This window comes from Melozone crissalis, unplaced genomic scaffold (assembly GCF_028551555.1).
Source record: "Melozone crissalis strain CALT ecotype California unplaced genomic scaffold, PUWL_Pcris_2 ptg000026l_1, whole genome shotgun sequence".
NCBI classification, from domain to species: Eukaryota; Metazoa; Chordata; class Aves; order Passeriformes; family Passerellidae; genus Melozone; species Melozone crissalis.
This window is the reverse complement of record NW_026535804.1, coordinates 4,616,029-4,676,976: the sequence shown is the minus strand read 5'-3', so window position 1 is coordinate 4,676,976 and position 60,948 is coordinate 4,616,029. Positions and strand designations below refer to the sequence as shown.

Here is a 60,948-nt window from a genome sequence, read left to right as displayed (position 1 = left end):
GTATAATTGCTGCAATTTTATATCAAAGAGGCTGAGTAATCCCCCCCCAGGCCAGTCCCGCGGCAGGGACCTGTAGCAGGGCTCCAGCTGGCCCCGGGCAGCCGGAACAAAGGATGCGAGGGTCCCTCAAAAGGCCCCTGCTGCAGGCAGAAAGCCAAACGACCCCTCCTTGAACCTCTTCCATGAGTCCTTCCCTGCTGTCGCTGAGGCACCGAACATTCCCCAGCACGTCCCCAAGTGTCACTGCAGGGCTGATTACCTGCATTCGATCAGCCCCAGCATGAGGCTGAGCAGGGAGGCAGCGCTGCACCCCGACAATGAGGATGGGTGGTGGCAGCAATGCCCTGTCCTTGTCCTGCCTCCTCAGCACCTCCCCGGGAGCCTCTCCAGGGCCCCTCGCTCAGTGCTGCTCCTGCCGGGATGTCACGGAGCAAAGGCTGCGGTGCTGAGCTAAACCTGTCCCAACCCCTGAGAGCGGCCGTGAGCTCGGATTCAAAACCCAGGAAGGATTTTTTTTTTTAATTTTTTTTTTTTTTTTTTTTTTTTTTTTTTTTTGCAAATGCTAGATATTTATTTTGCATTTTTTCACAAGAATAAACTCCGCTTCTACAGGAAGCTTTGGGTAGAAACATTCTTTAAAAAGTCGGTTTATTGTATTAGATCTATTGGTCCTGACCCTCCCTGGGGGTGGCACTGGCTCCGGGGCGGGGACACAGCAATGCCACCGTGTGCGTCCGAGCCGGGGAGGGGACGGGGCTGTGCCGGCGCAGCCGCCTGGGGGCCGGGACCTCGTACCGGGATAAAACACGCTGGCGTCTCGCCGGCACCGAGTACCTGATGGGGCTTGTGGCTCATTTTGGGAACAGCGCTGGTGGCCGTTCCAAGGGGGGTAAAGCTAAGCGTGGGGGCAAGCGAGGGGATGAGCCCCCACGCCCCCCCAAGACCTATTGCTGTGGAAGGAGGGGGTTCCTGAGTGGGAGGAAGGCTCTGCCACCCTCGCGCCGGGCCGTGCCGGCAGCTCAGCGCCGCAGGGAGGGCGAACGGGGAGCTCAGGAGCCGCTGAGGACGCGGCAGAGGCGGGGATGGACCTGGCCCTGCACGGGCTCGCAGGCCAGCGCCTCCCCATCCACCGTCATGACGCCCGCGGGCACCCGCGGCTCCAGGCGGAACGCCCGCACCGGGACGTAGGACAGGTGGGGACAGTTCAAGTCCAGGTGCGTCCCCCTGGACATGGCCAGGAAGAGCTTGAGCAGCGTCACGCGGCTGATGCCGGCCTTCATGTAGAAGAGGTGGATGCAGCCGTCGTGCAGCCGGGCCGCCGGCGCCATCAGCAGGTTGGTGCCCAGGTGGGACTGGTAGATGGCGTAGACCAGGACAAACTCCTCCTCGGGCACCACGGTCCAGTGCGCCGGCACGGGCTGGCCCAGCGGCGGCAGCAGCGAGTCGGGGGGCAGCGAGCCGGGCGCCGCCGTGCCCGCGGGCTGCGGGATGTGCCCGTTGCTGACGGGCGCGGGGCCGTCCCGGGGCCACGGGGAGCTGCCGCCCTGCTCCGCGGCCACGGGCAGGTAGGACAGGCGGCCCTGGTACACCCTGAGCTTGGCCAGGCACTGCAGCGTGCCCAGCGTGAAGCGGGCGCTGCCCAGCCAGCGGTACTTCTCGCTGTCGATGTCCACGTCCGAGATGAAGCCCCAGCCAAAGCCCAGGAAGGAGAAGAAGCGTTTGCCCGAGGCCGTGCTCAGCGACACCAGGTCCATCTGCGTGTACAGCCCCTTGCACAGGATGAAGGTGCAGTTTGTCAGCAGCTTTTTCTTGGCGACGTGGTCGTAGCTGTGAGGGATGGAGAGAGTGAGTTTGGAGTTCAGGAACTCTCCTGCTGCCCCAGCATCCACCTGCAGACCTCACCCCTGTGTCATGGCTGGGACATGTCCCTGCTGGGTCACAGTGTCCCTCAGGGACAGCTGCTGGGAGTCGTTTTGCTGGGGATGGGAGGGATAAACCAGTTAATGAAAGAGGGAACCGAGCCAGGGCAATCCTGGTCCCCCACACCTTGGGGTTGGCTGTGCCTGGGTGGGTCCTTTGGGTTAAAGCTTTACCAGTCCCTGAGCCCAGAGAAAGGGAATGGGGGGAGTTGGATACACAGGGGTTAATCCCTTGCTCACAGCTGGGGCAGTGCTGCACCAGCCTGTGGGGAGTGAGGGCCCTGCCAGGCACCCCCAGGGCATCCCAGCTCCCTTCCCCGGGCTGCAGCCCCACAGAGCCGCTCTGCCCATCCTCGCCTGGTTCCAGCGCAGCCCCGCAGCCCCACAGAGCCGCTCTCCTCCCGCAGGGGGCAGTGGGTGCCCCGGGGCTGGGACTCACCCTGCATAGTAATTGATAGAGGCAGCCAGGGCGTTCCCAGAGCCTCCTGGCAGGATGCACAGCGGCTTCTTCATGGCCTCCCTCCAGTCTGGACGCTCCATCAGCCCGTTCACCACCTGTGGGGATGAAGGACCCGTGGTAGCCAAGGAACCCAGCAGCCCCTGCCCAGCCTGGGGGGAGCAGAGCCCACAGGGCCCCTGCCCAGGGCAGGACAGGGGTGATGGCTGCTTTGCTCCAAGCCTGGAGCCATCTCTCCTTTGCCATTCCCAGCCTGACTTTGTGACTCAGAGTTTGGCTCCTGCCCCAGGCACCCCAGCTCTGCCCCTCACCTCGAAGAGCAGCCCGTCCCCAGACATGACCACCAAGGTGTCCCACTGTGACAGGTCCTCGTCTCGCACCTTCTCATGGGCATGGTGGGCTCTTTCTGTGGGGGAGAGGGGAGAGATTTGGAGCTTCACCCTCCATCCATCCCTCTGCCCTTCCCGCTGCCACCCCCCAGACAGTGAGCCCAGCCCCAGATGGGGACCCCGGCCCCAGACAGTGACCCCAGCCCCAGACAGTGAGCCCAGCCCCAGATGGGGACCCCGGCCCCAGACAGTGACCCCAGCCCCAGACAGTGAGCCCAGCCCCAGACAGTGACCCCAGCCCCAGACAGTGAGCCCAGCCCCAGATGGGGACCCCGGCCCCAGACAGTGACCCCAGCCCCAGACAGTGACCCCAGCCCCAGACAGTGAGCCCAGCCCCAGATGGGGACCCCGGCCCCAGATTGTGACCCCAGGCAGGGATGCAGGAGGCAAGGCAGTCCCTGCTCCTCTGCAGGACCCAGAGCAGAGCTGATGCAGAGTCAGAGGCCCTTGGAGGAAGCTGCTCCCACGTGGCAGGGCTCAAGCAGGATCCCAGGGAAAGGAGGAGGAGGAGGAGGAGGAGCTGCTCATGGACTCACCGGTGACAAAGACGGTGGTGGCAATGTCAGCCTCAGCCAGCATGGGCTGCACCACTGCCTGGAAGTCGTCAAGGGCACGGCCAGAGCCGCTCTGTGGGTTCAGCAGCACCAGCGCGTGGCAGGGCCGGGGCAGCACCCCATAGCTGTCACCTGGGGGGGACAGGGGGCTCAGGGCCATGGCCCTGCCCTGGGGGGGCTCTGCCAGCCAGGGCAGCATTTGCCAATACAAAAAAGGGAAAGGGGAACTGGCCCTCCCCCATCCTCACCAGCATCCCTACCCAGAGGACACGGGGGGGTGAGCAGGGATGGAGGGTCCCTGCTGGGAATGCTGGGGAGGTGGCAGAGACAGGACACAGACAGGACACAGGGGCCTGCAGGGACTCCTTGGAGCTCCCCAACCATCAGCAGAGATGTTCACAGGCAGGATGGAGCCCTGCAGCACTCCAGCCATAGCAGAGGGGGGGGATGAGAACTGCAGGCCTCAATTCCCTGCATCCCCGCAGATGGAGCGGGGCCAGGACAGACAGTTGTGCTGCCAGACGGACGCTCCTCTCCTGCTCCCCACGGGGCTCAGGTTTCGCCGGCGAGGGCCCAGGCTGGGCTGTAATTACAAGCCTGGCAGGGGTCCCAGCCCTCTGCCTCCCCAGTTGTTTCAAGTCTCTCCTTCCCCAAGCCCAGTGGTCCCCATGCAGGGGGACAGGGGGAGGCCACTGAGCTGCCCTGTGAGAGAGGCAGGGGAGGAGGAGGAGGCAGGAACAAGCCCTGGAGTGAGGAAGGGCAGCAGCCTCAGGCTCCCCCAGTGCCTCTGGAGATCCCTGGCTCTGCAGTGAGGAGCCAGATTTGGGGTTCTTGGGGCTGTCCCCACCAGCTCTGTGCCCCTGGGCCTGGGGGGGTGGGTGCCCACCCCAGCACACAGAGCCAGCTGAGGCTGCACCTGCTGACTCAGCAGGAAGAGCTGCTGAGTCAGGAGAGCAGAGGCCTCTCCCAGCACCATCCTGGGCTGGGAATCCCCTCTCAGCCCCCCTGGCACTGGGGGTGTCCCCCCCCCATCTGCACACGGGCAGTGATTTGAGCTGGTTGAACACACGAGCTGAGCTGGGGTTTTACAGCTAAACCCTCCCAGCACCCACAGTGGGGACAGTGGTGGGGAGAGGTGAGCAGGGGCCATGGAGGACACCACGTGTGTCACCTCCCCTGGGTGACATCCAGCATCACACCAGTCATGGCCATGAGCTCCACAAGCTGCCTGGAGGGAGGTGGCACTGGAGCATCCCATCTCCTGTGCCAGCCCTGGGAGCACACAGAGCTCTGCTGCCTTCACCACCACCAGGATTATTTCCTGGCCCCATGGATCACCCTCCAGGACACCTCCTGGTCCCCTTGCCAGCTGCTTGGGACCTGCCACCAAGGCCACAACAAAGATCTGCCTGTGAGGGCCCCAGGGCTGAGCCTGGCTCTGGGCATTGGCTCCAGGCTGGTGGTGGGTGCCAGCTCTGGCTGCCAGCTCTGGGTGCTGGCTCCAGGCACTGGCCCCAAGCTGGTTGTCCCCACTGCTGCCCAGGGCCAGTGGCTCCCCCCACCCCCCTCCCCAGCCCCTTATCAGTGGGTTCCAGACACAAAGGGACCAGCGGCCCTCGGGGAAAGCAGTGAAGCACCCAGAGCAGAGGCCACTCCAGGCTGGGTCAGGGATAACAAAAAGCAGCCCAGGGCTGGGCTGACCCTGCTCTGAGCCCTTTGGAGCTTCCCTGGTCCCCACAGGCACTAAAACCCCTGCAAGCAAATGCAGACAAGGCCCACACAGGCTTTGAACCCAAGCCCAGCTGCTTTCTCTCTGGGGGGCTTTCTCTCTATTTCCTCCCCTGAGCCCTGGATATTGAAAAGCAAAAGCCAAAGGCACTTCAAAAGCCTAAATGCAGTTTTCAACCCTGCAGTGTTAACCAAGCACATTGTTTCTCACACAAACATGGAGCTGCAGCCGAAAGCTGGAGCTTGCCTAAAAATCCTGCCCAGACCTGTGGGTGCTGCCCTGTGGCCTCCTCTGGACAGCAGAAAAGGGCTGGGACCCCGAGGATGGAGGGGGAAAACAAACCCCGCTCAGGGCACAGAGGGATGCCAAGAGTCCCTCCCAAGGGACAGATTGTTGGTGCCAGGCTGTGAGTAGTGATCCCAGTGTGGGACTGGTGACACCACAGCACCAGGCTCAGCCCTGTGCTGGAACTGGAGGGTGCTGGATCAGAGCTGGAGCCCAGCAATGGTGATGCACAGCAGACAGATTTCAGCAGCATCCTGACCCATCCAACCCTTCCTGTTGCACAACACCGGCCAGTCCCTGGCATCCCAGCAAGATTCCACTTCCCAGCACAGTGTGGTCATTTTCAGCCTCAGATGCTGAGTGGAGCAGAATCTGAGTCAGCAGGAGGAAGGGGCTCCAGCTGCTGCCACAAACTCTGCCCACATCCTCCTGTGTGATGTGCCCTGGCTGTGCTCAGGCCGGGACCACACTGCCACAGCTCTGCTGTCTGCAGCCCAAACCTCTCCACTGCATCCCTGCATCCTTCTGGAAACTCTAGGTACAAGGAGCAGGCATGCCAGGTGGAATAAGGCTGGGGCTGAGCTTCCTAATCTGGATTTCCCTGTTGGGACACAAGCCTGGGGGCAGTTTGTTCCCTCCTGGATAGCTGCAGTTTGGGACACGCTGCAGGCAGCCCCAGCTTTGGGGTTATCAGCTGCTGAGGAACTTTCTGTTTATCCCTTGGGGTGAAACGAGGAGGGGGAATCATCCATTCATCCTGCAGCATTCTATCCCAGAGGATGCTGGAGCTGCGACAGCACCAGGATGGGATCGCTGGTGGCTCCCCAGGTCCCCTCCCCATGGGGACAGGGTGACAGGACTCTCTGCACGGACTCACCCGCAGCTTCCAGCACGGCCTTATCAGTCCCGCACAGGCCTCTCTGCCGGCACGTGCGAGCGCTGGGTGTGGACCGGGGGCATTTTTAGCTCTGTCCCAAACTGAGGGAGGAGGATTGCAAATCCTGATGGCCTTCAGCGAGGAAAGTGACTGCAAAACTCTGCACTGCCTTCCCCCATCCTCCTTCCCCCCCTGCCCTCAGGGCCCTGCGTGCAATGAGCTGCTCCTGCCCCAGCACCCTCGCACCGCCTGCTCATAGGGCAAGGGTTGGAAAGCGCTCAGAGACTTCCAGCTGCAGAGTTCAGGCTGGAAATAGAGCTGGGGAACTGGTTCTGCCCTCACCCCATTCCACTGGATTTTTTTGTAATTCTTTAGGAAGAGAGACAGAAAGTTGTTTTGTAGCTGCAGGTCACATAAAAAAAAGGGCTGCATTTTAAAATCCAAGCAAGGAAAAGCTGGGCTAAATGTGATTTGACAGGATCCCTCTAACCGCATGCCTCTTAATTTCCAAGTCTGATCAGAGCGACTGGACAGCCAAATAAATGAAGTAGTGCATATAATTGAATCTCTGCTCAGATGTTCAACTATCTGCCAGCACGCCCTGCCCTGCCTGCGGGAGCTGGAGGATGCGGCCCCCGAGCAGGAGCCTCCCCTTGCAGACACTGACGGCTCCCGAGGGGAGCAGGATCAGAAACACAGCCCCGCCAGGCTGCCCTGAGAGCCCGCTGGACCGCGGGGGTCCTGGGGGGATCTGCCTGTCCCCAAATCCCAAGTGATGGATGGGACCTGCTGGGGACAGTGCCTGGCTCCCGTCCTGCCTGCGTCAGCAATGATTACTTTTTTTCCTTGGATCATGCTGCCCTTTGGAGCTTTGGAGTTATCGAACGGGAGCAACGGGGATAGGGGGTGCAAAGGGCCCCCGTAGTGTGGCCACGTCCCTGCTGCCCCTTCAAATTAAAGGTGAAAGGAAAGCGAAACAAGCAACCCCTGTCTGGGGCTGCGAGCGGGGATGTCCCTGTCCCCCCCGACTCGGCGAAAGCGGGGGGAGGGGGTGTCCGAGTGACCCCACGGTGGCGCGGGTCACACCCGCTCTGTGTCCCCCCCGCGTCCCCGGAACGCGACACCGCGCGGCGACCGCGGCTCGGCCACAGCCATCCCGCGTGGGGCCCGGCGGCGGAGCGACCCCGACCCCGACCCCGATCCCCGCCCGGCCCCGGCGGATCGAGCCCCGCGGGCAGCGGTGCCGGGGGCGCGGGGGGCGCTCGGCACTCACCGTCCTGCGCGGGCACGGCGGGCACGGCGAGCTCGCGGATGCGGCGGCTCCAGGCCTGGGCGATGCGCAGGTTGCCCTCGGCGTCGGGACCCCGGGAGACGCGGAAGGTCCGCTCCAGGCGCTGCCGGGAGGGCGGCCCCCAGCGCGGCCCCCGCAGCGGGTAACACACCAGCGAGAAGCAGGCGGCGGCCGCGGCCGCGGGGAAAGCGGCCGAGCCCACGCAGTCGGCCAGGCGGAGCGCGGCGTCGGGACCGGCCGAGCCGCCCGAGCAGCCGCCGGCACGGCGCACCTGCAGCTCCCGGGCCGTCAGGGACAGCGAGCAGGCGGCGGCACCGGGGGCCGGCCCCGCGCCGAAGATGCCTTGAAGCAGCACCGGGCCCCCGCCGGGCTCCGGGGGAGCGCGGCGGCCGGCGGCCATCGGCGGAGCGGGCGCGGAGCGGAGCGGGAGGCACCGGGGAGCGCCGCCCGCCGCCGCTCGCTGCTGACGCCCGGCGATGGCAGGCGGGGCGGCCCCATTCATAAAAATTTAACCCACCCACCCCCCCGGCCACCTCTTCCCCCGCCGAGGGGGGCCCGTCCCGGGGCCGGTCCGGCACCCCCCACACCCCCCGCCGGCTGCCTCAGTTTCCCCAAGCGCCGCCCCGCGCTCCGGGCAGTGCTCCGCGGGGGAACCGGCTCTGCAGACGGGCGGGGGCAAAGGGACGCCGTGGGTTTGCCGCGGGTGGTTCTGCGCTGCTGGGGTGGGTGCCTGGCGTGGGTGCTGCCACGGTGCTGGGGATGCAAAGAACAGAGGCACGGCGCTGCCGGCAGAGGGGAGGCAGAGCAGCCGGCAGCCACCCCCGCCCCAGCTCCTGCACATCATTCCCAGCAAGGCAGGACGGGCGCTGGCAGGTGTGCCCGGAGCGCCCATCTCGGACTGAACAGAATTTTAATACAATTTCTGCATCTCTCCAAGCACGAAAGGAGTGAGGCCTGGAGAAATCGAGGCACGGTGAGGGATGAGGACAGTGGGAGACGGCGGGGGAGGAGGACGGAGAGGGATCATGTCCCACCCATTACCGGTGGCTCGCCATCAGGTATCCGTGGGGGTTCGAGGTTGCCACGGGAGTGAAGCCCTGTGGAGGGAGGTGGGCTGTGCTGTGAACCCCACCTTGGGGCACAGAGCCCTGGGGACAGAGCCCAGGGGACCTGTCTGGGGGGTGCCAGCAAGGCTGGGAGTTGCTTTGTGTTCACGGCAGCTGGCAAAAATCATTGACAGCAGTTTTTGCTGGCAACGGGACTGACCTCACCCTCCTAAGGGACTGCTGGGCTCCAAGGGGTCTGGCCCAGCCCAACAAAGATTTTTTTTTTTTTTTTTTTTTGCCAACCAATTCCCCATGGATGTAACTCTGTCCTAACCTTGAGCTTGCACCTCAGGGAGGCATCACTTCTCACACTTAGGGCAGTTTAATTAGCAGCGAGCCCTTTGTCCCTACTGAAACCTTCTGGAACTGGCCAAGAAATTGCAGGGAGGGACGGGATGATCAGCTGGGCAGAAAACAAGGTTGAGTCTTGTTTTCCCAGAGCAGACCAATGAGGAGAGCCGAGATGCTGTGATTTGAAGCATTGTGCTTTCCAGAAAGACTTCCCTGGGCGCTGTGGGCACAAAGGGATGCTCAGAGGGGCAAAACCTGCTCCCAGTCCTGATGCTTTTGGCTTGGGAACTGCAGCACTCACAGCTGATTGTGGGTGAGATTCGGGCACAGCCGCTGCCATGACACAGTCCAGCGTTTGTAAACAGCTCCGAGGTTCCTCAGCAAGGTGTCATGGGAGGAAATGACTGCATGCCGGGGAGTGCAGCGTCCTGACCTGCCCCTCACCCTTCTCGGTGACTAACCCGCTCCCAATTTCCGTTCAGGAAGGCGTGAGTCGTGTTGGGAGGATGTGAGAGCAGCTGTCCCGCTGCTCCTGGCAGGTGCCATGGGACGATGAGGCTGCTTTGGGCTCTGTCCTCACCGTGCTACATCCGTCCAAGGCCGTGTGCCCTGGGGCTGCAGGGATCCCCCCTCGTCCTGCCAGCCTGTGCTTTAAATAGGAGTGGAATGCCCGTCCAGGCTCTGCTGGCCATCCTCCGTGCTTGTGGAGAAAGGTGCTGAGAGTGGCTTCATGGCGAGGTGTCAGGGCTGGAGGTGGGTGCAGGAAGGGCTGGGGAAGGGCTGTGCACGGTGGGCATGCCAAGGGCTGGGGGCTGCAGAGGGGGAATGGGACTGGCACAGCCTCAGCCTCTGTGACAGCAAGCTGACACAGACAGGGCTTTTCCACCTCAGTTCTGGTCTGTGGGGACTTCCCAAAGACTGAACGGTGCTGCACCACCCTTGGATGCCCCCTCCATGCCGTGAGCAGCGCCGTGGCCACCCCCAGCCCCAGGCAGTCCCTTTGCTCTCCACAGGCACAGGCTGATCCAGCCCGGTCCCACACAGACACCGCTGGTTTGCCTCCAGATGTGATGTCTAAGGAGGAAGTGGGATCACTTCCTTCCCCGCGCTGATAACCACTTGTGTGGGGCTATCTTAATTAGGAGAGCCTTACTGAGGCCCCCCGACCCCAAGGGCAGCCTGAAGGGTGCTCAGCAGCTCCCAGGCTGTGGGCAGGCCACTGCTGGTCGGGTTAGTCCTGATCGGCTCCATTCCCGCCCGCGTGGCGCTGCTCGGGCCCTGTGTGTGGGAGGGAAGTGCTGGGATGTGAGGTGGGGATGTGGCACAGAGCTGCTGTGATGGGGGACAGCCCCTGGAGAATCCCCCCCTTCCCTCCTCACTGCAAAGAGAACTCGCCCATGGAGCACAGTCCAGTCCAGCCATGACCACCAGTCTCCCTCCAGGAGCAAACATCCCTCCAGCTCCTGTCCCGGGAGGAGCCCCGGGATATCCCAGACTCTGCAGACTTCATTTGGTGGAGAAGGTTTGTACATTTGAAGCCTGGGTTCGCTGGGCAAGATGATGTGTGCCCTGAGTTTGGGGAAACTGAGGCAGAAACAGCAGACAAGGTTTCTCTTGAGTTGTGCAAGAAGCCAAGGGTTAAATCAACAACCTCCCTCAGCTCCCTCCGGCCCGGGCTGCTCCTGCTCCTGCCCCCAGCTGCTGGAGGAGCTGATCTGCACTGGGAGTTACCCTGGGGGAAGAGAAGCACAGAGCCTGGGGGCTTCCCACGCCGGCCCCACTGCCACATCACAGCCCCGGAGGAGGCGTGCAGAGGCCGTGCCTGTGCTGTGAGATGAACTGCAGCGTTTCCCTTGGAGGCACAGAGCTCCTCCACATCCCTGCCCGCTCTGCCGCGGCCGCCGGCAGCCACCCGGGGACGGGAGGGGGATGCACTCCTCCCGAATCCATCTCTTTTAGCATCGCTCCCACTGCTGAAGGTACACGTCTCAAGGTGGAGCCAGAAATAGCGCGGCTGGCGCTGCATCGGGGCTGGCAGGGCTGCAGGCTTGGCAGGGGGACAGGCAGCGACTGCAGCAGTGGGAACTTTCCAGGCAGCTCCTGCGGGAGCGGCCGGGGCGGAGATGGAGCCATTTCCATGCAGAGCCAGCTCCGGGACTGCGGATCAGCCCCGCTCAGCCGTGGGGTTGGGGCTGACATGGGGTCCAGCACAGGGCAGAGGGGACAGAGCTAACAGAGATATCTCCTGGAGGAGAGCGACTGGGATCACATCCCACCCGAGCTAGGATACAGGGCTGGGCTCTGCCACCGATTCGCTGCAGAACTCGGGAAAGTGGCTGCACCTTCCATCTGTCCCCATGACCCCAAAATCTATCTTCTCTCAGCCTTCAAAGAGCTCAGTTTTTCTGTGGCAGCTCCTAAGTCATAGCCAGGCTCTGCAACTTGTTGGGGGCTGCTCCCCTCCACTGACCCTCAGCTGAGCTCCCTGCAGCAGCCGGCACAGCCCGGGGCTGCAGGGCTCACCAGGAGGCCCTGAACAATGCCGACGAGCTGAGCTCATTCCTCCCAGCTGATAATTTGCTTAAAAATATTTCTGAGCTCAGGCCTCCTCAGGGAAAACACTCCCAAACGCCAGGCAAAAAGCTGCTGAGTCTGGAGGAACCACACACCCACCACTCGCTGGCCGAGACGTCCCCCCCGATGACAAGCCCTGGCGTCAGAGGGACTGAGGCCAAAGGCTGCCGTTTGATCTCCCCCTTCGCTGGGGGAAGCCGAATTTCAGGCCGTCCAGGGGTTTCACCACTTCCCGGTAGCGGTTTCCTGCGATGATGTGAGCGCAGGAATTTTTGGGAGGTGAGTCAGAGGCTGCAATGAGAACCACCTGGCTGGGGCTAGGCTGGGGGGCTCCATCCCGACCCAGGGGTGATCCCTGCTGCGATGCTCGATGCCGGCGGGCAGCACTCCCAGAGTGGAATTACTTATGGGGGACAAAACATCCCATCACAGACCCCGTTTCTGGCCTGGAAGAAGAAAGGGATTTGCTGCCTCGGTTCCCACGGCTCCTCCTCCCTTGCCGGGCTGGGATCGGTACGCTCCGGCCACCCCACCCGGGCTCCAGGGAGAAACTTGGGGAAGAATAAAGAGCAAAACCTCGTCCAGCTCTGCAGGAAGCTGCCTGGAATGGCCGCGCCGCCCCAGCACCGGCTTGTTCTGAGAACAGAAGTGCCCCAAAGCAGCACCAAGGCTTGGATTTCCCTAGGGAGCAATGCAGGAGTTGGCGGAGCTGAGAAACTGCCCTCCCTGGTCACTGAAATTCCACATATAAAATGAGTTCCTGCTAAAGGAACCTCCCAGGTTTTGCCTGCTGGGCCCTTAAAGCTCCATGACCCCGTGCCCACTCTCTCCCCAGCATCACTCAAACCCCTCCACGTAGAGAATAAGTGAGTGGAGTCCAGAGAGTGAGACTGAGCCGGGATAAGCCTTTGGAAAGGAGCTAAACCTGCTCAAAGCCGGCACTGTTCCCTGACCCACCCTCCTAATCCTGCCTGCCTGATAATGGAATAATAAAAGGCTGCACAGCCTCGCTCTCTGCTGCTCTGTGGGGGAGGTTCCTGCTGCCTCGGTACATGCCAGCAGCTGGGATATTAATGACTCCCTAAGTAAACAAAATTGCTCCTTTCTTCTCCTTTGCGTGGCTGTAAAACCGAGCGTGACCTTCAGCCCGCAGAGAAATCAGAGTCGCTCCCCTCTGCAGGAGAAAGGCTGCTTGTGGCAGTGATAACAGCGTGATCTCTGCCTGCCACCCTTGCCAGGGCTGATCCCAACCCTGCAGCTCCAACAACGATCCCGGTGGGACTGGCAGGGCCACCCCCACGAGCCTTTGGCCTCTCCCCGTGGGGATGAAGCCGGTGATTCACTGAGGGGGAATCTCAGGAGCACAGAACAGGGTGGGGGGTTTGGGACAGCCAGCCCCTCCAAGGTGTGCACACCTTGGCTGCCCTGCAGCAGAACCTACAAACTTGTTGCATCTCAGCCTCAGCAGGTGGGAAAAGGTGAGGGAAGTGCCAATGCTGATGAGATCCATCCCTTATGGCTGGGATGGCTCTGAGCACCTCATGGGACAACAGGAATGGTGACAGGAGGAGGGCAAAGCAGAGGCTGAGGGCACTCAGATGCCACAGCATCATCCCTGGGCTGCTGTGCTGAGGCTGCTGAGCCAGAGCCAGCTGGGAAGGGATAAACAGTCCTTCCTTCTCCACATGCCTGATTCCAGGCAGAGAAGGGCTTTATATAGAGCAGGGCTGAGTGCTCTGCAGTGCCATGGCTCCTGCAGTGGCACAATTCCCTCCCCACCCTTTGGGCATTCTCCCCCTGCAGCAAGACTTCCCTGGCTCCCCTGGGAACTGCCATTTCTCTGGTGGGTGCAGGAAGCAGCCAGCTTCCCACCTCACAAAAAGTCTGGCTCCCACCAAATTTTTTGAAGGACAAAGGCAGGAACCTGTGAGGAGTGACTGCCTGTACCATGGGTGCTGTGACTGCTCTCAGCCTGGGCTGGGGTGCCCAGGAGGGGTGTCAGGGCTCTCTGGCTGATGGATGTTGTGATGAATCCACAACAGGATGATGCCAGCCTGGAGGGCTGATCAGAATCCCACACCTGGCTGTGCTGCCTCCTCAGAGTGAACTCAGCAGCTGATGCTGTCAGCTCTTGCCTTGCCTTGGGGGAATGAGCTGGAATGTGGGAGTTGAGCTGGAATAGCCCCTACAGCTGAGCTGGAATAGCCCCTGCTCTGACAAACCATGAATTCAGGACCTGCAGGAGGCACAGCAGGAGGGAGATGTGGGGCTGGAACTGCAGGGACAGGTAAGGTGTCACCAGGTGTGGTGGAGGGAGACAGAACTCTCCATGCCAGTCCTTGGGCAGTGCTGGCATACAGAGGGGACATGGACAGTTCTGTCTTGTTTGCATTGAGGAAGTCTGACCTTTAATGAAGTGTCAGCTAAGGGGGCTGATGGCAGCGCTGTCCAGCTGAGGCTGTGACAGGGACTCACAGCTGGAGGCACCGTGGCTGTCACACACCAGAGCAGCTGCAAAGCCACTGGGTCATGGAGGGGAACCTCATCAGTGTCCTGAATGAAGCCCACCAGGCCTCCTTCTCCCTCACTCCCAGCCGGGAGGACACAGGCAACTTAGAGAACTGCCAGGAAAAATCTCTCCTTCCAGGGTGAGCTGAGTGATGTGGGGTGATGCTGGTGACTAAATTAATGCAGTTTGCCTTCCCTGCAACACATAATTTCTGTCATGTACCCTCATTTCTGCTGCACTGTGGGGTGCTCTGATCCATCCCGACCACAGGGGATGGATCCTGACAGTGTTGTCACCTCCTGTCATTTTCCAGCTGCCAAGGCTGAGATGCATATTGTACATACATTAAAAATTTTTAAACAAAGTGTAAATACCTATATATATATATATAAAATAAATTTGTTCAGCCAAGTTTCACCTCCTCCTCCTTATATGTATATATATATGCATGTATTCTATGCATATAACATATATTTTATATATAATTACTAATTATACACATTTGTATAATATTTAATATATAATATAATGTATATTATGCATATTATATGTGATATGCACACTATATATTATGTTATATATTTAATATTTTATATACGCTATGTATTTCACCTATAAAAGTGTATATTATTTATAATATACGCGTTAATATATTTCATTTATAGGTGTTATTATAGATATATAAGCACACTCTCAGTGCATGGAAAGGTCAGCCCAGCGCTCTGCCAGATGGGCTGGAGCTGACCTTTCCTATTTAACTAAGCCATTGAGCGCCTGTACCCGTGAGGATTCCAGAGCGGACAGCGGAGCGCCGGGCACGGAGCGTTCCCTCAGGAAGGAGGTGCGGGAGCCGCGGCCCGGGCGGATCCTCCCGCCGCCCCCGCCACAGAGCGGGGCCCGAGCGCCGCCGCTGCCGCGCTTCCGTTTCCCCCGCCGCCATCTTCGGCACGGGCACTTCAGCCACCGCCTACACCCCGTGCCTCTCACCGCCGAGCACAAGCGGGAGGCAGCCGCGCTGTGAGCCGCCCTCAGGCAGCGGGAAGTGTACTTATCCCCCGAGGAGGGACGTTTCTGCCGCTGTCCTCCCGAGGTACCGGCGCAGTTGGGGCAGGCGGTGAGGGGACGCCGTGACGGGGAGTGCGGCGGCGGCGGTGCCCTCACCTAAGATGGCGGCGGGGGCGGGCTTTTCCCGCTGAGAAGATGGCGGCGGAGGGAGCGGCGCTCTGGCCGGGTGGCGGGACGTGCTTGGCTGGGTGAGGGGAGCGGGATGGGACCGTCCCCCCCAGAGACCTCCCCCTTCACAGGGACTTCCTACCCCGCCACGGAGACCTCGGTCCAGCCCTGCTGCATCACAAAGAACCCCCCCAGCCTTTCTGCCTCAGCTCACCCGCACCTTCTCCAGCCAAGGCAGCCCCTCTCCGCCTTGCTCCCGCCCTCATTTTGGGCTCATCCCTCCCCTCCTGCATGAGGGGCCACTGGGTGGGTGTGGGGTGGGGTTACCCGTTGCCTGTCTACCCCTCCGCTCCCCGAGGCAGCCGCTGCTCCATTTTATTTTAATAATCATAACCTCCACCCTCCCGTTCATACTTTGCCGCAGGAATGGAGCAGCAAGTCCATAGGTAGCGGAAGGGTCCCCACCCTCCTCTTCCCCCTCCTCCTCCCCACCCCTTAAGGGGCGGTGATCGCGGCCGAGAGGAAAGAAAAGGATGCCACGGAAGCTGTTGTTGCCTTATAAATCTGTTTTTTCTCACTTTCGAGCTCCCCGGGGGTTGCATGACTCTTTGGCGATGAACGCGGCCAGAAGTGGCTACCGGGTCTTCTCGGCCAACTCCACCGCAGCCTCCACCGAGCTGGCGAAGAAGATCACGGAGTAAGTTACCTTCTCTTTCAAGTTTCTTTCTCCCCCATCGCTCCCCTGCGCGGGCAGGAGCCCTCCCGAGCAGCTGGAGAAGCTTCTGGCATCCCCCCGCCTTGCCAAGGCGTCTCCTGCGAACACCTTTGTGGAGATTTTGCACTGGGAATCTTCACCAGCTCTGCCTGAGCCAGCGATGGAAATGGACCCGCCGCTTGCTCCCTTCTTTGACGTCCATTTCACTGCTGGAGAGGCTGGGCTGCAGCAAAAGCTGTTACTTTTGGGGAGGGAGGAGGTGAAACTTGGCTGGACAAACCTCAGAAAAGCGGTTTTAGCAGGTTTGGGAGATGCTCCAAACTTTCTCCGACTCCTGACCTTGTTTTCCCAAGAGCTTCGGTGCTTGGGGCGAGGGGAGTGTCCATGTGCACATCGGCACCGCACCTTGCACTGACCAGAGCGGATTTGGGAGGGCTGGGCAGCCTGTGCTGCTTGGTGCGGGGTAAAAGTCTGCCCCGTTTTCTTCAGCCCATCAGTTTAGGCAGAGTTTGACCTTGTCTTGTCGGGGACAGGTGCACTGGGTCCTGCTGAGTGAAGGGTGTCACAGCTGCCTCCAAAATGGGGCTCTTGGTGCACAGAGCTCTGAGTTTCCCCCAGCCCTTGAACTTAGGGGTTGAATGAGTTTGGTTCAAATTGGAGCAGTCCCAACCAAAGGGACTGTTCTGAGAAGGGCATCTGTGTATTGGGCTGTCAGCTTAGAACAGGGTCTGGATTTTCTTTATGCTGTTTCTCAGCTACTTTTCATAGGCAGTTGATCCCAAAATCGAGGGGTCTCAGTGCTTATTTCCCTGCTGCAGGTTACAGCATCCCAGTTATCCTCTAGACATCTCTAGGTGTCTGTGTCCCATTCCCATCTCCAAGGGTGTGTTTAAATTGGAAGTAGGACTTAAGTACAGGTGTGCTGCCACCTTAAACTATGAAAACACTTTGCTGTTTGTCCTGCTCACTTAATAAATAGTATTCAGTCCTTAGCACAGATTATCTCCACAGAGCTGACTTGTCTGTTTGGCTGCGAGGTGTGTTGGATAATAGTGATGAACTTCTTCAAGTGTGAGGCTAAGAGGAAAATCCTTGTGTTTGGGAGTGGAAAGTTTTTTTTTTTTTTGACTCATGTATTCTCGCTATCTTTGGTCAGTTCTTTCACTGAACTCTGAACTTAATATATCTCTCTATAAAAGTAAGTTTTGCTGCAGCAGATGGAACAGAGTTCTGGAGGGCTTGTTCTGTTGCATCAACATAGCACAACAGAATTCCCCTGGGGACGAGCTCCCAGTTCTCAGGACTGGAGGAGCAAACAGGCCATCCTTCTTCCTTGCTCTTTGTCTTAAAAATAACTCCCTTCTTTTTAAAGATGAAATGAGAAGAGACATGGAGAGGCTTCCCCAGGCTGTGGTGCGGACTGGGGTGATGTGCTGATGTTATCCCAGGGATGCTCTGAGGGGGAAAGAAGCAGGATCTGGATCCAGAATGACCTCTCCACTCCCTCCTTGATCTCTCACCAAGTAAATTTCTAATAGGAGCAATGTGAGGTTTCTGCCTTGGCTCTGCCATCAGTGGGATGTTGGATGCTCTGGTGGTGGCATGAGCACAGCCCTGTGACACACAGCTGCTGTTTAATTGAGGCTTAAGGACATTTATCTTTGTTGTGGGTGCAAAATCTGGAACTCTGTGCAGTACAGATTTGCCCACAGTATAAAGTCTCCCAAAATTAAAGGTATTTTCAGCATCTGGTGCTGTGGTTTTGCACTGCCTTTCCTTGGGAGCTCAAGGGCTGTTTCAGCTGATCTGTAACACATCCCTTGTTCTTTCAGGTTGCAAAAGATGCGTGGCTGCTGCCTTTCCCCCATCTCACATCACAGCCTGTTCTTTGCTGGGGAGGTCAGTTGCACCTTTAAATAGAGTTGGAGAAATCTTACAAGGGTGAGTCTGTCCTCTAATATTGTGCGTTCCTTTTAAAGTTTTTTTATGACCTTGAGTAAAAGTACTAAAAGAACTTTAAAACAACACACAATATTAGGAGGGCCCCTTGAGACACCTGTCCATCTGCCCTTTACCTGTAGGTGTGAGCTTAAGATCTCTACTTGAGTGGTTCTGACTTATCCTTTTTAAAATCTCAAGCCCAGAGAGGAGCAGTGTGACACTGCCCAGCTTTCAGACACCTGATTTATCTCCTTGCTTTGCTTACTGCAGAACTTCCAGAGCTGCTTTCATTTCAGGCTCTGAGCATCATGTTCTGGCACAGTTCTGATCTTCATCATTCCCCTTCAGCATTCTCTAGTTATGGGACAGAGATAAATGGTCAGTCTTACTTTCACTTCAGGTTTTCAGAGCTTTACTTGGTGGTAGTGACTGCCAGGGAGAGGAAATGGTTCTGGATTATGAAGACCTTGTGAAACTTGAAATAGTGAAGATGTTCCTTAGATTCAGCACCCCTGAAACATAAATAAACCCATATATTTACTTTTCCCTTATAAATTGAGAGTGATGATTATTTTATTTAAAATTCTTTCCATAATGGAAAGAAAACTCTTGCTGTAATTAGAAGACTTGGGACCTGATTACAAACTGCATTTTCAGGGGAGAAAGATAATTTCTGTGACCTAATGGGTCCTAATTCTGGTCCCTAATGGGCCTGTGTGCTGGGGGGGAGGGAGATCTAGGAAATCTTTTTGATCTTTAATCCAACAGATGCATTTAGATCTCCCTCTGACTGCAGTGCTTGGCTCAGCAGGTACAAATATTAGCTTCTACTCACTGCTTATGTGTTTGGCTTGGAGGGGGGTGGTGATTGAATCTTGCTAATGCCTCCCCAGAGCTCCTGCAGCTCTGTGATGTGGGATGTGATGCTGTCTCACTGCCAACCCTGGATGTGAGTATTCCAGAGATTCACTCAGTTTGCAGCGTGGAAAATGCTGGTGATCTGAAGATAAAGCATTGCCATGAGCCTGAACAACGTGGAATTAGGAGAACATGGGGGTTTGTGTTTGGACCTGTGGCTGCAGGGAGCTGGGTCACAGCACTAAAGCCAGGGTGGTGTTTTCTGTGACTGGGTGGGAGGGGAGCCCTGCTTTGGGGGCAGACTGTACATTCAGAGGACTTGCAGCAGCCTCCCTCAGCTGAAGGGGGATTTCTGGTAGGAAATGTATTCTTTAGGTCAATAAAAGGGTGGCAGAGGGGAGTCAGAGCATCTCTGTGCTGTTCAGGTGGAGCACAGAATGTGGATGAGCAGGCTGGGCTCGTGTGGAGCTTTCTGTGCTGGCCAGCGCAGCTTTAGGGGAGGTTCCTTCACCAGCAGTGGGCTGGTGGGAGCAGAGCAAGATCTGCCTGGTGTTTGCCACTGGCTGGGCTGCATGGCTTTGGTGTGGCTGCAACAAGTGATTCTGGTGGCAAATGAGCAGTAGGGACTTTTCTTCAAATATCCAGTTGTGCTGGGTGGATGGAGAGAGGCAAAGGGGAGCTCAGATAGTTGTAAGGATATCTCAACAGATTGTATCCAGGAAGCTGCCATTCCCTTTCCTTTCCTGGCTGTTCTCATACTGGGGGATTAGGAAGTGCACAGCAGAGCTGCCATTGTGCTGGCTGGACCATGACTGATCTTTATTTAAAGATTTGTTCAAGTTTGAAAAGCAATTCAGAGTCAGGCTGTGGCTTGATTTGGCCACAGTCAGGCACAGCACAGACCCTCTGTCCTCTGCTCCAGCTCCTCCTGAGGCTGCACCAGTTCCTGGAGTCTGTGCATGTGGGGAGAGTTGGGAGTTTGCAGAGCTGAGACCAGGGAAAGTGTTTATAATGAAGAGGATATTGCCAAAATAAAATACCATAATGAAGAGCTTTGTGTGCAGATTTCTCTTCACGTGGAATGTTTGTGCTGTGAGCTGGCCAGAAGCTCCTTTGGAGATAACATGACAAATGTCTTGGATTCTGGTCACTGAGGGGGACAAGGAAGCACAGCCTTGCTGAGGGCACTGGAACAGGCTCTGATGGCACAGAGCACTGTGAGTACATCTGCCCCTCCAAATGGATTCAGCTGAACGTGGAGTCTCTCTGGCTGCCCTTTGTCTCAGAGCCTGGCACAGTGATTTTTGAGTCTTCAGCCGAGCATTTTGAAGTCCAGTCTGATACATTGTTTCCTAAAATGCTGCAGTGTGTCACTTCCTCATTGAACCATAGGTGACTCCTGAGCTGTTTGCGTTTAGATGTGAATTTGAGACATGTTTTATAAACACTTTTGTATTCACAGCTTCATATCCTCTTGGCATGTTTTGAGACTGCGGAAAGTTAGATCATCCTTCCTGGGCAGTGTTTACAGATTCCAGATCAATAGGAATTTTTACTGGCCAAACTGGCTCTGAGTAGGATTTTTAAAGCCATAAAGAGTTTTGGTTTTTTTTCTCTTAGATGCTGTCATGTCCCAGAGGAGTTGGTGTAGTGTGAGGATAGCAGCTTATTTTGCTTGGAGATGTGATTTACCTGCAGGACTTAAAATGTTATTTTTCCTAGAAGCAGCTTTATCTCTCTGGGTGTGTGGTCTGGGTTACCTGCAGTGGCACTTTCTGTCCTAGGGCAGCTCTGCCTGTGTCTGCAGAGGAGTGATCAGTAACTGTGGTAGCCCAGGTTCTTGTGATTATGCTGTTAGTCGTGGAGCTGGATGAAAACAGCTCTTGCTGTCAATTCAATTCCTCTGTCTCTAAAGCAACAACCACTTGGGAGCTTCAGGATGGAGAGGATGTTGAGAGAAAAGATTTGGGATGGAAGAGAAAACAAGGGAGAGGTAATAGGAAGGGGAAATTTATCTTTGAACTCTGGCTGCTGCCAGGCTGTGTGTGTGCCCTGCCCTTGACTTCCATGCAAATATCCCTTTTGATAAAGTCCTCTGGAATTTGGTGCTTCACAGCAGGAATTGTACCAACAGTCCCCTCTTTATTGTTCTTGACTCAGTCAGGGTTTATCAGACTCCTTCCCTGGCTGATACCTTGTCTAACTGAAGCCTGGAGGAGGGGATTTGGTGCCAGGTGGGTGCACATGCCTCAGCTGCTCTGGGGGAGCTGCCTCTGGATCCTGCTGGGCCTGTGGCTCCTCTGGAGTGCTGCAGGCAGGGCTGCTCTGGGAATTTCATGGGCAGTTTTATCTCATATCCACTGCTCTTGTTTACTTGTAGTCAACAGTTGGAGCAGAGCTGGGATTTATTGTCTGGCTAGAGCTGCTCATTCCCCTAAGCTGGCATCTGCCTTGTGTCTGCTGCTCCCTGCACCCAGGTTTGACAACTGAGCTGTTTTAGTGCCCCAAGCCAGGCTGGTTTAGTTCCTCTTGCCATGGGAGCAAACTTGCACTTGTGATTTCTTGTTTCAGCAGCGCACAAACTGCATTGCTGCTCTGTGCTGAGTAGGAGGGCACTGGGCTCTGCTTTCTGCTGGCTGCATCATGGAATCATGAAGTTGGAAAAGAGCTTTAAGGCTGAGCACAGCTGTTAACCCAGCTCTGCCAAAGGTGCCATATCTCCATGTGTTTCAAACCCCTCCAAGGATGGTGACTCCCACCTCCCTGGGCAGTGTGTTCCAAGGCTTGTCAGCCCTTTCAGGGAAGAAGTGTTTCCTAATATCCGATCTAAACCTCCTCTAGTACAACATGAGAGCATTTCCCCTTGAGCACCACAAATCTGGTTTTGTTTGCCAGCCCTTAGCACTGAAAATGCCACCTTCCAAGGGCTGTTTTGCTGAGATGAGTCTGCCTGGACTGGTTTTGAAGCTTTCCTTCCTGCCCTGAGATGCAGGGCTGACTAAGAGCACTTGCACAGCCTCTCCAATGGATTTCTTTTCCCCAGTACTGAGGTGAGATTGTGCTGTCTGCAGTGAGGTCAGGGCACACGTGCCTCCAAGGGGAGCTTGCAAGACTTGCTGTGCAGTTGTGGAGGAGCAAGTGTGAGTCATGAAACATTTCCCACCACACACTGCTCTGGGCTGGGGGTGTGTGTGTGTTTCTGAGCTTGTTTGGACTCAGATGCCTTAGCAGTGATTAGGACTAAGCTTGGTGCTTGCAGATGCCAGACTGTCCTCATCAGGACAGCAAGATCCCACCTGCAAAACTCACCTCTGGTGTCAGTCTGGCCCTGAGGTGCCCAGGCTTGCTTATACTTGACACTGAAGGTGCTGAAGATGCCTTTGCATTGCAGCTGCAAGTTTTAACCTGAGCTGAGAGGAGCCCAGGCAGAGATCTGTGAGACTTGTCTGGCTGCAGGGGATGCTGCATTTGTACCTGAGCAGGGCTGGTGACAGTCTGGCACGTCCAGCTCTCGTGGTGGCACTTTAGTCACCAGCCCAGCCATTGCAAAACGTGCTGCCAGACACTCAGTGGGCAGGGGGTGTGTGCCAGGACGTGCTCTGGAGCCAGCTAAGCAAACATATCCCATGGCATCCAAGTGTCTGTTATCTCAGCTGTCCCAGGCACACTCTCCAGGCCAGCTTCAGCTGGGACCTCCAGCTTTGGCTCACAGCTGAGCCCAGCAGTTGCTGATGGCACAGAAGCAAGCCAGGGTCGGGCTGTGTTGCTTTCACTTCTGACAGCACAGATCTTTGTGGCAATTGAAGTGCAAGGCTGAGTTAGTGGCTGAGGAGATGGAGTGAAACCAACTGCTGAGGGCTGTAGACCAGAAAAAAACCCAGCAGAAGATACGGACTCTTCTATTTGGAGTTAGTCCTGATCTGCAGAATTTTGGCACGTACCCAGGTAAATACAGTACAAGTGCAGGCAGGAAACTGCTGCCACAGTCAGCGTGGTGAACAAAGGTCTTTTTCAGACATAAACTGTTTCCTAATTCATTGTGTGGCCATGGCCACAGAGCAGATCCTGGGAGAGGAGGGAATTGCCCCACTCCATCTCACTTGGCCAAAGCATCTCCACTGCTGCAGGGTCTCTGAGGCTCAGGTTAAAGCACAACAGCCTTTAAGTACTTACTAATGGATTACTTGTCAGTACAGTTAAATACTGGAGTGTCACCTGAGGGAAAAGTCTGCATTTTAGAGCCTTTTAAAATGCTCTTCAAAGTCAGTCTTTGTTTTGTAAGAAAGGAATGAAAAAGAGAAGGAGGGTGACTAATCTTTGTTGGGATGAGTGTTGTAGATTTGATATTTGAGAAAAGGAAGGAGTAATTTGATAAAATAAAAAAAACTGAAGTTAAAATCTCATTAATCATTTGAGTTATTTCAGAAGGAAGGTTCAAGGAGAAAAAGGAAAAGAGGTGGGAGTCAAAAGAAGTGACTCAGGTGCTGTTAATTGAGTCTGAGTAAATCATTGAGCTCTAGTTGCACATCAGACCTGCCCGAGGGGGCATTGCAGAGGCTGGCAAGGTGTCCTTTGCCATCAGGATCACAGCCTGTGGTCACTCCTACAGCTCTGGGTACAGCAGTGACCTTCTGCACAGCTCTGTGTCCCAGGGCCCCCTCAGGGACACCAGAGACCCCCAGGGAAGGGAGGATGATGTAGTTCTGCAGCCTGGCTGCCTCACTCAGCTCCCTCTTGGGCAGAGCTGTGTTTTGGCGGTGTGTGACCTGGTCCAGTCCTGCTTGGCAGCACAAACTGCTGGTTCCTCCATTTCTCCATGTCTAATGTCCTTTTCTTCTTTGCAGGCGTCTCGGTGCTGAGCTGGGGAAATCTGTGGTGTACCAGGAAACCAATGGAGGTAAGAGAAATCTCTGCTATTTGCAACTGTTTTGAGATAATCTTAAAAATGCTGGGCACCTCCATTGGCCAGACCTGTCTAAGAAGTGCAGTGATTCAGCTGTGATGTTGCTGCTGCTCCTGGCACTGCTAAAACTCCAAGGCTGACCTTGGACAAGGCAATTAAACATGTTTCTTGTTTTCCCTGGTTATCTTGTTTGTCTGCCCATCTGCAAACTCTCCTCTAGAGCTCTGCCTCAGGTTTTAGCTGCTGCCAAATCTTTTATGCTCCTATGCTGAGCAAAACATCTCCAGATTTAAAAGTAATGCCCTGCTTTTTCATTGTCTGCCTTGTGAGCTTTTAAATTATCCCTTTCTTTCAGCCCTTCCCTGTCACACAGAATTTACAGCTGCCCTTGCTTTTAAAAGTGCAAATTCATGGCTGTGCTGGGGAAAATGCCTCTTGGAGGTTGCTTTTGTTTTTAAGGAGGTTAATACTCTGCAAGCGACCACTTTCAGATGCTGGACTAAAACACAAAGGTATTGGCCAGCAGAGTTCTGTGGCCAAGAGTCATTTACTGTTTCCAGACCTCTGATACCTTGTTTGCAAGAGAGAGTAGAACCAGAGAGCTGCTACAGACTGGAGGAAGGGATGGAGGATTTGTGGGGGTGCTGCTGCTGTTTCAGCCAGGATGGGCCTCACAGTGGGAGAGCTGCTGTGCTTGTGCTTGGGCTGGCTGGTGCATTCCTGCCCAGCAGAGCTTGCTGCCCTTTGGGCTTGGTTTTAAATCAGGTTGCTTGCTCTGAGGTCTGAAGTCGTTTTTCATCACTGCACAGCAAATGAGTCTGCTCTCAGCAGAGCCCTGTAGGGTCACTGCCAGGCCAAGGCAATTGGAATTGCCCAGCTGAGGAGCTGTGTCTCCTTTTCCTCACCCCTGCCCTCCAGCTCAGGACTGTGTGGGAAGGGAATGGCTGAGGCAGGCACCTTGGGGAACCTGCAGTCCTTGTTTGGCTTTGCAGAGCTGCTCCAGGCTCAGCTTCTGCATTTGAGTCAGGGACTGTAGGGGTGGTGCTCAGCAGAGACCTCCAGCCTGTGTCAGTGTTGGAATGTCTTGAGATTGGGAAGTTCTTGCTCTGAACTTGGTGCTGCTGGTGTTGCCTTGAGCTCTCCAGCCAGCCTGGAGCTGATCTCATGGTAAACTGAAAGAGCAAAGTGCAAAAAGTGCTGAGTTACCTTCTTGGAAGTACTGAAGGTTGTTCTGCCTTGGGTGGTTAACTGCTCACTAATGAATGTGCTGTTTACAGCTCTCAGCCCTCCATGGAAGCATGAAAATCATTTCTCATTGAGAGTTAGGTTAATTGTCTTCTAAATTTTAAAATTCTAAATTCTAAAATTCTAAATTCTATGAGAAATAAGCAGCTATTCAGCTTGCTTTTGCTTTGTAAATACAGCTAACTCACTGGTGTGTTATGCCAACTGTACCCAGGTCCAGCCTTTGGAAAATCCACTTGGCTCATCTGTGTATGTGCATGCACAAAGGGCAGAGGAGCAAGTCCTCACCTGCCCTGACCAGGGGGCAAGGTTCCTGCTACAGCATGGTGTGTTGTCACTGCCAACCTGATGTTTGGAAACAAAACTGACTCTGTTTTCCATCCTTTGCAGAAACAAGAGTTGAAATAAAAGAATCTGTCCGTGGACAGGATATCTTCATCATCCAGACAATCCCCAGGTGAGGCACTTGTGGCTCAGGTTTGCACCTGGGATGTGCTTTGGATGCCTGGATCAGCAGATTCAGTGCTTTGCTCACTGTAAAGCAGCACAATGAGCAGTGGAATTGCACTGTTGTCATTGCTGTGACTGGGATTAAGGCTCACATAGTGCTAAGTTGTTAACATTCCCAGGGGATTGATGGCAGCTTCCCATCAAATAGCTGGAGTGTGTCACTTGAGGCAGGAGCAGAGTGACTGATGCTTTCCACTGAAGCCTCCCTGCTCTGTGGCCTTGCAGGCTCAGCTGTTGGGTGATGTCTGACTGGATTTCCATCCCAGGATGGGGGATTTCCTCTGCCTCCCAACCACCAAGCAGCAGAGCCACCATCAAACAGCAGCTGCTGCTTTCCTTGCAGGCTGGATTACTCTTCTCCTTCTGCTGGAGTGGTGTGAAACTGAACTGGTGGAATTCCACAGCCTCCCTCCTGTGCTTTTACAGTTTGTGATGGTGGTGGGGCATTTTGGGTTTTGTTTTGGGCTGTTCTAGGCTTGCAGTAAGAGAAGTGCTGCAAATAAGCAGGGGGCTAAAAAACCATGGGTAACCCCAGGAACCTTGCTGCCTGCTGCCTCAGGAACAGCACCAGGGCGATGGGAAGGGAGCCTACAAATAAATGATAACTTCAAATTGACCTACTGTGAACAGAGGAGGTGCTGTTTTCAAGGATGAGGTATTGATAATAACAAACCAAGGGCATTCCTGCTCTGATAGCTTTTTCCAAGTTACCAAATTCTGCTCAGATTTTGGAGATCACAAGAAGTAATAAGTTAGCTGAGCTTAATTTTAGCTCAAAAGTAGCAGGGAGCAGAATTGCCTGGATACAGGATTTTTCCTTGCTTGCCAAAGAAGTAGAGCCCACTGAGAATTGAAGTTCATTTCCTCTGTGAAATGCTTGGCCTGTTGCAGAGAAATCAGTAGGACTCCTAGAGCAGCTTACTCACTTCTGGAATTCCTCTTGCAGGCAGAAACATGTTCCTAGGGCTCATCTCTCTCCAGAGAGATGCCCCAAGTGTTTCCTCCCTCAGGGAGCAGCTAAATCTCTGCAAGATGAGAATCCCCTGCTGCAGGATTATGTTTTGGGTGAATGGTGCCATTCTGTTGTCCCTTGTGAAGGAGTTTTCTGGAATAACCTGTAACTGAGAGCTGTGTAAACATGAAACAGATCAAGTGTTCAGAGAGCTAACTCAGGGCATTAGGGAAAGGAGCAGTTTTGGGAGGGGAAAACCTCCCCTTTGGTTTTAACTTGTTGATCCCCTTGTTTTTCCATTAACTGAGTTCAGTGATTTGGGCCAAGAAATGGATCTTTTTTAGACAGAATGTTCAAGGCCCTCCAGGTGAGGAGCCAGTGTTGTGCAGCCAAGTCATCTTTCATTCCTGAACTGCAGCTGTGCCTTGCTGCATTGCTGGAGAGGACAGGTTCAAGGACATCTCAGTTTTGCAGTGGCTTTCAGGGAGCTTTTCAGGAGAGTCAAAACAACAACTGTGGGGAATAATCTAAGAGTAGGACTTCTACACTCAGTAGTGGTTTGAAAAGAAAATATTAGGACTTGTTAGTAGAGAGGGAAACAACCTTGTTGTGCTGCAGTGTGAATTCACAGTCTGCATCTTAAATGCACAGAGATCACAGAAAGACCTGAATATTTGATACAGGCTTTCTGTCATAGAAGCTGTAGCACAACCAAAAAAAGGGTGACAAGGACAGTGACCATCCAGGACTGGTGTGTGGACTGGCATTTGTGTGAGGGAAAAATCAAATAGAAAAATGAAGGGCTTGGTGATTTTGTGGTACCATAAAGGCAAAAGGAGCCTTTTAGTGCTGAGTGCTGGTGCTGGTTGTTGCAAAGCCCATGGAGAGTTTCACATAGGGTGTTTGCTCAGCCTCCAGAGCAGGGGTGTCAGGGGTGGCCCAGGCAGGGATCAGGAGCAGCTCTGGTGTGGCAGGCAGGGTGTGGGGGACAGCTGAGCTGTCTCTGAGTGTCCTGGTGATGAGCTGCCAGCCCCTGTGTGAGGTCTTGGCTCAGCCCTCCCTGCAGTAACTAACTGAGCATGGCTTCAGGGCTGGAGATGGGGAGGGCAGCAAGGAGCCTGGGGTGCTCCCTTGGTATACAGCAAGGAGCCTGGGGTGCTCCCTTGGGGTGCAGCAGGGAGCCTGGGGTGCAGCAGGGAGCCTGGGGTGCAGCAAGGAGCCTGGGATGCAGCAAGGAGTGTGGGGTGCTCCCTTGGGATACAGCAAGGAGCCTGGGGTGCAGCAAGGAGCCTGGGGTGCAGCAGGGAGCCTGGGGTGCTCCCTTGGGATACAGCAAGGAGCCTGGGGTGCAGCAAGGAGCCTGGGGTGCTCCCTTGGGATACAGCAAGGAGCCTGGGGTGCAGCAAGGAGCCTGGGGTGCAGCAAGGAGCCTGGGGTGCTCCCTTGGGGTGCAGCAAGGAGCCTGGGGTGCAGCAGGGAGCCTGGGGTGCTCCCTTGGGTTCCTGTCAGGGAGATGCTGGGGCTGGGCTTCCTCCACCACTGTCATTTTTCCCAGCTGGTGCCCCTGGCTGGGGTCAGTGCCCCTTGCAGAGGAGCAGGTCAGTGGTGGCTCAGCCTGAAACCATCTCAGCCCACCCACCCTGGGCCCTGCTGGAGGGACAGAGAGACACATCCAGCTCTGCCCAGTGCCTGTGCCTGCTGCTCTGCAGGAGCTTCCCAGAGTCCAGCTTGGGGTCCTGCTTGAATGCTGGGAGAAGTGCCCTCCTTGGATAACTTCTCATCAATGTGGCTGCTGGTGTCCTGTCGCAGACATCTTTTATGGAAAATCCTTTCCTTAGGATTTTTCCTCCTGAGAAGCTGAGAGGCCTCAGGAACAAAATGTAAACAGTGGTTATCTGCTGCTGTGGAATGCAACAGGTGCATCTGTGATTGGCCCATTTAATTGTTTCTAATTAATGGCAAATCACAGTCAGCTGGCTCAGACAGAGAGTCCGAGCCACAAACCTTTGTTATCATTCCTTCTTATTCTATTCTTAGCCAGCCTTCTGAAGAAATAATTTCTTCTATTCTTTTAGTATAGTTTTGATGTAATATATATCATAAAATAATAAATCAAACCTTCTGAAACATGGAGTCAGATTCTCATCCCTTCCCTCATCCTCAGACCCCTGTGAACATGAACACTGTCACAGTGTCCTGCAGCAGCACCAGGACTGCTGGTGCCTTTTGAAGCCCCAGTCTTGTTCTCTACCTGCTTTCCATGTGAATATGTATGGATTTTTAAAGAATAACTTGAAAAATAATGATGAAAAATACTAAGTTTCTCGGATGAACTTTAAATAGGCTTCAGTTTGACCACTTTGTTTTTGTATGACACTGATAGTAGCATCTTTTTCTTCTCTCCCAGCCCCACTGGCACAGCTAAATCACCAAAGGGAAGAAACAGTTCTTTGTTGTCCTGTGTGGCAGGGGGCTGTGTTTTATGTAATTCTTGGCTGGGTGCTCCAGAGCCAACAAAGCTTTCTTGTGTGTAAATGGCATTGTGTGCACAGGCTGCTGGGGCCAGCAGGACAACAGAGACAAAAGAAGGGGCACAAGTGGAGGTTAATTTCCAAAGGAGGGGAGAGCAGGGGGGAAATGGAAATGGTCAGAGGTTTGTCATGGGTCATGTCTCTGGGCATTTGGAGAAGCTGTGTCAGGAGGAAAACAGGGCCTGTGGTGATGCACACAGTGTCTTTTGGTGCTGGCCTTAAGAAATAAAGGGGAACTAAAGGGAACTTAGCTTTTTCCCCCATCCCAAAATGAATTAAAATGCAGATTAATGCACTTCTACTGGGCCACTCCAGTCGTTGCGGGAGAGCAAACTGTAAATGGGATATTTCAGTCTCATGACCAGTGACAGGACTCGAGGAAACAGCATGAAGCTGAGTCAGGGGAGGTTTAGGTTGATATCAGGAAAAGGTTTTTCACCCAGAGAGATGTTGAGCACTGGAACAGGGAAGTGGCCACAGCACCAAACCTGTCTGAGCTCAAGGAGCATTTGAGCAGCACTCAGGAACAGGGTGGGATTGTTGGAGTGTCCCTTGCAGGATTAGCAATTGTGCTCAGGCATACTCAAACTCAGCATCTTCTGTGATTCCTCTGCCTAGGTTGCTTTTTTGTTTGTTTGTTTTTTCTTTCAAGAAGCAGTCCTTTAGCATTTCCTGTGCTGTTGTTCCTTCCATCTCTAGATCAGCTAAAGAGTGTGGAGATGCTGTTGCCCACCAAAGTGCTATGTCTGGAGTTTATACTGCTCCAATTGCAGCATTTCTTAAGGCAGGAAAAATAACCTGCCTTACACTGTTAAAGAGGAAAATACCCTAAGAAATCCAGTGTGGATGAAGTTATGTTGGCTGCATGTGTGCTGCTTCTTTAAAAGACTATTTTATTTCAAATTACACTGGATCAAGTGACATTTGTTCCAAAGTAAATTCTGTTAAAAGCCTTTTTTGTCAGATTATGGAGGGAAATCCTCATTCACCTTATGTTAGAATATAAAATCAAATTCCAGCCCACAGCTCTTGAGTGCTGGTGTCGTGTCCTGTATGTGTAAGTGTTGACTGTAATTTGTTGTGGCGTGGTGGAAGGAGCTGTGTGGCTGCAATCTGGGTCTGGCATACATTAGCCTGAGATGCAGCATTATTTCCTTGGAATTTTGGTGAGGGCTCATCTGGGTATAAATGGAAAAGGAGTTGCACTGGAAAAACACCTGCTAATATTTGGAATTGTGTTCAAATCTCCTAGAGATGTGAATACTGCTGTCATGGAGCTGCTGATCATGGCCTATGCACTGAAGACTTCCTGTGCCAGGAACATCATTGGGGTCATCCCCTACTTCCCCTACAGCAAACAGAGCAAAATGAGGAAGAGGGGCTCCATAGTCTGCAAGCTGCTGGCTTCAATGCTTGCCAAGGCAGGTGAGTGTCCCAGGGAGCAGCAGCACAGCAGCTTTGGTGCTGCTGGGCATCCCAGAGCTCATCTGCCCTTCCATTCTCCTGGTTGATGTGGGGATGTGTTGCTGAGATCTTGAGCCACATTAAGGGAGTTAATTTTCTTCAGCTTTCTTGTGTTTCTTTGTAACTTGCTCCTGGGGAGGTGGCCTAGAAATGTTACAGTGAAATGCAGTGTCAGCCCAGTGCTGTGGCATCACATGGCTGGTTCTCATTATGGCTGTGGAACTTTCTGTGTTCATCTGTTCATGATTATTTTATGCCAAGGCATAATAGTCTGAGTAACAGCTAAAACAGTCTGGAAAATGGAGATGTTGAAGGAACTCCAGCCACGTGGGAATATTTTCAATAAATTGTTGTCTTTTTTCCCCCTTAGGTTTAACACACATCATCACTATGGACCTTCATCAAAAGGAAATCCAAGGCTTCTTCAGCTTTCCAGTAGACAACCTGAGAGCATCCCCTTTCCTGCTTCAGTATATACAGGAAGAAGTGAGGTTACTCTAGTTCTGTGTATATCAACTTGTCTGAACTCATTTTTATGTCATGCCAGCATTGGGGCTGTCCTTAAGTAGAGGTGATGGTGTCAGTTGAGGTCAATCCTTCTGTTAATGAATTCTTTCTCAGGGGATTCCTATTGCATGTTTCATGGGAAGATGTTGCACTTCTCTGACTGGATAGAAACTGAACTGCAGCACAAGCAGGAGAGGAGCTTGTTCTCTGTGGAGTTAGTGCCATTTGAGAGATGCTGCTTGTGCCTCTGCCTCTAATCACCTCTGAAATGCTGTTAAACTGCTCCCCTTCTCCCTTTGTGCTGTCCTGGATTTCTGTCTGCTCTGAATTATTGATAGACTTTGTCTTGGGTTGAGTGTAGGAGTGCTGAGCACAGCAGGGCTGGGAGCAGGGCATGGGGGTTTTGTTCTCCATGTGCAAAAGATGATTTATTCCAACATGGAGAAAGCAAGGCTTCCCCATATGGGAAGGGTTAAACATAGTGAACATTCCCACCTTTGCAGAATACACAAATTGGAAGCAAGTGCAGTTCCTCTCTAGTTTCTTGTCACAGAATGAAGATTTGGTTCTGGGGAGGAGGATGGGTGAAATTATTCAGCCATGTATCAAACCAGTTACTCCCTAGGAAGAATATATTTTTTAAATTAATTAACTTTTTATCACATCCAGATTCCAGATTACAGAAACGCAGTTATTGTAGCCAAATCTCCTGGTGCTGCTAAAAGGTAAATGGATCCTTTGCTAGCTGGTTAAAAGTTGCTTGGAAAATACCTGAGCTGGTGGAAGATACACCAGGGAAAGTATGGGAGGGTGGCAGATGGGTTGAGAATCATAATTCTTTTGTGCCTGGAAATGGAATGGATATGATGCAGATAGGGGTGGGAATACAAAGTTCTATGGGTGTAACTCTGGCAGTCTCACTGAAATGGTTCAGCTGGGGTTCACCTTGCTGCTGGAGTTTCAGCAGTGCCTGACCATCTCAGAAAGCATTTCCAATGTGGAAGGAACACAGGAGAGCCTGTGGTGGAGCCAAGGGGTAGAGTGGGATATTAATAAGGAACGAAGAATCACATCCAGTGAGGTTTCTTGCAGCGAAACAGCCACAGAGGTGCAGCCTGTGCTTGCTGCAGGTGTGGTGGAGCCTTGCTGTGGTGGACTGTGAATTGCCTGAGCCCAGCAGGTCCCTGAGGGGCTGCTTTGTCTTGCAGGGCTCAGTCGTACGCCGAGAGGCTGCGCCTGGGGCTGGCAGTGATCCACGGCGAGGCGCAGTGCACCGAGCAGGACATGGACGACGGGCGGCACTCCCCTCCCATGCTCAAAAATGCAACTGTGCATCCTGGCCTGGAGCTGCCATGTAAGATCAAGCTTCTCTGCTTACCTTTTTGGGGGGAGAGAAACAAAGAAAAGTTTGGTGGGAAATTTCTGTTGGTTTATCTGTGTGGGTGTAACCAACCCAAAGGCAGTGGGATTTTTTTTTCATAGAAAGGTTGATATCAGTGAGTTGTGGGAGAGGTCACAGGGGAAGGTTTTTATTTTCTCCATGGCTCTGCCTGCTCCATAGTGTTAGACTGACAAACCTCTGGTAAAGGTGATGCTTTTACAGTGTTCAGCAACAGAATTCATTGAGCTGATGAAACAAGGGGGATGTAAAAGTGTAAGTAATGAGATAACAACCACTGAGCCAGGCTGTTGGCTCCACTGGGGAGGGGAGGGCTGGTCTTTGTCTTCCCTTCTCTGCAGCCATTGTTACTGCTGGAAATCTTCACCTTGGCACCCAGATGATCATATTCCAGTGTCTGTTTTGACAAGGATTTGAGGTTTATGTGGCTGGGGTGAGTAGGTTCTCCAAGAGCATTGTTGACTTGCTTCTGGAGCTCTTGCAATTGATTTGGGAGCTGAGAGCAAAAGAAAAAGAGGAAACTTTTGTGTTCTGAGAAATGCCATCCTCAGGATTGCTTGTGTTCCTGGAGCAGCCAAATACCAACAGTACAATCAAAATCCAGCTCCCTTTTTGGAGGATTTCTGCTTTCTAGGCAGGTGGTGGCAGGACAGAAATTGAGAGCAGGAAGGTGGCTGAGAAGTGCCCATGGGAAAGGCTGTGTGCTGCTGTGTGTGGCAACACCAGCAGTGGTTTGGGCTGCTGATAATCATCTAATCTTTGGAAATTTAGGGAGAACATCCAACCAGTGAGTGGACAGCTCGTGGAGGGGAGGCAAGTAAGACTGCAGGCCTTTTACATCACCCCAGCTGTGTCTCACTGCAGTACAACAGTTAAACAGTGCTTGTGTTGCTGGTGAAACTCCTCTTGGGCCTTGAGGGGCAGGTGGGGTTTGGCAATGAAGTTTAGGGCTTTATTGTTCTGCTTCTGACAAGGGGATTTTTTCCTGCCTGTCCAGGAAAGCAGGAATTTGCATGGTTATTCTTCACTTTCTCCTTCCCTTCCTATTCTGGAGGATGCTGTCCTCCAGAATATCAGTAGCTGACATTTGTCTGCTATGGAGGAATTGATGTGATTGTAATTTTATTTCCAGCCATGTCACTTCAGAGAAGCTCAGCTGTGGAAGGTTGTGCTGCTGGAGAACCCTGTAAATGGTTTTTCATACAGAAATGTGCCCTTGTCCAGTTTAATTATGAATCCAATGGGAAATTGTTTTCAGTCCTCAGCTATCCAAACACAGACTAATTTGCTGTGTATCACCATTTTCTTATTTTATCTCCTGCTGCACAGACTCAGCACTTGACCAATGACCTTACATCCCAGCATGCCTAAGGCACAGTGTAAAACAGTTGAGCTGTGGCTTGGCAGCTCTGTCATGGGGTGGGTTGTGAGGCACACTTGCCCAAAACTCTCAGCAGAATTTGCTTTTCTCTGCAGTTTTCTAACCTGAGAGATGCCTGATTTTGAGTGAGCTGGGTTCTGGAGGTGCAGAATTGAGATTATCCCTCTCCAAAAGCAGTCTGTGCATTCTGGATGTGTCACAGTCTCTGGAAGTGCAGCTGGGATGGCAATGCTGTGAGTGTCTGTGCTGACCCCCTCTGCTGTGCCTCATTTCTTCTCCAATTCAGGCATTTTCACAGCATCTTCCCACCTCAATGTCACATGATTCCAAACCCTCATTCAGCTCTGCCTTCCTGCTGGTGAAAGCTCTGAGGGCAGAGTGTGGCAGGGTTCAGCTCTGTGGTTGGTTGTGAGAGGTCAGACACGTGCTGCTGCTCACGACTGGATATTCCTTACACCAAAACTGCCCTCAAACCCTCTGATTGTCAGGTCTGTGAGTCTGCCTGGCTCAGCAACCAAACCTGGGCCTGGCAGGAGGGAGCTTGAGGATGTTCCTGGGGAGTGCCTGAGACTTCTTGTGGAGCATCCCACCCTGGGCTACAACCAGATCAGTGTGGAGCATCCCAGACTTGGCAGCTGAAGCTGCAGACAGTTTGTTAGAGGCAGGAGAGGGGTGAAACCTGTGCTGGGGAGCAGCCCCAGAGCCATGGCTCATGCTCTGTGCCACTCTCCATGGGCTTCCTGCTGAGCTGGCTGGGCCCCTGTGTCCTGGCATGCACCTCCTCCCCCTGTTCTAGCAGGGATCATGTGCCTCTAATTAATGAGTGCTAGGCAGTGGAATGGCTTAGTTATTGTCCTCTGAGTGTGGCCTGATGTGATATTCTGAGGGAGCCACAACAGAAAAACGCCAGAGGTGCTTCTAATTGCACTTAAAATGCTTCACTAGAGCAGCAGCAAGAGCCCTCAGCAGAGCAGCCCCTGGAATCAGAGCCTTGGGGGCAGGATGTCACTCCAAGGTTATTCCCTTTGATTTGTGCCTTTGTGTCTCTGAGCTTGCAGCTGGCTCGGGGCTGTGCCTTAACAAATGCACGGGGGCTCTTTGCCTGTTTCCTGGAGAAAAGGAGTGGGGAACCATCTGTTAAATCATTCCAGAGCTTTGTACAGAGAGCTAATGGTCTGCTTGAATCCCAGAGCCCAGCAAACTGCCACAAAGGGAGGTTAAGGGAGAAACTGGAGTGACCATGGCTCTGTTCCTACCTCCCTACCCCCATCTTGCCTGCGTTTAGGCTGGGCACAGGGGTGTTTGCTGTCCTTCCAAGGTTATCTCTACACAAAACACTTCATTCTTGAGCAGCCTTTTGCTCCCAGGCTCTGATGTAAATGCAGCATTATATTTCTTGGTGATTGTCACTTGAATTTGCACTGTCAGCTCCAAACAGAATTTATTTTAGTATTTCTTAAGCTGGTTTTGACCACTTAATTAAAGCAACATGTTTACACACCTGGGAATGTTCTTTCTTAGTGCCAGTGATCCTGCCTTTAACATGTGGTACTTTGGTGTATGTTATGCACATCTGAATGAAAGTGTTCTTTGAAATTCTTGTTTTATAAAGAAATGGTGGTTGGTCTAGTTTTTTCTCTTTTTTTTTTTCCCCCTCAGAAGCTACAGATACCACAAGCATCTTTTCTTACTCTCCAGAAAAAATCAGCAACTCTTTAAACCAAACTTGTACATGATCCAAGGGGTTACACCATACAGAAATACCAGCATGGCTTATTTCTGTTCTCTTCTGTCTACAAACATAGAGGGTTTGTGTCTGGGAGGAAAATATTCTTTTATTATTTGAATCATTTCTCAAGGCACCTCCTCGTAGCAGTTCTGACTTGCACATCTTGATATGTTCAAAGATTCTGAAGAAGAAGTTGGCTGCACTAACCCTTGTGTAGACTCTCATCACCTTGGAGCAGTTGAGATTTGATGTGGTTGTGGGTAGATCGTTGGCTTGCATTTTTTTTTTCTTTTTTTTGCAGAGAAAATTGAACAAGGAAAAGGGAGAACATCTCTTTAAGATCCGGGTAGGTCGACACGTTGCCTACCATTCTTTAAAAATAAACCAAAATTGAAATACAGCTTTTAAAAAACCAGACAGAGATGCAAAGCACTGCTAATGTTGCTGGTTGCCATGTTAGCCTTTAAGCATAGCAAGGAATGTGGCTGCTTCCTTCATGGAGTAGAAGGAAACTGATTTGCTGAAACTCCATCTCTCTGTGAGTAAAACAGTGCTGAATTTCAGCTCCCCAGGCCTGTTCACCATTTGTGTAGAAAAGTTTCCCCTGAGCTGGCTGTTGTAAACAGAGATGGCACTCATCACTGGATACACACAGAGGCTGGGATGGCAGCCAGGTGAATCCTTTTGATAATTCCCAGCTCCCACCAGGAGCTCCATTACTGTCCAGACTAGACAGTAAACTCATAACTAATCTGAGCAGGTCAGTAGTGCCTGGAACTGGAATTTATGATCTGCTTATCTCTGGTGGTGCTTGATCTTCATTTATTATAAATAATCTTCCTTCTCATACGAATATTTTTCCTTCAGGATTTAGATGTGACTTTGCATTTGGTAGGAGACTCAGAAATAACCATGCAAGGGAGGCTGAGGAGTCTGTGCCATGAAGAGCTGTTGCTTAACTCTTCAGTCCAAGGTAGCTGTGACTTTAACTGCAAAACCTGGCAATAAGTGATGGGACTTTGGGCAAAACAGAATTACTGGACACCTTTTATGCAGTTTTGGTAGGTTTATGGCAAACCAGCCTGTGGAGTAGGTCATGGATGTGAAGAACAGCTCTACACAAGAATCTTGGAAGTTGTGGTGTTTATAATTGCTTTCATCATATCCCTCAGTGTGAGTCACTCACCCAGCTGTGCTTGCACTCTCAGCATTCCCAGGCACTGATGAGATATGGGAATGCTGCTGGATCATCCTGCTGTGCAGGATGGGGAGTTTGATGTAAGACTTTTTTGGTGAGGAGAGCAGAGATCAATATTTAGACAGGCTTTTTGCTGGGGAACGCCTTGTGTTCTCCTGCTGCTCAGGTATTACATTGAAGTGGATTATCCTGAAAGACAAAAATCTTGCTTTGTCTGAACTCCTTGAGGCACTTGAGAAGCCTCTGTGGCCAGAATCCTGGCAAGACCTGAGCTTACAAAAGAAGGGGCACCAAGTGCCTTGGTAGGACACTTTGCACTCACTGTGGAGAGTACAAAATAGGGCTGTGGGGTGTGGAGGTGGGCCAGGTAAGTGTTACAAAATGCTGGAGGTGCCTCTTGGCTTCAGCGGTTAGATCAGCCCAGATTGTCACCTCCTGACACAAGTGTGCCCACCACAGTGTCCTTTCCATGCTGGAGGGTTTTGTAGCAGCCCCCCCATGGCAGAAGGACAGCAGGGCCCTGGCCTGTGCTGGAGCTTGGTTGCTGTGTGGTGTAAGTCTGAGGGCTGTGTTACATCTGAACACTCTCAGTGCATCTCAGTTCTCTGGTGTTTTCATGATGCTGCTGGAATTTTAGCAGGGTGTGGTTTTGCATGGACCCTGTCAGTGCAGAAGTAGTGTCAGGAGGGAATGGAACCTTATTTTCCAGGACATCTCTTCACTGTGTGCCAGGTAGCACAGCCTGTCAGTGTGTGCTTTGATCCAATTGCTGGTTGCACTGAGCTTGTTGAACTGAGTTTCAGCTGGATTTTGTCCTACTCTTTCCATTAATCCACTTAAAAAATAATCAGCAAATTTGCTTCTGCAAACTTCCTCAAGCATTCTTTGCCTGAGCAGGTGGTGTTGAGGTTCTTACACCCTGTCAAAGACCCCTCTGTGTTTGGTGATGTGAGAAAGCAAATGAGCTGCAGTGCAAGTCTCTGGTCCTACAGATGATTTATTGAGTCCAAGAGGTGAAAAGTTACACCTTGTAAAGCGCCTGCCCTTTGAGAGGTGCTGCTTGGAAATGCCCATTTGTTGTTCCCAGTCATGGAATGGACCCTTTTTCAAGTCCTGTGCTGGAGCACAGAGAAAGTCACTGATATTGCCCATAAACCAGGTGCTGCTTTGTAACTCTCCTTGCACAGGGGTCTGTTAGAGAGTTGGAGTTGCTTTCTGTTTCTGAGGTCAGTACAAAATCCCCACAGAAACAGAATTTCCTCTTTATGCAGGAGTGTTGTTCATTTGAGGAGAAAAACGATGGTTAAATGAGTTCCTCTCTTAGGTGGGGGGCAGGATCATGTCAAGCACATCTGTGTCTGCATCAGTGTAAGATGTTTAATGGTTCAGCCTCTTGTCTGGTGGAACTGTGGGGGTTTGACTCAAGCCTGAGTCACCTGGACTCTTTTTTTTCCCCTTCTTCTTTAGTGATGATGGCCAAGGAGAAACCGCCAATAACTGTGGTTGGAGACGTTGGAGGAAGGATTGCCATCATCGTGGTATGAGTGTGAGGGGGACAGGTGGGGGTGGCTTCCTCACAGCATCTTTGCTTCAGCTGTTCCATCCCTGAGGGTCACAGGGATGCCTGGTGTAGCAGTGGGAACCTGGTTTTTAGACACTCTTTTCTCCAGTAGTGCTGGTGGCTTTGGTTATTTCAACTTTCTCTTGAAAACCATTTGCACTTCAGCTCTTTAAGCCCTAAAATGTCCTTGCTGCCTTGATTCTAAGTGTTAGATGTCTGCAAGTAATGAATAAATCCAGGGCACACAGAAAACTCCTGAAGTGTTAAAAACCCTCAAACAAAACACTTGCCAAGCCTCTCTTACTTGCTATGCCATGCTGCAGTGTAAGTAATCAACATGCAGCTCCTGCCCCATGGAAAAATACTCCTTGCTGATGATAAACTGTGAGTGCATGTGCAGGGACTGATTTGTTTCCAAGACACAACATTTGTTCTCCACACTAGCAAAAGGGTCATTAAACCAGGGAAATAGCATTCACAGATCAGTCATGCACGTGGCTGTCCTCATCAGCAGCTGGAGTAGACAGGGATTCTATTTTTCATCTGTGTGCATGGCCAAAGCTGCAGTAGCCTGCAGATCCACTCCTGCCCTGCAGGCTCTGAAAACCTCTGGTTTTGATGCTATTTCTGTTTCTGCTCAGGATGACATCATTGATGACGTGGAAAGCTTTGTAGCTGCTGCAGAGATCCTGAAAGAGCGTGGAGCCTACAAGATTTTTGTGATGGCAACTCATGGGCTCCTGTCAGCAGATGCCCCTCGTCTCATAGAGGAATCCTCCATTGATGAGGTGAGGCTGCTCTCCAGACTGCAGAGCTGGGGTGGCACCAAAGCTCCCAAATTGATGTCCTTCCCAAGGCACGTAGCTCATGTCTGGAATTACTCATTTAATCAGGTGCTTTCAGTTAGCTGGTTCTTCACTGGAACACACACAGAAAAAAAGTGTGTGTGATTAATCCTTGCTCACATCAGATCTGCTTCCCTAGTGCATTTTCTCCTTAAAAAAAATATTAGTCATCCCTGCCTGGACACTTCCCTCCCTGCAGCTGGGGCTGTATGGCTGCCATCTCACTGTGAGCCCCTCTCCCCCAGCTGATCAGGGCTGCTGGTACATGAAGAGGACAGGATTTCAAACTTGATAATAGATATTGTGATCTGGGTGGGCCCATCAGCCTGTTGGAGAGTGCTGGTTATGCACTCAGTAATAGATCCTGTGATCTGGGTGGGCCCATCAGCCTGTTGGAGAGTGCTGGTAATGCTGGTCCCCTCAACAGACTGTCACAGAGGGGAGACCATTTATTTTCATCTTTTTTCCTGATATGCAGGGAGTTCTCCCCCTGAACTGTGGAGCAGCAGCACACACCCCTCAGGGTGGCTGCTCAGGGAGGGTGAGCATTCCAGCAGCACAACTCCCTTTCCTTTCTGGCCCTCCCTAGGTGGTGGTGACCAACACTGTTCCTCATGAGGTGCAGAAGCTGCAGTGCCCCAAGATAAAGACTGTGGATATCAGTTTGATCCTGTCTGAGGCCATCAGGAGGATCCACAACGGCGAGTCCATGGCTTATCTCTTCCGCAACATCACCGTCGACGATTAGACCTGAGCCTGCCCCTGTCCTGGATTCCACAAGAGAAGGAAATCTGCATGGAAAGGCAATACCATAAACCATAGGCATAACACAGCTGTTTATTTTTGTAGGAGTGTTGAGGTTTTCAGGGTCTTGAGCCGTGAGATCTAATAGAAAAAAAAAATCAACCTGACCAGCACTTTACAAGTCAATAGAAGGGGCCACTGGCAGTGGGGGGAATTACACCTTAATTGAAAGAGATGGAGAAATGAGGTGGTGTTGAATTTTTAAGTTCCTTTAATGATTTTTTTTTTTTTTTAGTGTGTTTTCTCTTGCCCTGTAGGGGCAGAAAGAAAAGCTAAACAGAAGTAGCTTGTGAGAAGGGAACAGGGACTGCTCATTGCTGTGTGGGCAGTGAGAGCAGCCTTTGGGGTTGTTTCTGCCTGTGTCTCACCCCAGAGCATGGAAGGGAATGTTCAGGCTGTGCTGCTGGCAGAGCTGAGCCAACAGCAGCTCTGTGCCAGCTCAGGGGCCTCTCCTCTCCTGCACAGCAGAGCAGGGACTTTCATCAAAGCTCAGTTAGCAGAACATCCCAAAGGACAGCTTAGGGCAACCCCTTGGCAGGGCTGCTGCCATCCCTGGGGCAGGGAGCTGGGAACAGGCTCCTGTGTGTGTCCCAGCAGAGCAGGAGTGCTAGATAATGTGTTGGCCTTTTCATTTTGCAAGCTTTGGATCATTATTGCTCTTCAGTGATGAATCACGTGAGGGTCTTGCTCCTCTCTGGGACATTTGTCTGCACTGCAAAACCAGGCACCATTTTTGGAGCTGCCTGGGGCTGAGTTTGTGGCAGAGTCTTGTGGGGAAGGGAAGTTGGAACAATATCTGCTTCTAATGCAGCTGTGCTCTCCAAAACACTAACACTGAACCTGCAATAAAAAGTGTAAGATTTTTCAGCTTTGGTGCTTCCTATGAATGCTGTGCCCTCTGAGGAGCTGCTGTGTCTGTCCAGTGGGGCTGTTGCTGTAACAATACTCAGCTTGCAGCCTATTTCCATGGGGAAGTAGGATTGGCTGATCACTCCTTTCTTGAGTGATACTAATTTTTGGGTGGAGGGGACACTTGAGGAAACAGCACAAGATGCACCAGGGACGCCAAAATATTGGAATATGAATCCCAATATTACCAGGTAGATTGTGCCTGGGCCAGTCTGACCCTTGCTGCTGGCCAAAGGCAGCAACTGTGGTGTGTCACCCCAGAGACACCTTTGGCTTGCTGGAGATTGCAGCTGGGCACTGAACAAGTCCAGGCTTGTTAGGAACTCCGTTTACCTCAGGAGGAAGGCTTCAGGCTATGGTGAAGAGGAAAAGGAGATGGATTCTGCTGGAGGGTTTAATATCCAGAGGTTTATTCCATGGTTACAGAGGTCTGAATCTTAGGAACAGCTCCAACAGAATCTCGAGCACATGGCTTGATTCACCTTTTAAGCTCAGGGACAGGGGAAGGGGAGGGACAGGTGAGCCACCAACCAGGTGGGAGGGGCAGGGTCTCAAGGGACGAGGGACACCCAGACAGGCCAATGACCCCAGGCCTGAGGGGCATCCTTTGAACTTGACCAACCACACGAGGCCTTGCTGGAATGTTAAGCCTGATTGACAGGACTCACTCAGCAAGGGGTGAGGGGGAAGAGGTATAGGCACACCTGGGAGGTGACCTGGAAGTCTAAAATGGGACATTACAGCACGCCACAACAGCTCAGCTTGCAGCCTTCTTCCATGGGGAAGTAGGACTGGCTGATCACTCTTTCTTGAGTGATGCTAATTTTTGGGTGGAGGGGACACTTGAGGAAACAGCACAAGATGCATGTGGAAGGCTTTGTCTCCAGTATGATATAAGGATAAACTCCCAAACTGATCTTTCCCCTTGATGAGACAAACACACTCCAGAAAAAACTTACACCACTGGTTCTGCTGATGTGAGGGACAAATAAAAGCTGCTGGAAGCAGCACAGGAAATGTTTACTTGTTCCGTTTTGGTTATCTTATACATTCCAACATATAAAATATGCCAAGGGGCCAGCAGTGACTGAGCAGGACAAACCTTGAGTAACAGGCAAACCTTGGCATGGAGTGCTTGGGCCACCTTCAGTATCCAGCATGGATTAAACCTCCATGCCAAATTCCATGAGGGATGTGCAGAACTGGATGAGGTTTCAGAGCAGAGGATTGAGCCTGTGTGCCCTGGGCCTTTGTCATGAGTGAATGTTTTATAGATGCTTAAAGAATCACCAGCTAAGGTATCAGCAAAAGCAGGTTTAGTGTAGAAGTGAAAGTTCCACAAAGTTGTTGGCAAGGTTCACTCTACTACTTACAACATGGTAAAAGCAAACTAAAATCTAAAACCAATCAATCTAAACCCAAAATTAATCAAAAAATCTACATTGAGGCTGGGGAGGGGGGGAAGGGGAAAGGTAGGAAAGGGCAAGGATAAAAAGGAAACACAGGATGAGTCACAAGGTTCAGAGCTGAGCCCCAGACTTGACCAACAGTTTAGGCCCAAAAGTTTAACAGCATTGAACAGCAGAAGCTGTTAAGCTATTGCTTAGGCTGAAATTTAACAATTTAACAATTTCATATAGCATTTACTTAAAAATTTAAAATACTTAAAAATCTAGGAGAGCAATGTCCACAATATATTTGCTGCAGTGCATTCCCACTCACACACAGCCCTGAAGGAGTCTGTACAAAGAACCTCTGAAGAATTCCCCTTGAGCTCCTGGAAATACATCAAATATCTTTGCATCTTCTCAACAGGCAAAGAATTGAGCCTCAAGGAATGGTCATAGTTCCTTTCCATCCTGGCCACAATTCAGGTCAGCAGCTTTCTTTGAAAGTCTGATAACAAAAATGTTGTTCTGCTCGGGTTGTTAATCAGGCAAGAAAAGCAGTTTCCAAGGCTGTTTGTTAAGAACCAGGAGTTTGTTAGACAGCACAAGTTCCTGGGAGCAGACAGTGTTTCTGATAAGATTGAGAGTTGCTCAGCCCAGGTGCTGTTCTCAAGGCCTAACAAGCATTTCTGAGATCACAGGGCAGCTCAAGAGCTGGGGGAAGGCACCACCAGAATCCACCCTGTGACCAAAAACAACTTGTCCTGCTCCACAGAGTGGCCATGTGGTCACCTCTTGCCTCTGTGCCTATAAACAGGGATTTATTATGTCCAGCTTAAAAATTGTGAGAAATTTTCAATCAGGTTAGCTAAATACTGTGATTTTTAAGACTGTTGAATATGAGGGGACAATGTTATGTATGCAAGGACATCTGTGGGACAGTGCTACCTGTCTAGCTAATATAAACACTACAGCATACAGAACACTACAGTGCATTAAACATAAAATTACAGAAATCAGCAGAATTATAACAGGATGCAGTGTTAGATCTGGAATTCCTGCTGCAGTAGGTGACCACCCAAACACAATCCCACCAGTGAGTTCTCCATTTCTCATCACATGATTTATCTGTTCTGTGTTGGATGAATATGGTGAGCTCTGTGTCCATTGCTTCACACACCTTCCAGCAGTGAACACAGCTCTTTGTGCTGCAGTAATTTTTGCACCAGTGCAAGGTTCATTCCAGTGGGGGTGAGCAGGAAATCTTGCTGGGATGTGGAGGTAGATTGTAACAATCCATGGGTTGGGACAGAACTGAATAGTTGAAGTCACACCCTCTAATTCTGGAGAAAACTACAAACCCAAATATTTGAATCATGGTTTATTTCTATAGTGGTGTGGTCTCTATGGAATCACAAATAGTTTTTGCTCTTCCCAATGTATATAAATACAGTTACAAGCATTTCAGCAGGGTGTATTTCAAAATGACAAACATTTTGTTCAGTGCCAAGACAAATGTCTTGGCCATTAGCATTGGTGTTACTCTCACAAATAAATCCCTGTTGTTCCTGTACAACACACACATCAGCATTGACAGCTTGCCATTTGTTCCCATTTTGTTGGCCTGTGCTCTGTGTTGTGTTGGAAATAATTCCATGATGATTTAACCCCAGTGCAGTGCTTGGGTGTATGGGGTTTACCAAGGCACTGTGTTCTGTTGAAGCAAAAGCTGTGGCTTTGCTGTTGGTAGGGGTGTGGTGGTGTTAGCAGGGGAGGGAAGAGATGAAATTCTTGACTCCGTGTTTCAGAAGGCTGATTTATTATTTTATGATATATTAAAAGAAAATGATATGTTAAAACTATACTAAAGAATAGAAGAAAGGATTTCATCAGAAGGCCAGTGAGGAACAGAAAGGAAAAATGATAATAAAATCCTGTGACTGACCTGAGTCCAAGCCAGCTGACTGTGATTGGCCACTAATTAAAAACAACCACATGAGACCAATCACAGATGCACCTGTTGCATTCCACAGCTGCAGATAACCATTGTTTACATTTTGTTTCTGAGGCTTCTCAGCTTCTCTGGAGAAAAGATCCTAACAAAAGGATTTTTCATAAAATACGTCCATGACATACAGTCAGAAGTGAAGTTAACTAGATGCCACCAAGGTTGAAATTCTCATTAAAATTTGTTTGCATTATCCTTGATCAATTCAGTGATCAATACCTTTTACATTTCAGTGGTCAGGGTACCTCCTTAGCTTTCCCTTACAGTTGCTGCTGCAGTGAATGGTCTCCAGCAGCTGTAGGCAGGGAGAAGGCAGGCTCCAGGATGAGGAGGAGAGTGAAGAGGAAGGAGCCTGCTGGCTGTGCCCACCTTGCTCTATCTCCTGTCACCACCTCCCAGGTGGGATGCTTTGCTTGGACACCTGGGCCTGTGGGATCTGCCTGCCCAGGAGAGCAGGGAACCACTGAGGGAATTGTGAGAGGCCGCTGTGGTTCCCAGCCCCTCAGATATGGAGAAGATAAGGGAGAAAGTGGAAGCCAGTGAAGGAGACATCACCAGGGCAGCCCCTCTGGGTGCTCCCCCTGAGCCACCCCCTCCTTTGGGCTCTGCATCCCTCGTGCTTTTGGGGAGCTTCTGCCCCTTCTTGGATGCTGAGGATGTGCTGAAGGCTAAGCCCTGCCCCAGTGCCCTGTGCCAGCCTGGCTGGGCCCTGCACTGCCCCTGGCTCTGTGCAGGCCATGGTGGGGACAAAGGACCCAGGCCCAGGGACCCTGCCCTGGGCTCACCCTGGGGTTTATCCTGCCCTGGGGCTCACCCTGCCCTGGGCTCACCCTGCCCTGGGCTCACCCTGCCCTGGGGCTCACCCTGCCCTGGGCTCACCCTGGGGCTCACCCTGCTCTGCAGTTCACCCTATCCCGGTGTTCTCCTGCCCTGGGGCTCACCCTGCTCTGGGGCTCACCCTGGAGTTCACCCTGCCCTGGGTTCTCCCTGCCCTGGGGTTCTCCTGCCCTGGGTTCTCCCTGCCCTGGGGCTCACCCTGCCCTGGGCTCACCCTGCCCTGGGGTTCTCCCTGCCATCCCCCTGTCCTAGGTCAGGGCTCTGTGCCAGGAGATGCACATGCAGATCAAGGGCTGGAAGGCAGAGCCCATGGCAGAGAACATCTGGAGCATGCAGGAGTCCCTTCCCTTGGTGAGCTGCCACTCTGGAGCTGCCCCTCACTGCTCTGCTCTGCTGCCCTGCTGCCCTTGGAGGCTCCCAGTGGGAAGGGCACCAGGCAGGAAGGGTGTGGAATTCCAGGAGTGGAATGTGGGAGCTCATCCCAACCCACCTGGAGCTCCCTGCACTCCTGCCAGCCTCTCTCCAGCCCACAGGAGGTGGCACATGGTGTGTTGGGACATGCTGCAGGATTTGCTGGTGGGCAGCAAAGCAGAAGGAGGAAGAGGAGGCCGAGATCTGCCCGTGGAGGGGGACTGCAGCCCCCAGTACCTCCTGTGTGCCCCAAGGTCTCTGCTCCTGTTCCCTGCACATCCCACCGGGAGGCACAGCCTGGCACAGGCAGAGCCAGGGCAGCTCCAGTGAGCTCTGTTTGCTGCTCAGAAAAGGGCTGAGCTCAGGGGGGTGGGAGAAACAGCAGGAGCTGGAGACTGCCTGGGCCAGGCTGCCCTGGATCCCACCCACCCCAGCCCCTCCATCCCACCCCAGCCCCTCCTTGGTGCCCTGGATCCCACCCACCACAGCCCCTCCATCCCACCCCAGCCCCTCCTTGGTGCACGTGGGCACCCAAAACCCTTGGTTAGGGAGGAACCTTTTGAAATTCAGCAAAGGCAAGTGCAGGGTCCTGTGCCCTGGGGTGTTAATCCAGGATCCCCCAGCACCCACAGCTCCATCCCATGGGCGCCCCAGCACGAGGCCACCCACAGCACAGACCCTGTGTCCCACACAGCTGAGTGCCATGGGGACAGTGCTGGCTTTGGGGACAGCTCTGGCCCTGTTCCCTCTGGCTGTCACAGCCAGGAGCTCTGTGATGCTCTGCCATCAGACCCACTTAGCCAGTGATGGAGCTGTGGGGGTGCTGGTGGTGTCCTCCCAATGGTTTCTGTCATTCAGGGAGGCACCAGGAGTGACAGTGCCAGCTCCAGGGTGGAGCCCCTCTGAAGGAGCAGCTGCTTGTCCTGCCCAGGACACACAGGGATGGGAGTGGGGGCTCAGGCTCCCACAGCTGCCATCCCAACCTGCCCTCACACCTCAGTCCTGGCTTGGTCAGCACCCAGGACCCCCCTGTGCCCTGCCAGGAGCGTGTGCCATGAGATCCTGGACCTTCAGGATGCCCTGGGGCTGGATTAAGGCAAAACAGCACCAAACAGTCCATTAGAAAGTTGGAGCTTTTTGGCAGGTTGTACAGCCTGTGGTAGCAACAATTTAAACACTCCTGCACAGCCTGTGGATTAAATTTCCCTGGACAACCTGTGGATTAAACCGAGGAACAGCCCACGGATTATTTCAACACTGTGTGGATTAAAATTCTCTGAACAACATGTGGCAACTTTTTTGAGCAGCCCACAAATTAAACTTCCCTGATGAAAAGCCCATGGATTACACAACTACCCCAATGAACAGCTCATGAGTTACATTTCCCTGAACTACAAACAGCAATTTCTTAACAGCCCATGGCAGCCACAATTTAAACTTCTAAGAAGAAGGAGCAAGGAAGGAGGAAAGGAAGGAAAACAGAGTCAGAGGAATAACTTGTGTCTCCAGCCTGGGTTCCAGCACTGCCCCTGGTCTGGTCCCTCAGGATGGTGAGTGCCCCCCAGCCCTTGTTCATTGTGGAATTTATAGCCTGGTCCTTGCACAGCCTCGTTTTGTTATTCTTGAACTTTTCAGAACAGGATTGGGGGTTTGTGTGGTTTTTCTCTCCATCAGATGGAAGTGAAATGCTGTCTCAAACTTGTTCTTTGAGATAGTTTCCCAAGATAGGAACTTGGTCCCAGAAAAGCCCTATCCTCCCTTCAAAAACCCCTTTTCCACCTGAACCTTCTCTCATTACTGTGGTAACGTTCCTTTTCCCTTCTGCCCAGTATTTGAGCATTAGCTCTTCCAGGTTTACATCAATTCTTTCAGGTTTTCAGTCTCTCACGTTTATCCCTTTGCCATATTGGCATTCCATTGACTTCCCACTGGTTCTGTTTCCAGAAGGGAAGTTGTTCAAATCATCCTTTAAATGCAGAATTCAGTTCATCCTTTAAATGCAGCGTGAGGTGCTGGAACTGCCATGCAAGGTCTGCATCTCACCCCAGAGAGCTCCTGCCCGCTTGTCAAGGGTCCCCTCTGTGTCCCTTCCCACGTCCCCAGGCAGCCAGGCTGTGTTCCTGGGGTCCCCTTGCTGCTCCTGGGCACAGGCTGTGTTCCCAAAGCCTCCATCCCCCTGTGGGATAGCCATGTTCCAAGCTTGGGGCTTGGCAGGGCCAGCCTGGCCCCTGCTGCCCTCCTGGGAAGGGCAGGCAAAGGGTGAGAAGTTGATGGGCAGAAATGCAGCAGCAAGGGCAGCCCTGGGCCCTCAGCCTGTCCCCCCTCTTCCAGCCCCTGGCTCATGGAGTGAAGCTCAAGCACCCCCTGAGACCCCAAAGACAAAAGCTGCTCACCCCATGGAGACCCCCCAGCTCCCACAGCACACCCAGCCCTGTCACAGACATCTTCTATGGAAAATCTATTTTTTTAGGATTTTTCCTTCTGAGAAGTTGAGGAGCTTCCAGAAAAAAATGTAAACATTGATTATCTGCTGCTGTGGAATGCAACAGGTAGATCTTTGATTAGCTCATGTTGGTTGTTTTTAATTAATAGCTAATCACAGCTCAGCTGGCTTGGATAGAGTCCAAGACACGAGCTTTTGTTATCATTTTTTATTATTCTATTCTTAGCTAGCCTTCTAATGAAATCCTTTCTTCTTTTAGTATAGTTTTAATATAATATTTATCATAAAATGATAAATCAGCCTTCTGAAACATGGGGTCAGACCCTTGTCTCTTCCCTCAGCCTGACACCCCTGTGAACACTGTCACCCAGCCCCACTTTGGCCTTGCCCCAGCCCCAGTTCCATGGGATGGGCTGCTGGGGATGCCCCTGAAGGAATTCCCACATCAGTAGGTTTTGGGAGCTTCCCCTTCTGTATTCACCATTGTCTAATACAAGCTGGGAAGCTGCCAATAGCCCATTTCCCCCATGGCACCTCCTTTATTTTGCAGCCAGCCAGTGGGTTGGGCTGTGCTGGAGTGGTGGTGGATAAACCAGGCTCAGAACCCCACAATTCCTCTGAAAATGCCACAACTCCCTGCAGAGCCAGGAGACAGGATCCCCCAGGAGCTCACCCAGCCCTCCTGTGCTCAAAGCTCCTGAGTTTCCCCAGAGCAGGGAGATGTCAGTGATCCCACTGCCTGCTGGCCAAACCTGCATTTTTAAAAGGGAGTTTCTAGTTGATGGTTTTTGTAAGGATTTGTCTGATGGATCACTCTGGTTCAAAGATTTTTCCCAGTGTTTGAGTCCTTCACTTCCTAAGCTTGTCTGGAGGCTTGTGTTTATCTGCTTTTTCCTGCTTGTATGGCTCTTTGCTTGGGAGCAAAGTGCTGAAAATCTGTGTATTGATGGAGTCAGCAGCAGCTTTCCACTGTTCCCACATCTAAGGGAGAAGGGAAACTCTCATCCTTTTGAGGCCTCAAAAATGAAGGTGCTTCCTCTCTGGGGCTGCTCTCCTCCTGGAGTGTTCTGGAATGTTCCAGGCTGTGTGAGAACATGGATCACCTCTCCTGGGCAGGCTCAACTCACCCTGCCAGTGGCTCCTGGGGCACCACCTGTGTGGTGGTGTTTGCAGGGGTCCCAGGATGAGGGAAGAGATGAGAATCTTGACTCCATGTTTCAGAAAGCTGATTTATTATTTTATTTTATATATATTATATTAAAAGAAAATGATATATTAAAGCTATATTAAAATAATAGAAGAAATTATTTCATCAGAAGGCTTGCAAGGAATAGAAAGGAATGATAATAAAATCTTGTGACTGACCAGAGAGTCTGAGACAGCTGGACTGTGATTGGCCATAAATTAAAAACAATCACACGAGACCAAACACAGATGCACCTGTTGCATTCCACAGCAGCAGATAACCATTGTTTACATTTTGTTTCTGAGGCCTCTCAGCTTCTCAGGAGGAAAAACCCTGTCAAAAGGATTTCTCATAAAACATGTCTGTGACACCACCTGCCCGACGTGAGCTGTCCTTGGAGTCATTTTGGGGCTGAAGGGGTAAAGGCTGGAGGTGTCTGGGACATGGTCCCTGCAGGTGCTGTTGGTTGCTGGAACCAGGACATCAGCAGCAGCAGGGGACAATGGGGACATTCCACACAGGGCTGAGCCATTGCTGTGTAACAATGGGCACTCTTTGCCGGGGCAGGGGGACACTGCAAAGGGGGACTCAAGTGGCACAGGCCCTGGAACAAGGAGGAGACCGAAGAGGAAAGAACCTGTTGGCTGTGCACCTCTTCCTCTTCCTTCTCCTCCTTCTAACACCTGCTACCACCTCCCAGCCTGCCTGTTCCTCTCTGGAGCAACAGCACAAGAGGCTCCTCCTGTTCCTGGCAGTTCTGTGCTTTTGGACAGACAGCAGCGATGGAGACCATCACTCTGGGCCAGATGCTGCAGATTGCCCTCGGGTCAGCGAGAGCTGGAGCCGTGGACTTTGAGCAGCTGCACAACCTCCTGAATGCATTGCTTCTGCACCTGGGCCTGCACGATCTGCTGGTCCAGGAGAACGGGGAACCCCTGGAGGGGGCTGAGGAAAGCCCTTTTGCTTTCCTTAAGGAATTAAAGGAGAGAGTGGAAGCCAATGAAAAAGATATTGCTGAGGTAGAGGCTCTTCCCAGCCCCAGGTGCTCCCCCCAAGCCGGGGTCTGAACCCCTCGTGCTGCTGGGCAGCTGCTGCTGAGGATGTGCTGGAGGCCAAGCAGTGCCCGGGGCAGGCCCTGTGCTGCCCCTGGCTCTGTGCAGACCGTGGTGGGTGCAAAGGCCCCAGGGACCCTGCCCTGGGCTCACCCCACCATCCCCCTGTCCCAGCTCAAGACAATGTGCCTGGAGCTCCGTGAGGAGGTCAGTGCGGTGAAGCTGGAGCAGTCCCAGATGGCAGAGAACATGCAGTACCTGATGCAGAACTTTAACATGGTGAGCTGCTGCTGGTGCCCCTTGAGCTGCCCCTCACAGCCCCTGCAGGCTCCCAGGATGAAGGGCACCAGGAGGGATGAGAGGGAAGGGTGGTCTGAGAGTGGAACGTAGGTGCTCATCCCAACCCCCTGGAGCCCATCCCAACCCCCTGGAGCTCATCCCAGCCCACCTGGAGCTCATCCCAACCCCCTGGAGCCCACCCCGACCCACCTGGAGCCCATCCCAACCCACCTGGAGCTCATTCCAACCCCCTGGAGCCCACCCCAACCCACCTGGAGCTCATCCCAACCCCCTGGAGCCCACCCCAACCCACCTGGAGCTCATCCCAGCCCACCTGGAGCCCACCCCGACCCACCTGGAGCCCCCCACTTTCCATCTGCCAGCACAGCTCCAGGGAGGGCAGAAGGGCACCACTGTCCACAGGTCAGGCTGGTGGTTGAGGTCGCTGCCTCCCTCAGACAGAGCTGCTGAGGCATTTGTGAACTAAACAGCCATCAAAAAAAGCAACCTGGGTCTAGGGAGGGTGAGGAGATAAAGGTCCACCTGGGAAATACAGCCACAGCCACCTGGCATAGCCCTGTCCAGGATCCCTCTATTGGTGTCCAAGTTAATTTGCAAATGTCCCTTTTGGATGCTGCTCCTGTGTTCTGACTCCTGTCCCTGTCCTTGCCCTGCTCCAGGAACAATTCCAGAACATGATGGATGAGTTCCGGAACCAGCTGTGGGAGTCTCTCATGGTATGTCCTTGGGCACACCCAGGCCAGGGTCCCCTCACATCAGGACATGGTCCCCAGATGTTCGGGGGGATAGGGGGGACCAACACTCCTCTGGATCCATCCTGCCCCCAGAATGGCTCTGGTGCCTTTCTTCCCAAAATACAATCTGGAGAAGAGGCTGATGCTCTCCCCAGCCCCAGAGGAGGGGAGAAACGTGTGCTGGGACATGCTGGAGGACATCCTGGTGGGCAGGAAAGCAGAAGGAGGAGGAAGAGGAGGCTGAGGTCTGGCAGGTGGAGTGGGATGGCAGCCCTCTGCACCTCCAGCCACTCTGCACCCCAGCAGCTCTGCCGAGGGTGCTCGGGACTCCTCTGCCCTGTGCATCCCACCAGGAGAAGGACCTGGCATAGGCTGAGCCAGGGCAGCTCCTCAGCTGGCCCCACATGTGCTCCCAGCTTGTTTTCTGCTCAGAAAAGGGCCATGTTCAGGGTGGTGGGAGAAACAGCAGGAGCTGGTACCTCCCTGGGTATGGCCAGGCTGAGTTGGCATCCACCACAGCCCCTCCTTGCCCAGCATCAGGCAGGACCATGGCTCCCAACCTACAGATCTCTCTGCAGGGGTGGCTGTGACTGGGGGACAGCAGAGGGATGTCACAGGGCAGGGCTGGGACGCTGAGTCCCCTTGCTGGAGGCCAGAATGCCTTTCTGTTGTGTTAGATGGCATCACTCGGGTGTTTGCTGATCCCCTGGGTTGGCTGTGAAAACCACGGTCATGGAGGTGCCCAAAGGGCTAAACTGGCTGGGGAGAAACATTTTGGAGTTCAGCACAGGCAAGTGCAGGGCCCTTCACCTGCAGAGGAACAGCACCAGCCCGGGCCAGGACTCAGTGCCTGGAGCAGCAGCTCTGTGGGGAAGGACCTGGGGCTCCTGGTGGCCAAGGAACCGTCCATGAGCAGCACTGGGCACAAGCAGGGCACTGGTGTCCCGGGGTGCGTTAGGAGAGCATTTCCAGCAGGTCAGGGGTGATGCTGCCCCTCTGCCCAGCCCTGGCCAGGCCTCCCCTGGAGCAGTGTCCAGCTCTGGGCTCCTCGGGATGGGACACACGGAGCTCCTGGAGCAGGTCCTGTGGAGGGGCACAGAGATGCTCTGGGGGCTGGGGCAGCTCTGTCCTGGGGAAAGGCTGAGGCTACTGGGGCTGTTCAGCCTCAAGAGGAGACACTGAAAGGGAACCAAGGCTGGGAGGCTGATGCTGAGCATCCAGGGGGATCTGTGCCTCAGTTTCCCCAGGAAGAGCTGGGTTGGGAGGCTGGCTTGGGGATCCTGAATGCAGCCCAGTGTGGCAGCCAGCCCATCCTCTCCTTCCCAGTCTGCCATGAAGGAAATGCTGGCCGGACCCAGCGCCAAAGAAAAGAAGGCTGGCCAGCCCCTGGAGGCGGAGGAAGACCTCGGAGGGCTGATTGTCATCGGCAACGAAAGTACCTCTGGGCACGGCTGGGGGGGAGCCCCAGGGTGGGAGGGCACAGGGGGGCTGCCGAGTGCTTGGCTGTCCCCCAAGCAGGCTCCCCCTGCCTCCCCTGAGCCTGGGCAGCTCCCTCTGGTTTCTCCTTGCAGTTCCCCTCGTGGAAAGGCCCAAGACAGCGAAGCGTGGGGAGAGCCGGCCTGACAGCCCCAAGGCAGAGGGCAAAGAGAAGGACGAGGCTGCCAGCAGCGACGTTGGGGACAGTGACACGGCACAGAGTGACACGACACAGAGCAGGGCACAGGCTGCCATGGCACAGAGGGGCGTGGGACAGAAGGACATGAGGCAAAGTGTGCAGCGGGGTGGCACAGGACGGACTGACACGGAACAGAAGGACACGGGAAGGGGTCCGCGATGGAGCGGCAGAGGACGGATGGACGTGGGACAGGATGAGACGGGACAGGATGACATGGGACAGAAGGGCGTGGGGAAGAGTGTGAAATGGAGTGACAGAGGAGGGACTGACATGGGACAGGAGGACATGGGACAGGAGGACATGGAACAGATCAAGAAGGAAGAAATGGAGATGGACATTGCTGAGGTAGAGGCTCTTCCCAGCTCCCTGGACAGTCCCCCTGAGATGACCAGCACGGGAGAGATCAAGGAAGAAGAGACCAAGATGGGCATCTCCAAGGTAAAGGCTCTTCCCAGCCCCGTGGGTGCTCCCCCTCCTTTAGGGTCTGCCCCCCCATCTTGCTGCCCTTACACCAAGGGCTGGTTTAGCACCAAGCTCACAGTGGCACAGGGGGCTTCCTTGAGGGAAAGGGGTGCAGTTCTGGGGGCAAGAGCTGGGGCTGAAACACTGCTCTGTTTGCTCAGGCTCCTCCCCATGCTCAGACAAAGATTGCAGATGGCACCACCTCAGAAATGCATCCAGGAGCCCCTGGCAGCGGTGCCCCAGTCCAGAGGGTGCAGTCAGTCCGAGGCGTCCCAGGATCCCAGGACCTGTGGGTGCCATCTGAGAGCGTGGCTGGGCCCAGCAGGTGAGTGCCACAGGGACAGCAATGGCTTTGGGGACAGCACTGGCCCTGTTCCCTCTGGCTGGGCCCATGTGGTGCCCTGGCGTGGGACCCATTTATCCACTGGTGGAACCATGGGGATGCTGATGAGGGTTTCCTCCCACTGGCAGCAGGCTCCCAGCACCCAAGGAACCTCGAGAAGGCGGCCTCAGGATGGAGGCGTACCCAGCTGAACCTGGCATGTAGGTGCAAAGGCTTTTGTGACAAGTGTGGGGGACGGTGGCTTGTCCCCTGGCAGGGCTGGGACACGCAGTGCCAGAGCCAGGTCGTGATCTGCCCTCCTGGCAGGGCACAGGGGGGTCCTGGGTGCTGAGCAAGAGAGAACACAGGTGTGAGGGTGGTTGGGATGGTGTGGGAGTCACAGCTGTGGGAGTCTCAGCCCTCCACCTCCCATCCATCCCTGCGGGTCCATGAGCAGCCACCCAAAATTATTTTGGAGGCACCAGTGAGACCGAGGTGAGCGTGTCCCAGGCTGGAAGCATCCCACACCAACAGGGGGTACAGGAACCCCCTCCTTGTCCCCTTGCCATGGGACTGGGTTGCCCCTGGGAGCCGTTCCCATAGCAGTGGGTTTTGGGAGCTTCACCATTGTCCAATATGAGCTGGAGCTTTGTCCCAGGTGGGACTCCACAAATTGCCCATTTCCCCCACAACAGCCCCTTTATTTTGTAACCAGCCTGGTGGTGGTTGGACTGTGCTGTGGTGGTGGTGAAGAATTCAGGCTCAGCACCCCACGATTCCCCTGAAAACGCTGGAACTCCCGGCAGTGCCTGCCCAGCCCTTCTCTCCCTGCTCTAGGATGTTCCTGAGGGTGCCCTCTGCCGAGTACGCACCTTGCGACCCGCTGGTGAAGATGTCTGCACAGTGAGTGCAAGAGGCTGCGACAGGGGCACATGGGTGCTGGCAGCGCCCTGCAGCGTCAGGGCTGCCTCGTGTGGCCCCTGTCACCCACCCGTGTCCCCTGTCACCCTCGCAGACGCCCTGGGTTCGTCCCGTCCACGCCGCCGGCAGCCGCCGGGCTCTCCATGCGCGTGCCCCGGCTGCGCAGGCCGGACCAGAGGTAGGGGGACATGGGGACCCTCCCCTGGCCCTGGGGACCCTGGCCCAGCAGGCAGAGCTCTTCCCTGGGGGCTGGAGGTGCCCAGGCAGGGAGGAGCTGCAGAGGGCAGCTGGGGTCAGAGGGGTTTTGCAGCCCCCTGTGCTGCCCTGCCAGGCCCTGAAGCCACACGGGATGAGCTGTGCCTGGTGTCAGCCTCAGCTCAGGCTTGGGGGGGACTTGGTGCTTCCTGTCCCAAAATCAAGCCCTGGAGCTGGGACAGCGCTGCTCCTGCCTCCTGCAAAGGGCACCAGGACCTGTCACACCGTGGGGCTGCGGGGAAAGGGCAGACCCTGCAGGGCTGGGTGGGCACGGCTGAACTGCCTGGGGAGGAACATTTCCAAGTTCAACAAAGGCAAGTGCAAGGTCCTTCTCCTGTGGAGGAACAGCCCCAGGCACCAGCTGGAGCAGCTGGATGAGGGGGAGCACCCCCTGCAGCCCTCCCTGGCACGGCAGGCTGAAGCACAGGGTGCCAGGGCACTGAGCACTGAGCAGCCTGTGCCCTGTCCCACAGGGACGAGGCAGCCGACGGCTACACCCGCCGCTCCCCGATGTACTCCGGCGGCAAACACACCAGCGTCAGCCCCGTGCAGCGCATGGAGCCCCTGCTCCCGGACCCCAACCTGGTAGGGATGGGTGAGGAGGGGACACACCGAGGCTGGGACAGTGGTGCTGAGCGCCTGGGGGAGCGTCTGTGCCTCAGTGTCCCCAGGAGGAGCTGGGTGGGGGGTGCTGAGCGCAGCCCAGCGCGGCAGAGCCAGCCCATGCCCTCCTTCCCAGCCCGGCACGTACGAACTGATGGGCAAGGACGGAGTCGTGTACCGGGGCCGGATGGTCCCGGAATGAGCGAGCAACGCCGGCCTGCAGAAATAAAGGGTAACCAACCAACAGCCTGTGCCTCCTGAGCGGAGCGGATCTGCCCTTCGTGCACAAGGAGGGGCTGGCAGCGTCCCCTGTCCTGCAAACAGGAACCCAGGCTCTGTGTCAGCAACCTGGGGTCGAGCAAACCCTGGCCTGACTTGGGCCCCACTTGTGCCCTGCCAGGGGAGCCCCAAAAGGGGGACAGGAGGAGGAGGAGGAGGAGGAGGAGGAGGAGGAGGAGGGGCTCATTTGCTGCTGGAGAAGGGGAAATGGGGACCTCAGCGGGAAGGGCAGCAGCAGAGCACAGTTTGATGCCAAAAGCAAATCCCAGCCCGAGCCGCTGGGATGAGCATGGCTGAGCTGCCTTCCTCCCCTCCGAGTGAAGAAAGCCCCTCTGGCACCCCCTCATTCCTCTCACAGCGCTGCCACTGACCGAGGGCACAAACCCCTCTGCTGCCACCTCCAACCAACAGCACAGGGACACCTGGGGTCCCCTCCTTGCCCTGGTGCCACCCCAAGGCTTGGGGCTGCTTCTCCCAGCCCCCTGTGCCACCCTGTCCTGTGTGTGCTGAGACAGCGGGCAGGGACACCCCTGGAGCCCGAGGGGTGTCACAGCTGGGGACACACGGCTGCGTGCACAGGGGGCTGGGGATGTCCCCTCCACACACAGGCAGTGACACTTCCTGGGGACACAAAGGCGGTGGCACCTCTGGGGTGAGTGGGAGGGTGAGAAACGCTGAGGGGAACCCCACTGGAACACGGGGGGGACCCAGAGCTTGTGGGGGACATCCCCTGGGGCTGCCCTGCCCTCCTGGTGGATGTCCCCAAACCTTCCTCCCAGAGGGACAGCCTCCATCCCTGGCAGCTCCCTGCTGTCTGTTTGTTCTCCCTGCTGGGTTTGGTTTTTCAGGTGCTCCAAAGCTGCTCTGGGGGGTACTGGGGTGGACACAGCTGGATCTGGGATCTCCCCAGTGCCACCTCCTGCAGGATAACTGGGAACACTCTGAGCAAACCAGAGCAGAGCCAACAAAAACCATCCTGCACTCCTGGCTGGGGTTGAGCCCTAAAAACACATTTAGGACTAATTGGACTTGCAGGACATGGCCCAGCTGGGCTCTCCTCTGTGGTGCTCACCATCCCCCTGCCCTTTTGCTGCCCCAGCATCCAGGTGCACCCTGTAAACACCCCCTGCACCCCCTGAACACACCCCCAGCCCTGGGTGATCTTTGGAGCAGGTAAATAACCCCAGATGGATTTTTCTGCCTTTTCCCCTTGGAGTTTGTGCCATCCTGGGCACCTCCCCATCCCTGCAGGAAGCTTTGGGCTGTGCCTTGAGCCTCCCTGGCATCCCTGACACTTCCAGAGCTGCTGTGCTCCCACTTTTGGGGTTTTGCCCCAGCTGTCTGGTGTGTGAATGCAGTGACCACGGGCCTGGTGAGCTCCCATGTCCTCAGGCTGGTGACCCTTCTGCAGAGGGGACACTCAGAGGCCACCATCCCCTCCCAAGTGTCCCCACAGTGCTGAGGCCTGGGGGGGCTTTTTCAAGCTGTGAGAGGACAGACAGGGGTGCCAGCTGCACCCCCTGGCACATGGGGGCTCCTCACAGTGCTGCCCTGGGTCTCCCCTTGCCCCTGATCCCTCCTCTTTGGGGACAGCAGTGGTGGCTTGTGCACACACACTCAGTCCCCACTGAGGGGTCAGAGCAGTCACCCCCATTTTCAGTGCCCTGCCAGGGACACCCTCCCAGCACAGAGAAAAGGCAGGGACAGCTGGTGTTAAAAAAGTGATTTTTTTTTTTTTTTTTAGTTTTTATTATTTTTTAAATTAATAAAAAACCTTCAACCTGTTTTTTTGCTGGGTCTTTTTTATCTTTTTTTTTTTTTTGGTTTGTTTTTCTCTCTGTTTTTTTTTTAAGCAACATTGATTTGAAAACTAAAAAACCCCCAGCTCCCCCCTGCCTGGGGAAGCACCACGTAGGGCGGTCACAGGGACAGGGGGACATCACTCTGATAAACCCCCAGGCCCTGGGGGTGCTGAGGGAGGGAGGATGGGGTTGGGGGCACGTCCAGGGGGGTCTGTGCAAGAAGCTGGGCTGAATTTGGGGAGCCAGAGAGCTGCTGTTGCTCTGGGCACTGCAACAAATGCCCAGGGAAGCCAGAGCTGGGGACGGTGTCCAGTGGCTCCATGTCTGTGTGGCTGATCTGGGGGGCCCACAGCCACCTCCATCCATTTATTTTTGTTATTCCTGTCCTGCCCTGATGTAGAGATGCTGGGTGGGGACAGAGCCACGGGGAAAACCCCCAGACACCCAGCAGCTGCCTCCACGCTGCTGCTCCTTCTCTCTGATCTATATACATTAGATATATTTATATATTATAGTTATATATTTTTTTTTAAAAAAAAAGGGGAGGGGAGTAGAGATCAGCCAGAGGCTCTCACAGCTCAGCGCCCTCCCTGGCAGCATGTGCTCCCCTCCTCTAAAAATAATAATAAAACCTAGAAAATGATTCCAGTGCGTTTCTCGGCCAGCCCCTGCCCCCCAACGCCCCGGCCCGGCCCCCCCCGCCCCCCCCAGCCCTCGGGCAGCCCCAGCCTTATCTCTGCCCATCCATGGTGGCCACGGCTTTCTGTGGGGGGGCGGGGGCCGGGGGGGTGGGCGGCCAGGAGGGCTGCCCGTGGTGCAGGTGGTGGTGCAGGCCGTGGGCCGTGGGCGACGACGGGGGCAGCCACGAGGGCTGGTGGCTGGGGGGAGAGGAGGCCCAGAAGGGGCTGAAGCTGCCCGGGGGGGAGCAGGCCATGGAGGTGATGGGGCTGTTGCTGCTCTGCAGGCTCTCCGAGGTGCGCAGCTTGGAGAACATGGCCAGCGCGTCCGGGAAGTTGGGCGGCGTGGCCGGCGTGTTGCTGGGGGTGCACATCTGCAGGGCACACGAGAACGGGGCTGTCAGCTCACCCACGGCGGGAATTTGGGGGTCCCAACCCGCCCAGGGGGGGTTTTTGGGGTTCCAACCCATCCATGGCTGGGGATCCGACCTGTATCCCACACCTGGCACCCCCCACGTCCACACCCAGGGGTCTGTGTGGCACCCCCAGAGAGGGGGGAGAGGCTCCAGCCAGTCTGGGAAGGACATTTGGGCCAGCCCAGATGAGGTGGGTTTGGGGAGCAGCACAAACAGGGCTGGCACAGTATGCAGGGCAGGGAGGGTGTTGGGGTCCCACCTGGCCCCACAGGACCCCCTTTCACATCCACACCCAGGGGTCTGTGTGGCACCCCCAAAGATGGGGGACAGACTCCTTTGGGCCACCCCGGATGAGGTGGGTTTGGGGAGCAGCACAAACAGGGCTGGCACAGTATGCTAGGGTCCCACCTGGCCCCACAGGACTCCCTTTCACATCCACACCCAGGGGTCTGTGTGCCTCTCCCAAAGGTGTGGGGTGCCTGGGGAGAGGCTCCAGCCAGTCTGGGAAGCACATTTGGATCCCAGATGCTCAAAGCCCACAGATGAGGTGGGTCTGGGGAGCAGCACAAACAGGGCTGGCACAAAGGGGTCCAGTACAGAGGGTAGGGAGGGTGCTGGGGTCCTACCAGGATCCCCTTTCCCCCAGGTTCCTCACCCTGGTCCCCTTCACACCCCATTAAGGCAGAGAGAGCAAAAGGCAAGCAGGGCCCCCCCAGTTCCTGGTACAGGCTCTGCTTTCTTGGTACCCAGCTAAATTTAGCACCCCGACAGTGATGGATCCGTCCCTTTTTTCCAGCAGAGGAAAAATCCAGCAGGGAGGACCCAGCCCTGCTCAGGGGCTGGCACAGGGACCCCAAACCAGCAGAGAACTGGCTGAGCTGAGGATGGGGAGGGGTTAAAGGGGGACAGGGGGGTGTATCCAACTCCCATGGGGCTGCACACACAGGGAAGGGGCTGTGGGCAGGGGGATGCCTGGACATGGGGGGTCCATGCACAGGGAGACTTCATCCCTCTGGTCACACCCATCCCAAATCCCTGCTGCCCTCCTAGAGCCACAACTCCTGACAGGTGTTTGTGGGGACTTTGAGCAGAGTTGAGGGGCTTGGTCAGTGTCTGCTGCATTAGCAATGGAGGACTGAAATGTTTCTGGTAGGGAATGGCTTCTTCATCTCCCCCTTCCTGGGGTTTATCCCACGATCTGCCCCTGGCTGGTGCTCACAGCCCCTGCTGCCCCACACCAAAATCCCTCTTAGAGGTTCCTCCTCATCCCCATCCTGGCCACCCTGAGTGATGCTGGGATCAGAGGAGCAAACCCTTGCTGGGGGGCCCAGACCCCTGAAGCTGGGGTGCACCCCAGCCTGAGGGAAGCAGCAGCTGGCTCTCATCAGCCTGTGGAGCTGGGGCACCCCAAAAATGCAATCAGGCCTGGCTGGCACTGAACAGGTTCATCCTTAACCAGGGATATTCCTCCACAGAACTCATTTCAGAGCTCAGCTTCAAGTGGTGCTAACCCAACCTTTGCTTTTTAAATTAACCTATACATGTGGCAGTACTTGAAAAGATACTTGTTGGAAAAAAAGCCCCAACAAATCAACAAACCCCCAAAACCTTAAATTTGCTCTGTTTTGGAAAAAACCCACCACCACCACAGGCAGGCCTGGAATGATGCTGGACACAGCTCTGAGCTTCTGGGGTGATGTTTGCCAGATTAATTTGAAATATTAATTAAAACATGAGAATTTCCATGTAATTATTGCCTTCCTCCTCCAAGCTGTCAGAGGGTCGGTCACTGACAACCCAAACAGCTCTGGCAACTCCTGGCCCCACAGAATCTGTGGGGGCTTGGGGAGTGTGGGGAGCTCCCCTTGGGGTGGTGGTGATGGGGATCACCTATCAAACCACAGCCACACTCACAGCTTTGTTCCCTGACGCTTGAAAGAGAAATAGAAACTGCCAGCGCCAAAGTCCTCATCTCACGTGTGGGGCATTTCAAACTGCACCCATCAGGGTGCTGGGGAGGGGGAGGGAAACACCAAATCAACTCCCCAAAACAGGAGGGTCTGCAGAGAAGGTAAAAGGTATTTTGACACCACGTGGAGCACACGGTGTTATGAAAACATTGCTGGGGAGGGGGAGAACCGAGTGGCTCGGGTCTGGGGGGGAATGGGTGCCTGTTCAGGGTGGGGGGAATGGGGCCGGGATGGGGCTCCCAGCCCTGCTTTGGATCCTGCCCCGATGGGGCTTTGGGGTGGGAACAGCAGGGCCTGGATCTGCTCTGATAGGGTTTTAGGGTGGGAACAGCAGGGGCTGGATCTGCTCCCCGGCTTTGGGGTGGGAACGGCAGGGCCTGGATGTGCTCCCCTGGGTCTGGGGTGAGAACGGCAGGAGCTGGAACTGCTCTGATGGGGCTTTGGGGTGAGAACAGCAGGGCCTGGATCTGCCCTCCCAGCTTTGGGGTGGGAACGGCAGGGCCTGGATCTGCTCCCCCGGCCCCTCTCCCTCCAGGACCGCGGCTTTTCCACCGGGAGACCCCGCAAGGTGCCCGGGGCAGCACGGAAACGCGCGGGCTGG

General features: G+C 54.1%; 3 protein-coding genes across 7 annotated transcripts in view; 1 reads left to right on the top strand and 2 right to left on the bottom strand.

Annotated features, from left to right (window-relative positions):
• Positions 1 to 574: 574 nt before the first annotated feature.
• On the bottom strand, positions 575 to 15,401 carry SPHK1 (sphingosine kinase 1). Of its 4 annotated transcripts, none has more exons than XM_054278986.1 (5): positions 15,375 to 15,401; positions 3,302 to 3,451; positions 2,688 to 2,782; positions 2,359 to 2,474; positions 575 to 1,827 (listed from the first exon to the last, which is right to left on the bottom strand). In XM_054278986.1, exons 2-5 carry the CDS (start codon positions 3,342 to 3,344, stop codon positions 1,050 to 1,052), a joined length of 1,032 nt encoding a protein of 343 aa, XP_054134961.1. In that variant the 5' UTR covers positions 3,345 to 3,451; positions 15,375 to 15,401; the 3' UTR covers positions 575 to 1,049. The 4 variants fall into 4 exon arrangements, with proteins under 4 accessions (XP_054134961.1, XP_054134959.1, XP_054134958.1 ...); XM_054278984.1 differs by lacking the exon at positions 15,375 to 15,401 and adding an exon at positions 14,762 to 14,921; XM_054278983.1 differs by lacking the exon at positions 15,375 to 15,401 and adding an exon at positions 7,484 to 7,901.
• Positions 14,988 to 40,564, top strand: PRPSAP1 (phosphoribosyl pyrophosphate synthetase associated protein 1). 2 transcript variants are annotated; one of them, XM_054278989.1, is made up of 11 exons: positions 14,988 to 15,071; positions 15,740 to 15,851; positions 23,513 to 23,565; positions 25,207 to 25,273; positions 30,062 to 30,234; positions 30,644 to 30,759; positions 31,450 to 31,505; positions 31,989 to 32,134; positions 37,955 to 38,025; positions 38,690 to 38,836; positions 39,483 to 40,564. In XM_054278989.1, exons 2-11 carry the CDS (start codon positions 15,769 to 15,771, stop codon positions 39,639 to 39,641), a joined length of 1,071 nt encoding a protein of 356 aa, XP_054134964.1. In that variant the 5' UTR covers positions 14,988 to 15,071; positions 15,740 to 15,768; the 3' UTR covers positions 39,642 to 40,564. The 2 variants fall into 2 exon arrangements, with proteins under 2 accessions (XP_054134964.1, XP_054134963.1); XM_054278988.1 differs by lacking the exon at positions 14,988 to 15,071 and having other exon boundaries at positions 15,646 to 15,851.
• A 17,424-nt stretch (positions 40,565 to 57,988) lies between these two features.
• Positions 57,989 to 60,948, bottom strand: part of UBALD2 (UBA like domain containing 2) — a 4,534-nt gene continuing 1,574 nt past the window's right edge. Inside the window, exon 3 of the mRNA XM_054278773.1 lies at positions 57,989 to 58,335. Coding sequence (XP_054134748.1) covers positions 58,015 to 58,335 — 321 coding nt within the window. The 3' untranslated portion in view covers positions 57,989 to 58,014. The remainder of the gene's footprint in view (positions 58,336 to 60,948) is intronic.

What these genes read in the sequence shown, in the direction of transcription:
- SPHK1 (XM_054278983.1), bottom strand. Translation starts at nt 7,901, where the DNA reads ATGGCCGCCGGCCGCCGCGCTCCCCCGGAGCCCGGCGGGGGCCCGGTG. An exon ending in CGCCGTGCCCGCGCAGGACG is followed by an intron (nt 3,452 to 7,483) that starts GTGAGTGCCGAG and finishes TGTCCCCCCCAG; the next exon opens with GTGACAGCTATGGGGTGCTG. An exon ending in GGGACGGGCTGCTCTTCGAG is followed by an intron (nt 2,475 to 2,687) that starts GTGAGGGGCAGA and finishes TCATCCCCACAG; the next exon opens with GTGGTGAACGGGCTGATGGA.
- PRPSAP1 (XM_054278988.1), top strand. Translation starts at nt 15,688, where the DNA reads ATGCCACGGAAGCTGTTGTTGCCTTATAAATCTGTTTTTTCTCACTTT. An exon ending in GTACCAGGAAACCAATGGAG is followed by an intron (nt 23,566 to 25,206) that starts GTAAGAGAAATC and finishes CATCCTTTGCAG; the next exon opens with AAACAAGAGTTGAAATAAAA. An exon ending in AGGAATCCTCCATTGATGAG is followed by an intron (nt 38,837 to 39,482) that starts GTGAGGCTGCTC and finishes GGCCCTCCCTAG; the next exon opens with GTGGTGGTGACCAACACTGT.